The following is a 72,089-nucleotide window of genomic DNA, read 5'->3' on the forward strand; positions in this document are numbered from 1 at the left end:
TTGGATCCGTGCGTCATCAAAGTTCTGGATAGTGTGTCATCAGTGTTTTGGATCCTTGTGTGATTAGTGTTTGGTCAGTGTGTCAGTGTTTGGTCAGTGGATCATCAGTGTTTGGTCAGTGTGTCATCAGTGTTCTGGATCCGTGTGTCATCAGTGTTTTGGATCCTTGTGTCATTAGTGTTTGGTCAGTGTCATCAGTGTTTTGGTCAGTGGATCATCAGTGTTTGGTCAGTGTGTCATCAGTGTTCTGGATCCGTGTTTCATCAGTGTTCTGGATCCGTGTGTCAACAGTATTTTCAATCCATGTGTTATCAGTGTTTTGGTCCTCGTACCATCAGTGTTTGCTCAGTTAGTTATCAGTGTTTTTCCCGTATGGATAAGTAAATGACAAAGCTTCCTCTGTCCTTTGCAGTAATAAACACTGAAAAAACATGGATGCCATCCATGTGCTGTCTTTGTTTATCACAGACCTATACATTTGTACTGGTACTTTCCTTCCGTGCTGCTAGACCTTTCTCGGAGAATTTTGCACTGACACATCCGTGAAAAAAAAACTGTGAATAGTCCCATAGACTATAATGGGTATGTGTTACATCCATGAAAAACATGGCTAGAACACAAATGTGCCTCAGGCTACACCCCACAATGAGGTTTTGATGTTGCAGATATTCTGCAGCATTTCTACAGCTATTAGGTAAATTAGGTTATTTTTTCATTGAGTTTTTGTGTGCATTTTTTACCATGCGCTTTTGATGCTGCGGTCTCTTTTTGGTATGCCATGTGTTAAGCAAAACTATTTTGTTTTTGATACTTCCTGGTATTTGTCTTTGACAAAACTTTATTGACAGTCATGTGCAGTTTATGTGTGTTTTTACTTGTGGATTTTCTACATGTAAAGCAAGTGTACGGGAAAAATCTGTACATAAAACTCAGCGTACCCGCAAGAGAGAGTGACGTGTTGTGGATCTGAATCCCGAACCACAGGTCAGTTTATGTTGATTAAAAACAAAAAAGCTGAGTGGGCACGAGATTTCTATAAATCCCATCCAGTTTGCTGGAACTGTAAGACGCCTTTTTTGACGCATCAAAAATACACATCAACTACCTATTACAGTATGCGCAGTGTGCCTCAGAGGCTGGGTGTACAGTCCTCCAGCTTCAAAGGCACAGTGCACATGACCGGAAGTTCAGAAGATGGCTCTTGGTCATGCGCAGTGTGCCTCAGAAGCTGGGTGTTCAGTCCTCCAGCTTCAAAGGCACAGTGCGCATGACTGGAAGTTCAGAAGATGGCTCTTGGTCATGCGCAGTGTGCCTCAGAAGCTGGGTGTACAGTCCTCCAGCTTCAAAGGCACAGTCCGCATGACTGGAAGTTCTGAAGATGGCTCTTGGTCATGCGCAGTGTGCCTCAGAAGCTGGGTGTACAGTCCTCCAGCTTCAAAGGCACAGTGCGCATGACCAGAAGTTCAGAAGATGGCTCTTGGTCATGCGCAGTGTGCCTCAGAAGCTGGGTGTACAGTCCTCCGGCTTCAAAGGTGCAGTGCGCATGACCGGAAGTTCAGAAGATGGCTCTTGGTCATGCGCAGTGTGCCTCAGAAGCTGGGTGTACAGTCCTCCAGCTTCAAAGGCACAGTGCGCATGACTGGAAGTTCCGAAGATGGCTTTTGGTCATGCGCAGTGTGCCTCAGAAGCTGGGTGTACAGTCCTCCAGCTTCAAAGGCACAGTGCGCATGACCAGAAGTTCAGAAGATGGCTCTTGGTCATGCGCAGTGTGCCTCAGAAGCTGGGTGTACAGTCCTCCGGCTTCAAAGGTGCAGTGCGCATGACCGGAAGTTCAGAAGATGGCTCTTGGTCATGCGCAGTGTGCCTCAGAAGCTGGGTGTACAGTCCTCCAGCTTCAAAGGCACAGTGCGCATGACTGGAAGTTCTGAAGATGGCTTTTGGTCATGCGCAGTGTGCCTCAGAAGCTGGGTGTACAGTCCTCCAGCTTCAAAGGCACAGTGCGCATGACCAGAAGTTCAGAAGATGGCTCTTGGTCATGCGCAGTGTGCCTCAGAAGCTGGGTGTACAGTCCTCCGGCTTCAAAGGTGCAGTGCGCATGACCGGAAGTTCAGAAGATGGCTCTTGGTCATGCGCAGTGTGCCTCAGAAGCTGGGTGTACAGTCCTCCAGCTTCAAAGGCACAGTGCGCATGACCGGAAGTTCAGAAGATGGCTCTTGGTCATGCGCAGTGTGCCTCAGAAGCTGGGTGTACAGTCCTCCAGCTTCAAAGGCACAGTGCGCATGACCAGAAGTTCAGAAGATGGCTCTTGGTCATGCGCAGTGTGCCTCAGAAGCTGGGTGTACAGTCCTCCGGCTTCAAAGGCGCAGTGCACATGACCAGAAATTCAGAAGATGGCTTCCGGACATGCGCAGCATGCCTCTGAAGCCGGGAAGCGTACACCTAGCTGCAGTGACGCTGCCGAAATGTGCAATGCGCGGGTGCGAGATTTGTAGGAGCTGGCGATGACGACAGAGCCTGCAAATTATGTTATGACACCCACAGGGGTGTGATAAGAAGAAGAGAGGGCACAATAGTAAGGGGTAACTAATGCCCCATCAACTAATGAAAGCCATGATTAGCATAGGAAAAGGGAAAAATATTCAGAATTGAGAGTCCTCAGTGGTTGATACCTTTTAATGGCTAACTGATCTCTTCATCAGGCCATTATATACTGTGAATGCTTTTTTTAAACCTAATTTTTACAGAAAAACGTTAGACAGAGATAGTTAGGCAGGGAGTTTACTCATAAATAAGTGAATGCTGCTGGGTTGGAGGGTATGGGGGACCTTCCCGATTCTTTTTTAGAATTAAAAACTACATTGAAAAACTGCATGTATGTCTGATATGTCCTAACACTGAATTCACCTTTTTCATAAAGTTTTTGCAGCAAATTTTGTAATCGCATCAATAAAATGGATTCCATCCAGATGTAGAGCGCCCGCCAGGGTCATGGGGACACTCGGTACCGGGCTGGTTCTTAAGGGGATGTGTCATGGCAGCAGTGACCTGGTCCATGGCCCTGGGTGTCCAATGAAAAATGATGATTAAAGGGGAAATAAAGTTTATAAGAGATGGTTCGTGACGCCACCTGTGGTACTCCTCGGCCAAGGATGGCCGACGCTGCTTAAAGAGACCGCGGGGGCTGATGGTGATGCAGCAGAGTTGATCCAGCTCTCCACAGGTAGAGCTTAGTCCCAGGGCAATTATATTGTTAAAGATGGTGATGATGGATGTAGTGCAGGGTGGATGGCACAGTAAATAACTCCGAGGACACAGCAGGGTGCAGTTTCCACACTTTTACTCACGGTTTGAGGTTCAGGCCGGCTCACTAGTTACAGATGACAATGGAGGTCCGGGGAGCCTGGAAGCAACTTAGGATCCACTAAGCCAGATGGGTTTTGGGGCCTTCATACTGCACTGTCCTCTGAGGTCCTTGCTGCCTAAAGCTATGCTTAGTCCTCTGCTCCTTATTGTTCTGAAGTACTTGCCCATATAGCAGGCAGTCTATTGCAGGTGTCGCTCCTCTACGGCGGCTCTGGGCTCTGGTCTGCTGCTGTGCCTTTGGGTGTTTGCTGGGCCAGGAGACCTGCAATCCCCTGCCCTCCGGATTTAGCTGCTGGGACTGTTGTACCTGTCAGCCACGGACTCTGGCATCCGGCTTCTAGCGCTGTACTCTGGGGTGAACTTGGTCACAGCTCCACTCCCCAGGTTCTCTTTCACTTCTCCTCTCTTTACTCAGACTCTGTCTCTCTCAGTCCCAGACACTGACTGACTGCCCCTGCCTCCAGGCCAGAACTAATAGAGAAGCTCCCCTGAAACCGGGTTTAGAGCTCCCCTTCTGGTCTGGAGTCAGGAAAAGTGTTGGATGTAAGTGTTATCTGATCAGTGAACCCCTCCTTGCTTCCAGGCATGTCATCACCCCCCTATGAGGGAGGCAATGCCACTGTGGCAACCGGACTTCTGGGGTGCCACATATGTCACTTCAGAAAAGAGACATTTGCGGGGTTTTTTCCACCTCTTCAGGAAAAAAATGATTCAAAACCTCTATGTGAACGGCAAATGTGATTTTTCCAAAGGAAAGAATATGTAGAGTTTTCCAAGCATTATTTTCAAGTGATTTTGGTGCGAATTTGGTCAAAACAACTACAGTTGTGGCCAAAAGTATTGACACCCCTGCAATTTTGTCAGATAATACTCAGTTTCTTCCTGAAAATTATTGCAAACACAAATTCTTTGTTATTATTATCTTCATTTAATTTGTCTTAAATGAAAAAACACAAAAAGAATTGTCCTAAAGCCAAAATGGATATAATTCCACACCAAACATAAAAAAGAGGGTGGACAAAAGTATTGGCACTGTTCGAAAAATCATGTGATGCTTCTCTAATTTGTGTAATTAACAGCACCTGTAACTTATCTGTGGCACCTAACAGGTGTTGGCAATAACTAAATCACACTTGCAGCCAGTTGACAAGGATTAAAGTTGAATCAACCTCTGTCCTGTGTCCTTGTGTGTACCACATTGAGCATGGAGAAAAGAAAGAAGACCAAAGAACTGTTTGAGGACTTGAGAAACCAAATTGTGAGGAAGCATGAGCAATCTCAAGGCTACAAGTCCATCTCCAAAGACCTGAATGTTCCTGTGTCTACCGTGCGCAGTGTCATCAAGAAGTTTAAAGCCCATGGCACTGTGGCTAACCTCCCTAGATGTGGACGGAAAAGAAAAACTGACAAGAGATTTCAATGCAAGGTTGTGCGGATGTTGGATAAAGAACCTCGACTAACATCCAAACAAGTTCAAGCTGCCCTGCAGTCCGAGGGTACAACAGTGTCAACCCGTACTATCCGTCGGCGTCTGCATGAAAAGGGACTGTATGGTAGGAGACCCAGGAAGACCCCACTTCTTACCCCGAGACATAAAAAAGCCAGGCTGGAGTTTGCCAAAACTTACCTGAAAAAGCCTAAAACGTTTTGGAAGAATGTTCTCTGATCAGATGAGATAAAAGTAGAGCTTTTTGGGCAAAGGCATCAACATAGAGTTTACAGGAGAAAAAAAGAGGCATTCAAAGAAAAAAACACGGTCCTTACAGTCAAACAAGGCGGAGGTTCCCTGATGTTTTGGGGTTGCTTTGCTGCCTTTGGCACTGGACTGCTTGACCGTGTGCATGGCATTATGAAGTCTGAAGACTACCAACTAATTTGCAGCATAATGTAGGGCCCAGTGTGAGAAAGCTGGGTCTCCCTCAGAGGTCATGGGTCTTCCAGCAGGACAATGACCCAAAACACACTTCAAAAAGCACTAGAAAATGGTTTGAGAGAAAGCACTGGAGACTTCTAAGGTGGCCAGCAATGAGTCCAGACCTGAATCCCATAGAACACCTGTGGAGAGATCTAAAAATGGCAGTTTGGAGAAGGCACCCTTCAAATATCAGGGACCTGGAGCAGTTTGCCAAAGAAGAATGGTCTAAAATTCCAGCAGAGCATTGTAAGAAACTCATTGATGGTTACCGGAAGCGGTTGGTCGCAGTTATTTTGGTTAAAGGTTGTGCAACCAAGTATTAGGCTGAGGGTGCCAATACTTTTGTCTGGCCCATTTTTGGAGTTTTGTGTGAAATGATCAATGTTTTGCTTTTTGCTTCATTCTCTTTTGTGTTTTTTCATTTAAGACAAATTAAATGAAGATAATACCAAAGAATTTGTGTTTGCAATCATATTCAGGAAGAAACTGAGTATTATCTGACAGAATTGCAGGCGTGTCAATACTTTTGGCCACAACTGTATGTGTGAACATGGCATAAGATAGGGACAGGTCGTACGTGCTACAGAATTTTTTCGACAGGTTAGGACCCAGAAACCGGGGTAAAAAATCCATTGAGACTATTGCTTGCCCTGGATGCATTTTGGTGTCGGTATATCGGCAGCGATGCTTGGACCACCCGTGGTTGTACTGAGCTGAATTTATGTTACCTTAGAATAATAGTATCGGCGCTGTTTGATCTGATACACACACTTCTTTTTTATACTAGACAGCCAAAACAAATGGTAATTTCAAGATTTTCGTTTCCTCTTTAACAAAAAAAAAAAAAGCTGAAGTGAAATTACAATTATGTTGTTACACAGAAAGAGAAAATGAGAGGAGGCTCCACCACCTTTTTGGAAGAGAGAAGCCTTTGCGGGAAGTAAAAAGAAACCCCTTGGTATGTGCTGGTGTTTGCACACAGGAGGCTAGCCCTCCATCCCACCAGCCCCTTAAAGGCACAGTGTAGTGCTGTGGGTATAGGGAGAGAGGAATGTGTGTCTGGGGCAGGGAATGGAGGGGGTCTCTCCCCATTAATCACCACACACAAGTCAGGGAGGGGGAGCTGCTTATTGTCTGCTTTAAGTTACTTTATAAAGATTTATGGGGCTTCAGCTTAGGCGGTTCTGACTGACATAAATTACTTCAGAGATGGGGGGATAAAAGACTCCCCTCTTTTCTTTTTACTAAGAAGGGACTAGGGCCACTGGCGTTTTTAATTAACCCAATCCTTGCTCTGTTGTTAGAAGGAGATAATACATAGTCTACTGTAATGGTAGGAAAAGAGTTTGTGTGTTCTTTCATCTGTGCTAGGAAGGGCCAGGGTGGTTGTTATGTCTGTAAGGGAAGGGGGATGTATCTATGGAGAATGTGGAGACTGTATATTGGTACCTGTGTATTAGTAAAAAGGGGTGGTATGTTGTTTGATGTCTGTATTAGTAAGAAGGATGTATCTTGGTGCCTGTGTATTAGTAGTACAGGTACAGTTGTGGCCAAAAGTATTGACACCCCTGCAATTCTGTCAGATAATACTCAGTTTCTTCCTGAAAATTATTGCAAACACAAATTCTTTGTTATTATTATCTTCATTTAATTTGTCTTAAATGAAAAAAACACAAAAAGAATTGTCCTAAAGCCAAAATTGGATATAATTCCACACCAAACATAAAAAAAAAGAGGGTGGACAAAAGTATTGGCACTGTTCGAAAAATCATGTGATGCTTCTCTAATTTGTGTAATTAACAGCACCTGTAACTTACCTGTGGCACCTAACAGGTGTTGGCAATAACTAAATCACACTTGCAGCCAGAAGACATGGATTAAAGTTGACTCAACCTCTGTCCTGTGTCCTTGTGTGTACCACATTGAGCATGGAGAAAAGAAAGAAGACCAAAGAACTGTCTGAGGACTTGAGAAACCAAATTGTGGGGAAGCATGAGCAATCTCAAGGCTACAAGTCCATCTCCAAAGACCTGAATGTTCCTGTGTCTACCGTGCGCAGTGTCATCAAGAAGTTTAAAGCCCATGGCACTGTGGCTAACCTCCCTAGATGTGGACGGAAAAGAAAAATTGACAAGAGATTTCAACGCAAGATTGTGCGGATGTTGGATAAAGAACCTCGACTAACATCCAAACAAGTTCAAGCTGCCCTGCAGTCCGAGGGTACAACAGTGTCAACCCGTACTATCCGTCGGCGTCTGCATGAAAAGGGACTGTATGGTAGGAGACCCAGGAAGACCCCACTTCTTACCCCGAGACATAAAAAAGCCAGGCTGGAGTTTGCCAAAACTTACCTGAAAAAGCCTAAAACGTTTTGGAAGAATGTTCTCTGGTCAGATGAGACGAAAGTAGAGCTTTTTGGGCAAAGGCATCAACATAGAGTTTACAGGAGAAAAAAAGAGGCATTCAAAGAAAAAAACACGGTCCCTACAGTCAAACATGGCAGAGGTTCCCTGATGTTTTGGGGTTGCTTTGCTGCCTCTGGCACTGGACTGCTTGACCGTGTGCATGGCATTATGAAGTCTGAAGACTACCAACAAATTTTGCAGCATAATGTAGGGCCCAGTGTGAGAAAGCTGGGTCTCCCTCAGAGGTCATGGGTCTTCCAGTAGGACAATGACCCAAAACACACTTCAAAAAGCACTAGAAAATGGTTTGAGAGAAAGCACTGGAGACTTCTAAGGTGGCCAGCAATGAGTCCAGACCTGAATCCCATAGAACACCTGTGGAGAGATCTAAAAATGGCAGTTTGGAGAAGGCACCCTTCAAATATCAGGGACCTGGAGCAGTTTGCCAAAGAAGAATGGTCTGAAATTCCAGCAGAGCATTGTAAGAAACTCATTGATGGTTACCGGAAGCGGTTGGTCGCAGTTATTTTGGCTAAAGGTTGTGCAACCAAGTATTAGGCTGAGGGTGCCAATACTTTTGTCTGGCCCATTTTTGGAGTTTTGTGTGAAATGATCAATGTTTTGCTTTTTGCTTCATTCTCTTTTGTGTTTTTTCATTTAAGACAAATTAAATGAAGATAATAATACCAAAGAATTTGTGTTTGCAATCATTTTCAGGAAGAAACTGAGTATTATCTGACAGAATTGCAGGGGTGTCAATACTTTTGGCCACAACTGTATGTACCTTGGTGCCTGTGTATTAGTAGTACAGGTATGTATCTTGGTGCCTGTTCATTAGTAGTACAGGTATGTATCTTGGTGCCTGTTCATTAGTAGTACAGGTATGTATCTTGGTGCCTGTGTATTAGTAGTACAGGTATGTATCTTGGTGCCTGTGTATTAGTAGTACAGGTATGTATCTTGGTGCCTGTGTATTAGGAAGAAGGATGTATCTTGGTGCCTGTGTATTAGTAGTACAGGTATGTATCTTGGTACCTGTTCATTAGTAGTACAGGTATGTATCTTGGTGCCTGTGTATTAGTAGTACAGGTATGTATCTTGGTGCCTGTTCATTAGTAGTACAGGTATGTATCTTGGTGCCTGTTCATTAGTAGTACAGGTATGTATCTTGATGCCTGTGTATTAGTAGTACAGGTATGTATCTTGGTGCTTGTGTATTAGTAGTACAGGTATGTATCTTGGTGCCTGTTCATTAGTAGTACAGGTATGTATCTTGGTGCCTGTGTATTAGTAGTACAGGTATGTATCTTGGTGCCTGTGTATTAGGAATAAGGATGTATCTTGGTGCCTGTGTATTAGTAGTATAGGTATATATCTTGGTGCCTGTGTATTAGTAGTACAGGTATGTATCTTGGTGCCTGTGTATTATTAGTACAGGTATGTATCTTGGTGCCTGTGTATTAGGAAGAAGGATGTATCTTGGTGCCTGTGTACTAGTAGTACAGGTATGTATCTTGGTGCCTGTGTATTAAGAAGAAGGATGTATCTTGGTGCCTGTGTATTAGTAGTACAGGTATGTATCTTGGTGCCTGTGTATTATTAGTACAGGTATGTATCTTGGTGCCTGTGTATTAGGAAGAAGGATGTATCTTGGTGCCTGTGTATTAGTAGTATAGGTATATATCTTGGTGCCTGTGTATTAGTAGTACAGGTATATATCTTGGTGCCTGTGTATTAGTAGTACAGGTATATATCTTGGTGCCTGTGTATTAGTAGTACAGGTATGTATCTTGGTGCCTGTGTATTAGTAGTACAGGTATGTATCTTGGTGCCTGTTCATTAGTAGTACAGGTATGTATCTTGGTGCCTGTTCATTAGTAGTACAGGTATGTATCTTGGTGCCTGTTCATTAGTAGTACAGGTATGTATATTGGTGCCTGTGCATTAGTAGTACAGGTATGTATCTTGGTGCCTGTGCATTAGTAGTACAGGTATGTATCTTGGTGCCTGTGTATTAGGAATAAGGATGTATCTTGGTGCCTGTGTATTAGTAGTATAGGTATATATCTTGGTGCCTGTGTATTAGTAGTACAGGTATGTTTCTTGGTGCCTGTGTATTATTAGTACAGGTATGTATCTTGGTGCCTGTGTATTAGGAAGAAGGATGTATCTTGGTGCCTGTGTACTAGTAGTACAGGTATGTATCTTGGTGCCTGTGTATTAGGAAGAAGGATGTATCTTGGTGCCTGTGTATTAGTAGTACAGGTATATATCTTGGTGCCTGTGTATTAGTAGTACAGGTATATATCTTGGTGTCTGTGTATTACGAAGAAGGATGTATCTTGATATCTATGTATTTACTAGAGTTGAGCGACTTTTGCTTTTTTAGGGTCGCGTTTCGTTTCGTGAAACCCGACTTTTCCAAAAGTCGGGTCGAGCAAGATCGTCCGATTATAGGGAAAAGTCGGGGTCGTCCCGAAACACGAAACCCAATGTAAGTCAATGGGGAATAAAAGTCGGCAGTGAGAGGAGGACAGGAAACACACCTACAGTGCCCATTTGAATGCCAAAAGCATCAATTCTTCTTACTTAAGCTTGTCAACCTTAATTAACTTCATAATACAAGTTACGCACTGAAAAATGGGGGTTATTTGGCTAAATTTGTGGGGGGGGAGGGCTGGCTGCAGGTTTTCATGTGCCCTGGGCGAAAGAGCGCCCCTTTAACACATACCACAACTCATCATGCTCCGATACGGCAGAGAAATAGCGGTATAGTACAATGAAAAATACCTCACTTTTTACATCTCATGACGAGGCCCATCTATTTCTCCATACAAAATCATTGGTCCCATATAATGTTTGAAACAGTATATGATGAGCTCCACATAATGCTACAGTATATGTTGGTCCCCATGGATGAAGCTCCACTGTCTTATGGGCCCAAATAATGCTCCAAACATAATGGGCCCCATTTCTACTGCTCTAGTGTATAATGGGCCCTGTAAATGCTGCTCCAGTGTCTGATGTCCACCTTTGGAATGTTCCAGTGTATGGTGGGCCCCATCTATCATTCTCCAGAGTATAGTGCTCCCCAAAAATTGCTGTCCCAACATAGAAAACAATCAAATAAGTCTCCTCGCTAGGGAATCCCTGTACTTGTCTGGACAGGTGCTGTAGCTTGCTTAACAGCTCGCCAACCGTTCTCACGCCCAGTATGGATTGCACGTGATTGCACAAAGGTTAGAAAGGGTACCGTATCCCTGGATAACATGTATGGATAGCGTACACATTCAAAATATATGTCTATACAGCATGAGGCAGGCTCAGACGGTGTTAGGCCCAGTATGGATTGCACGTCATTGCACAAAGGTTAGAAGGGGTACCGTATCCCCGGATAACATGTATGGATAGCGTACACATTCAAAATATATGTCTATACAGCATGAGGCAGGCTCAGACGGTGTTAGGCCCAGTATGGATTGCACGTCATTGCACAAAGGTTAGAAGGGGTACCGTATCCCCGGATAACATGTATGGATAGCGTACACATTCAAAATATATGTCTATACAGCATGAGGCAGGCTCAGACGGTGTTAGGCCCAGTATGGATTGCACGTGATTGCACAAAGGTTAGAAGGGGTACCGTATCCCCGGATAACATGTATGGATAGCGTACACATTCAAAATATATGTCTATACAGCATGAGGCAGGCTCAGACGGTGTTAGGCCCAGGATGGATTGCACGTCATTGCACAAAGGTTAGAAGGGGTACCGTATCACCGGATAACATGTATGGATAGCGTACACATTCAAAATATATGTCTATACAGCATGAGGCAGGCTCAGACGGTGTTAGGCCCAGTATGGATTGCACGTCATTGCACAAAGGTTAGAAGGGGTACCGTATCCCCGGATAACATGTATGGATAGCGTACACATTCAAAATATATGTCTATACAGCATGAGGCAGGCTCAGACGGTGTTAGGCCCAGTATGGATTGCACGTCATTGCACAAAGGTTAGAAGGGGTACCGTATCCCCGGATAACATGTATGGATAGCGTACACATTCAAAATATATGTCTATACAGCATGAGGCAGGCTCAGACGGTGTTAGGCCCAGTATGGATTGCACGTCATTTTACAAAGGTTAGAAGGGGTACCGTATCCCCGGATAACATTTATGGATAGCGTACACATTCAAAATATATGTCTATACAGCATGAGGCAGGCTCAGACGGTGTTAGGCCCAGTATGGATTGCACGTCATTGCACAAAGGTTAGAAGGGGTACCGTATCCCCGGATAACATGTATGGATAGCGTACACTTTCAAAATATATGTCTATACAGCATGAGGCAGGCTCAGACGGTGTTAGGCCCAGTATGGATTGCACGTCATTGCACAAAGGTTAGAAGGGGTACCGTATCCCCGGATAACATGTATGGATAGCGTACACATTCAAAATATATGTCTATACAGCATGAGGCAGGCTCAGACGGTGTTAGGCCCAGTATGGATTGCACGTCATTGCACAAAGGTTAGAAAGGGTACTGTATCCCCGGATAACATGTATGGATAGCGTACACATTCAAAATATATGTCTCAGGAGGCAGGCTCAGACGGTGTCAGGCACAGTATGGATTTGACGGCCCAGATTACACAGCGGAGGAGCAGGGAGAGGTAAAGATTGCAAATGCTGGGGCCCTGGCCAAGCAAGGGGGGCCCACTCGTGGCCGTCGGTACTGGCACTGGGCCCCTCATAGTACAGCGGTGTGTCTGACGGCGGGTGTGCACCACCACCGTCAGAGACACTTGATTGCACTATGAGGGACCCTGTGCCAGTGCCCGTGCCCAAGAGTCGGCCTACCCACCTGTCCAGGGCAACGGCACTCGCACGGTGTCGTGCGCTAGGTGGTGACCCCGGCCATGGGGGGGGAGGCAGCACAGTTAGGGAGTTTTAGAAAGTGGCATATGTTGATGTTGGACATTCAACTGATGCAAAAGGCGAAATAGGTGAAGTACCAGGAAGAGGTGGACCAAAGCAAGCCATTTTTCTGTCACCCTATGTGTCATCAGGGGAAGGTGGGACAAAATCCTTGGAAACCCATGCGTGGTTCATTTTAATGAAGGTTAGATCATCCACATTTTGGGTTGACAGACGGGTCCTTTTTTCTGTCAGGATTGATCCAGCTGCACTGAAGACTCTTTCCGATAGCACACTTGCAGCTGGGCAAGCGAGCTCCTGTAAGGCATATTGGGCCAATTCAGGCCAAGTGTCCAGTTTAGCGGCCCAATAGTCAAAGGGGAATGACCTGTGTGGGAGAACATCGATATGGGAGGAAAAGTAGTTTGTAACCATAGTTGACAACTGCTGTCTCCTGTCACTTTCCATCGATGCAGTATTACCAGTTGTGTGAGCGGTATTTGAAAAATCAGTCCACAACATTGTCATGAAACCCCTGTCTCCAACGCCACTTCTGCTGTGTGCACCACGAACACCTCTGCCAAGCTGCCCCCGGCCCGTACGGCTCGTGTGAGAACCATCACCGCTGCTGTGTGCTGGGAATGCCTCAAGCAACCGATTTACCAGAGTTGCTTGTTTATTAGCGAATATTAGGTCAAGGTTTTCCTGTGGCATGATGTTTTGTAATTTGCCTTTATAGCGTGGATCCAGGATGCTGGCCAACCAGTAGTCGTCATCGTTCATCATTTTGGCAATGCGGGGGTCCCTTTTTAGGATCCGCAAGGCATAATCTGACATGTGGGACAATGTTCCCGGTGTCAATGATGCACTGCGAGTGCTGGGTGGAGGAGCACTTTCTGGCAAATCCACATCCCACCAGTCACGCACAAACCCTGTACCAGACCTTGCCACGCCAACATTTTCACTTGCCCCACGAGATGCATCCTCCTCCCCCAAGTAATCATCCCCATCATCCTCCTCCTCCTCTTCTTCCTCCACCTCGTCCAGGAGAGGTCCCTGAGCAGACAATGGCTGAATGTCATCAAGGATTCCCTCCTCCTCTTCCTCCTCATCAACATTGGCTGCAGACGCCTGCTCCTTAAGGTGCGTCAAAGTTTGCATGAGCAGACGCATAAGTGGGATGCTCATGCTAAGGATGGCGTCGTCTGCGCTTACCAGCCGTGTGCATTCCTCAAAACACTGAAGGACTTTACAAAGGTCTTTCAGCTTCGACCACTGCACGCCTGTCAACTCCATGTCTGCTCTCAAAGTGCCTGGCCGTGTATCCTCCCACAAATGCATTATGGCCTGCCTCTGCTCGCACAGCCGCTCCACCATGTGCAGGGTGGAGTTCCACCTTGTTGCAATGTCGATAATGAGGCGGTGGTTGGGAAGGTGGAGCAATCGCTGCAGCTTCTGCATACGAACGGAGTGTACAGGCGACCGGCGGATGTGCGCGCACAGTCTTCGCACCTTCTGGAGCAGGGCTGTTAACTCCGGATAATTTTTGAGGAAGCACTGCACCACCAGGTTCAAGGTGTGAGCCAAGCAAGGTATGTGGCTGAGTTTTGAAAGGGCTATGGCTGCCACAAAATTACGGCCGTTATCACTAACTACCTTGCCTGCCTCAAGATGTACACTGCCCAGCCATGACTCAGTTTGTCGCTTCAAGTACTAGGCCAGCACCTCGGCGGTGTGTCTGTCGCCCAAACACATCATCTGCAACACAGCCTGCTGACGCTTTCCACTAGCTGCTCGATAGGGGGACACATCGTGTGCAACAGTGGCAGCTGCAGATGGAGTGCTCGTACGACTGCGCTCTGTGGACGAGCTGTCGCTTCTGGAGGAGGAGGAGGAGGGTCGAACGCCTACAGCCAACTGTTTCCTATACCGTGGGCTAGGCAGCACTGTCCCACCACCGCTGTCCCCTGTGGACCCTGCATCCACCACATTAACCCAGTGCGCAGTGATGGACACGTAACGGCCCTGGCCATGCCGACTGGACCATGCATCAGTTGTGAGGTGCACCTTTCCGCTCACTGACTGCTTGAGTGCATGGACAATGCGGTCTTTCACATAATGGTGGAGGGCTGGGATGGCTTTGCGAGAGAAGTGGCGACTGGGTAGGTCATAGCGTGGTACTGCATAGGCCATGAGTTCACGGAAAGCTGTGCTTTCCACCAACCGAAAGGGCATCATCTCAAATGAGATTAGTTTGGCAATGTGGGCGTTCAAACCCAGTGTACGCGGATGAGAGACTGAGTACTTTCTTGACCTACTCATAGTGTCTGGGAGGGTGAGCTGGACTTGAGAGCTGCATATGGTGGAAGTAGCGGTGGACAGGGCGGACTGAGAGAGGGTTGATGATGGTGATGGAGTTGGTGTTCTTTTTGATGGCCTAGAATCAGTCTTTCGTTGATATAACAGTGGGATTCCCTGACTGCTGTGGCCTTGCAACGACACCTCAACATTTGCTGTTGTGCTAACCAGTGGGCTTACAGTGGGGGAAACAATGTAGCGTTGCTGACTACCTTCGTTGTGATCAGTTGCACATGTGGCACTTGAGGTTTGGTGTTGTGTCCACGCTTGCAAGTGCATGCTGGTTAAATGTCTAAGCATGCAACTGGTATTCAAATTTTTCAGATTTTTCCCTCGGCTAAAGGTCTTTGCGCACTTCTTACAGATAACCTTGGCCTGATCATGAGGATTTTGTTCAAAAAAGTGCCACACTGCACTCTTCCTACTTTGGCAGACATTTTGCGGCCTAGCACGCTGTGATCTTTTGACCCTCTGGACAAGCTGTCCAGCAACTCTTTTGATGTTTGGAACCTGTCTTTGGAGTGCTCCGGGCCTGCTAGATAACAGCTGTTGCGATGTCGATGTCTGCTGTGGATGCTCCTCATCTGAGCTATTGGAAGCAGCACCCTCTTCCCCCAATGGATGCCAATCTGGGTCAACAACTGGGTCATCCATCACCTCCTCTTCTATGTCATGTGCACCTTTCTCTGTGTCACCGTGTATGGTGGTATAGTGTGCGGGAAGGGGCACCTGAGTCTCATCAGGGTCAAAATCTGGCTCTGTACACTGCGAGGACAATGTAGTGCTCTGAGTGAATGTACCAGCAGAATCATCCATCAGCGGCTGTGCATCAGTGCACTCCATGTCAGATTCATCTTGGCCTGGGTAATTCACCATTTGACTTGATAATCCAGGCATGGTATGTGAAAACAGCTCCATGGAGTAATCAGTAGTATGGCCTGCGTCATCCTTCAATCTTGGTTGGGGTGAAGGACACAAGGAAAGGTGTGGTTCATGAACATGAGCCTCCAATGACGACTCAGTGCTTTTACTTTTTACAACTGAAGAAGAGGAGGCGATAGAGCTGGAGGCTGAGTCAGCAATGTAAGACAAAACTTTTTCCTGATGCTCTGCCTTTAAAAGCGGTTTGCCAACTCCTAGAAAACTAAGCGTTCGAGTCCTTATGTAGCCAGACGATGACGCAGGGTCAGCACCTCCTGCATTCGGTCCTATTTTGCTCTTGCCACTACCATCAGATCCACCACCAACACCATCATTACCAGCTGCCAACCCCCGCCCAATTCCACTGCCTCTTCCACCAGCCTTCCTCATTTTTGGTAGAAATGTTGGCAAAATCCAACAAACTATATAGTAATGTAAAACAAGGTACAAGGTGTCTATAGGACAGGGGAGTTTTAGAATTTCTGCACACACTTGTGGACACTGGACACTTGTGGATTGTGTGCGGCCCACTGATATCTGAGCGCTATGTGACACGCTCGATGGCACAGCTGCCTGTGACCAAAGTGACGAGAGGATAATGGAGATTTTGAATCTCTGCGTACACTTTTGGACACTGGACACTTGTGGATTGTGTGCGGCCCACTGATATCTGAGCGCTATGTGACACGCTCGATGGCACAGCTGCCTGTGACCAAAGTGACGAGAGGATAATGGAGATTTTGAATCTCTGCGTACACTTTTGGACACTGGACACTTGTGGATTGTGTGCGGCCCACTGATATCTGAGCGCTATGTGACACGCTCAATGGCACAGCTGCCTGTGACCAAAGTGACGAGAGGATAAGGGAGATTGGATTGCTTTTAAAAAAGCAGTTTGCGGAGCAGTGGGTAAACAGCAATGCCAGCGTGTCAGGAAGCCTTAAAAGGCAGCCCAACAACCAACACCACTGATACACCACAATATAGCCTCCCCTTGCACTGCACACACAGTGACTTGTGTGTTGTGCAGGCCAAATCGCTAGCAGCAGAAGCAGTTTTTTTGTCTTCCCTGCCTAACGCTCTCCCTACAGAATCAGCAGCAACCTCTCCCTATACTAAGATCGGCAGAAGTAAGATGGCGGTCGGCGTGCACGCCCTTTTATACCCCCTGTGACGCCCACCAAAGCAAGCCAATCACTTGCATGCCCTTCTGAAAGATGGTGGTGACCCGTGCCTATGTCATCACGTTGCCCACAGTGTCCGTGGATCCTGATTGGCTGAAAAAGAGCGCAAAAAAAACTTTTGAAACGCGACTTTGGCGCGTAAGTCGCCGACCTCGTGGCCGACCTCATCCTAGGGTCGGGTTTCGTTTCATGAAACCCGACTTTGCCAAAAGTCGGCGACTTTTGAATTTTTTCGACCCGTTTCGCTCAACTCTAGTATTTACAGTACAGGAATATACCTTGGTGTCTGTATTAAGAGTAAATGGAAGTATCTTGGTGCCTGTGTATTGGGGAGGGGTAATAGGCATGTGTCTTTGTGTCTGTAGTAGTATGAGAAGTATATATCTTGGCATTTGTGTGTATTAGAATGCAGTCAGACGGCCGCATAACACGAACTATGATTGCCTTGCATTGCTTGGACTGGCCGGCAGCGCTCCTGACCCGAGCGTGACAGCATGTATTTCTATGCAACTGTGATGCTCTGGTCAGGAGGGCCGCTGACAAGTCCGAGCATTGCGCTGGGATTGTTGTCTGTGTTATATGGCTGCCAGACTGCGCCCTTAGGAGAAGAGGTAGAAGTCTTGGTGCTTGTGCATTACAATGAGTGGTGTGCACCGTGGCCCTTGTGCATTAGGCTATGTTCAAACAAATAGCATTTGCTGAGTTTTTGATTACAGATTTCTTACAGCATTTCTGTGCCTATTAGGTTATATGCATGTTTTTTATTGCTTTTTTTTTAACTTCACATTTTCTACATCTAATGCAATTCATAGGAAAAATGTGCACATAAAACTCAGCGTACCCACAAGAGAAACTGACATGTTCCTACTTTGTGTGAATTGTAAGGCCGGGTGCCCATGATCAGGAAGTAGCAGTTCTTTGGACACAGAGCATGTTTGCTGCGTCCAAAACGCTGCCTTTTATTGAACGCAGGTAAATGCGAATGTGGTCACTGAACCGTGCGGATTCACCGCGTCCAATACATTTCTATTGGTGACATTTCTCTTGCAGAGGCTAGTGTCTCCGCAAGAGAAATTGTCATGCTGCAATCTGGGAAGACGCACCGCATGTCAGTGTCCGCAGGCGCAAATGCACGTATAGTGGACATAGGATTACTAAAATCCCATCCACTACGCCTTAACATCTGGCCGCTGTGGGTTGGACATTGCATAAATCCACAGCGTCAAACCCGCATGAGTTCCTGATCGTGGGTACATACCCTAGGATGGTGCTTTTTTTTTTTGCTCAGCGAAAATGCGTAGCGTCAAAAACTCATCTTAGCCTTAGGAGAGGTATGTTTCCTAGTGCTTGGGTATGAGATGCAGGTGTATGTACTGTATCTTGGTGCACATGACATAGCTATGTGCACAGATCCTATATACTGGCTCATAAAGTATCTATTTAGGGCTCATGCCCACTTGATGAGTTCAATCCAATAAAAAATTGGATTGAATTCAAACCATTGTTAATCTATGATTGTGTGCTCATTGCGCTTTTTTTTCCCAGCTCGGATTGGATCACGATCGGGCTGGAAAAAAATCGCAGCATGCTGCGATTGTAATCAGAAAACGGATCACATCCCCGCAATAGTAGTCAATGGGTGCGATAAAAAAAAAAAAAATCGCACAGCACTCGCACCATGTGGTGTCCTTTGAAAAGCCGGCAATTCATATGCGGTTACTGTAAAAACACAATGACAGGTTAGAATAGAAAAGATAGATTACATATATACACATAGAATAGGTGTGTGTGTGTGTATATATATATATACAGTATATATATATATATATATATGTCATAGACAGATAGAAGAATAGCTGTTAATTCATTTGTCGGCTTCTGTAAAATCAATGCAGGAACCGACAGGATAGAAGACATGGTTTACATACAGTAAATCCATGCAGAATAGTTAGATATATAGATGTCAGTGACCAATCTAATTAGCATAGTGTGTGTGCAAATTATGGGACATGTGTGCATTTAATAAAAGAATCTTTACGGGGGTAAAAAATGGTGTGGGTTCCCTCACGATTTTCCAAGCCAGAGAGGGAAAGCCAGCGACTGGGGGCAGATATTTATAGCCTATGAAGGGACCATGGTTATTGCCCCCCCTCCCGGCTACAAACATCTGCGCCAAGCCACCCCAGAAATGGTGCATGTCTAAGATGCACCAATTCAGCCTCTCTCTTTACACAGCCAGAATAAAGTCTTTTAATGAAATCAAACACAACACAGTTTGCCATCTTTATTGTTCTGCTAATCCCTGCAACGCCCTCGATCTCCTGTAATAAATGAAAAATAACAATTTGTAAGCCAAAACCAGGAGTGGGCTATAAATCCAGAAGTGGTGACGGGTTTCTATTATACTTTTCCTCTGATTGTTCCACTCCTGGTTTTGGCTTACAAATACTGGAGTAAAAAACTGACCGAATACTCAATGTGTGCACATGGCCTTAGACTCCTAGACAGCAGATATACCTGCTACCTGCCAAATTTTTCTCATAAAGCAATGCTTCTAGGTCCGAATAGCTCTTTAACCTTGCCCCCAATTAATACCCTGTAATTCCTTCGCTATTTTAGTTCTTCCACCTCAGAGGTCCCAGTCTGCTCTGCAATGTGCATTTACTGCTGCTATATATATATATATATATATATATATATATATATATATATATATATATATATAATTTTATAATTGTTTTTTTAAATACCCTTAGCTTCTTTTAGGTAACTTTCCAAAAATCCCTGACAACCCCTTGTAAAGAGAACCTGTCAGCAGGATTGTGGTCAGTAACCTACAGACAGTGTCAGGTTGGCGCCGTTATACTGAATAAAATGACACCTTGGGTGATGAAATCCGTCTTGTGGTTGTTGTTTAATCTTTATTTTCAGTTTTGAGTTAATGATATGCTCATGCTTCGGGGCGGTGGGGGTCTTCATGTGGTGCTTTGATTAGGTATTCATCAATATGGCTTATGACAGGTCACTGACCCCTACTGACCTGTTCCCTATTTTACATAATGAATGTTACATATATTTTTAGAAAAAAAAATCCCTTTCTGCAGGCAGGCGGTGGCACCTGCGCTACAGCATGATCGCATGTATAATGTGTATTCAATTATTTTCTTTAATGGTTTTCATAAATTAAATTTAAAAAAATCAGTTTGAAAATGGCGCTGGCCGTGTCTGCACAGTAGCAGCTATTGGTGATTCCATAGCTGCTACTGTGCAGGTGCCAGCGGCGCCATCTTGCTAGAGAAAAAAAAAAATTACTCCTCAAGATGATGCCACCGGCACCTGCTCAGTGGCAGCTATTGGCGATTCCATAGCTGCTACTGGGCAAGTGCTGGCGGCACCATCTTGCCAGAGAATTAGAAAATTAGCTCCTCCAAGATGGCGCCGCTGGCACCTGCACAGTAGCAGCTATCAGATCACCGGACTGCTTTCATACACACTGGATTGTAAGTTGCCACCTACCTAATATATGTGGCAAACTTAAAGGGTATTCTCATCTCCAAGATTCTTCCTAGTATGTAGTAGGTATAATAATAACATTAGCAAATACCACCAGTTAGAAATGTAGTATAGTTCTTCTGATTCTCTATGTCGCTTGCAGTAGCTTAGTTATCCATAGTTTTATGACCACTAACAACTAAGTAACTCACTATTTGAGTTGTCATAACCATGGATACCTAAGTTACTAAAATGCCTGCACATAGAGTTGGAGACATAGTGAATCAGAAGAACTATACTACATTTCTAATTGGAGGTATTTATCAATATTATAATTACTACACCTACTACTTATTGGGATAGGATTTTTGAGATGGGAATACCCCTTCAAGGATCTTGATATCTGCCTTTGTAGAATTTGTAAGGGTCTTCATACTGTCTTTATGAAGATGTGAAAGTGCAAGCAATTGAATGTAAGGACCAAGTGTATGACAGAAACATCTAGATGACTTTTTGGTAGCACTGTTGCTGTACATTGAGCAATACCATTTTTATTGCCGTATGTGAGGAGGTAACAGAGATGGTTGTCAGTATTTCGGCATTCCTAGGACATGGCGGATGTGATTACATTTTGTGATTGTGATGGGGTTAATGTCTTGCAGTTCTGTGAGGTCCTAAGGGAGGGGGGATAAATGGCTTTCCCAGACATATCCCCACATGTGCTCCTCCCAATAAGAAATCATCTTGTGAGCCCAGGACCCCCACCCCTCTCACTGGTCCTTTATCTGGTCAAGGTGAATGTTTAGAAGAGAAGATTTAGTGAGGCAGGGCCACAGGTCACACATGGGGACCCATTCATCAGGGGGCACAAAGAGGGGCTGCCCACCCCTTGCCCAAACAAATGCATAGAGTAGTGCTTTCATATGTGCAAAGTAACACAAATGTCTTCAGATTAGAAAAATTACTGGTGAAAAGGGAAATATATTCAGAATCGAGAGACCTCAGTGGCTTATACCTTGTAATGGCTAACTGAAAAGATGGTAACCTTCATACCTATAATACCCATTATGCACAAAACCTTTGTCATATCAAAATGGTGAAAAGGGAAAAATCCTATGAAATAAATGACACACTGCTGGCCTGCTTAATATAAGGCATCTCCGCATGGATCTAGAGCAGTGCGCTGTGATTTGTGATTTCTTGCTGATTTTACATGTCGAATAAAAATTTGCTTACTCAGCTTTTTCAGATTCCCTAAGAATGCAACTTGTGTATCATTTTATTTCTTTATAGTGAATATTTCCTTACATTTTTTTAGTTGCAGCCTTATGAAAAAATATATTTTCCTGGCATTTTTTTTACCCAGCAAATCTCATCGAGAGTGGACAGAGGTCTTCTGACATCTCCAGATGGATAAGACAAGCATCAGACATATAATGTGTTCACACAGAGATTGTTGACTTTGATTATAGGGCTGTGTGCCATTTCTTGTGAGTTTTTGATGCTAAGACTTTTTGTTTTCCCTGTGTTAGGCATCCTTCACATGTCTGTGTTTGCAGGGCCGGTTTTAGGTAAAGTGGGGCCCTAGGCAAAGTTTAAAATGGGGCCTCAAATGCTAACATATTGCACATCACACAGAAGCATTTCGGTTGTATTTACATGCGCTGTGTTCAGCCCACTAAATGAGTGTGATCGACAAGTTGTTCAACACTTGTTTCCCTGCCTCTTTCCACCGTCTGAGAAAGAATGATGGGGACAGAACGATCACTAATGGATCACTAACAGATCACCATACAGTATCATGTTATCAGCAGCACATCTACAGTTTACACCCCATAGTCCTTCATATAATATAATCTGCCCCATAGTCCTCCATATAGTATAATACACTCTTCAGTCCTCCATATAGTATAATACACTCCCCATATTCCTCCATATAGTATAATACACTCATCATAGCCCTCCATATATTAAAATACACTGCTCAGTCCTCTATATAGTATAATACACTCCTCATAGTTCTCCATATAGTATAATGCACCGCCATAGTCATCCATGTAGTACAATTCACTTCACATAGTATAATGCACCCCATAGTTCTTCATATAATGTATTCACCTAGTCCTCGATACAGTATAATGCAGCACACATATAGTATAAGGCAGCCACCCCACAGAGTATAGTTCAGCCCTCCATAGAATATAATTCAGCCCTTCTCTTATAGTATAATGCTACCACCTCTTGGAGAATAATGCAGCTACCCCAGAGTATAATGCAGCCACTCCACAGACTATAATGTAACCCCCCCATAGAATATAATGCAGCCCCTTATATAGTATAATGTAGCCACTCCATATAATACAATGTAGCCCTCATATAGTATAATACAGCCCCTATAGAATATAATGTAGCCCCCTCATAGTATAATGAAGCCCCATACAATGTAATCTAGCCCCCCATAGAATATAATGCAGCCCCCATAGAATACAATGTAGCCTCCTCATATAGTATAATGTAGCCCCCTCATAAAGTATGATGCAATCACCCCTCATAGAATATAATAAAAATAATACAGCCCCCCATAGAATATAATGTAGCCCCAAATAGAATATAATAAAGCCCACCTCACCATAGAATATAATGTAGCCCCCCATATTATATAACACAGCCTCCCCCATAGAATATAATGTAAAATGTACCCCCCATGGTATATAACACAGCCGCATAGTATATAGCCCAGCCCCACATGGTGTATAGCACAGCACCACACATTATCTAGCACAGCACCACACGGTATATAGCACAGCATGGTATATAGCCCAGCACCACATGGTATATAACCCAGTCCACCATGGTATATAGCACAGTCCAGCATGGTATATAGCAAAGTCCAGCATGGTATATAGCACAGACCAGCATGGTATACAGCCCAGAATGGTATACAGCCCAGTATGGTATACAGCCAACATTGGTATACAGCCCTGTATGGTATACAGCCCAGTATGGTATACAGCCCACCATGGTATACAGCCCACCATGGTCTACAGCCCAGCCTGGTCTAAGCCCAGCATGGTCTACAGCGCAGCATGGTATACAGCCCAGTATGGTATATAGCCCACCATGGTATACAGCCCACCATGAACTACAGTCCACCATGAACTACAGTCCACCATGAACTACAGCCCAGCATGATATACATGCTCTCTTCTGGTATCTTTCCCTCCTTATTTAAGCATGCCATCATACATCCACTACTTAAAAACCATCCCTCGACAAAAACTGTGCCGCTAACTATAGACCTGTCTCTAATCTTCCCTTCATCTCTAAACTCCTGGAACGCCTGGTCCACTCCCGTCTGATCCGCTATCTCTCTAATAACTCTCTTCTCGACCCTCTCCAATCCGGTTTCCGCTCTCTACACTCTACTCAAACTGCCCTTACTAAAGTCTCTAATGATCTACTAACAGCTAAATCTAACGGTCACTACGCCATGCTAATTCTCTTGGATCTCTCTGCAGCATTCGACACGGTGGATCATCAGCTCCTCCTCACTATGCTCCGCTCCATCGGCATCAAGGACACCGTTCTCTCCTGGTTTTCCTCCTATCTCTCTGACCGCTCCTTTATTGTATCTTTTGCTGGCTCCTCCTCCTCTCATCTTCCCCTTACTGTTGGGGTTCCTCAAGGATCGGTTCTAAGCCCCCTCCTCTTCTCCTTGTACACTGCCCCTATTGGTAAAACAATCAGTAGATTTGGTTTCCAGTACCATCTCTATGCTGATGACACTCAATTATACGCTTCTTCTCCTGACATCACGCCAGCCTTTCTAGAAAACACCAGCGATTGTCTAAACACTGTGTCTAACATCATGTCCTCACTATATCTGAAACTGAATCTGTCAAAGACTGAACTCCTTGTGTTTCCTCCTTCTACTAATGCACCTATACCCGACACTGCCATTTCCGTGTGTGGTTCCACTATTACTCCCCAGCAACATGCCCGCTGTCTTGGGGTCATACTTGACTCCGAGCTTTCATTCACCCCCCACATCCAATCACTGGCTCGCTCTTGTTATCTGCATCTCAAAAACATTTCTAGAATTCGACCTTTTCTTACCTTTGACTCTGCAAAAATTCTTACTGTTTCTCTTATTCATTCTCATCTGGACTACTGTAACTCTCTTTTAATAGGTCTCCCTCTTACCAAACTTTCCCCCCTCCAATCTGTCTTGAATGCTGCAGCCAGGATCATATTCCTCGCCAATCGTTACACCGATGCCTCTACCTTGTGCCAGTCCTTACACTGGCTACCCATCCACTCCAGAATCCAGTACAAACTTATTGCCTTCACCCACAAAGCACTCCATGGCTCAGCACCACCCTACATCTCCTCCCTTGTTTCAGTCTACCACCCTACCCGTGCCCTCCATTCTGCTGATGACCTGAGGTTAGCATCCTCGATAATCAGAACCTCCCACTCCCGTCTCCAAGACTACACACGTGCTGCACCAATTCTTTGGAATGCACTTCCCAGGTCAATACGAGTAGTCCCCAATCCCTACAATTTTAAGCGTGCCCTGAAAACTCATTTATTCAGACTGGCCTACCGCCTCAACACATTAACCTAACTATCCCTGTGTGGCACAGTCAAGTTTTACCATAACCAGGTTCCCCGTATCATGTTCCCACATGCTTTATGCATCTATTAGCCCTCTGTGTCTGTACTGTTACACACTTAACATTATGGCTGGTCCAAACAATCAGGGCAATTGTTACCACCCACCTTTCGTGTCTCTCCTTTTTCCCTCATAGATTGTAAGCTTGCGAGCAGGGCCCTCATTCCTCTTGGTATCTGTTATGATCTATGTGATTATTGTTATATTGTAATGCCTATCGTCGGTACAAGTCCCCTCTGAAATGTAAAGTGCTGCGGAATATGTCGGCGCTATAGAAATAAAATTTATTATTATTATTTATTATATACAGCTCACCATGGACTACAGCCCAGCATGGACTACAGCCCAGCATGGTATACAGCCCACCATGGTATACAGCCCAGCATGGTAAAATTCCCAGCATGATATATAGCCCACCATGGTATACAGACCAGCATGGTATACAGGCCACCATGGTATACAGCCCACCATGGACTACAACCGAGCATGATATACAGCCCACCATGGTCTACAGCCCAGCATGGTCTACAGCGCAGCATGGTCTACAGCGCAGCATGGTCTACAGCCCAGTATGGTATATAGCCCACCATGGTATACAGCCCACCATGAACTACAGCCCAGCATGATATACAGCTCACCATGGACTACAGCCCAGCATGCACTACAGTCCAGCATGGACTACAGCTCAGCATGGTAAAATTCCCAGCATGATATCATAGAATCATAGAATCATAGAATCGTAGAGTTGGAAGGGACCTCCTGGGCCATCTGGTCCAACCCCCTGCTCAAAGCAGGATTCGCTAAATCATCCCAGTCAGATGTCTGTCCAGCCTCTGTTTGAAGACTTCCATTGAAGGAGAGCTCACCAATTCTCGTGGCAGCCTGTTCCACTCATTGATCACTCTAACTGTCAAAAAGTTTTTTCTAATATCTAATCTGTGTCTCCTCCCATTCAGTTTCATCCCATTGCTTCTAGTCTTTCCTTGTGCAAATGAGAATAAAGATGATCCTTCTACAATGTGACAGCCCTTTAGATATTTGTAGACAGCTATTAAGTCTCCTCTCAGTCTTCTCTTTTGCAAACTAAACATTCCCAAATCCTGCAACCTTTCCTCATAAGACAGGGTTTGCAGACCGGTCACCATTCTGGTCGCTCTTTTCTGAACTTGCTCCAGTTTGTTGATGTCTTTTTTAAAATGTGGTGCCCAAAACTGGACACAATATTCCAGATGAGGTCTGACCAAAGAGGAGTAGAGGGAAATAATGACTTCACGTGATCTAGACTGTATGCTTCTGTTAATACATCCTAGAATTGCATTTGCCTTTTTTGCTGCTGCATCACACTGTTGACTCATATTCAGTCTGTGATCTATTAGTATACCCAAGTCTTTTTCACATGTGCTGTCACTTAGCCCTATTCCTCCCATTCTATATATGCTTTTTTCATTTTTATTGCCCAGATGTAGTACTTTGCATTTCTCCCTGTTAAAAACCATTCTGTTAGTTGCTGCCCACTTCTCCAGTTTATTTAAATCTTTTTGAATCCTCTCTCTCTCTTCTCTAGTATTAGCTATCCCTCCTAGCTTTGTGTCATCAGCAAATTTAATCAGTTTACCCTCAATTCCTTCATCTAAATCGTTGATAAAGATGTTGAACAATACAGGGCCCAGGACAGAGCCCTGTGGTACCCCACTTGAGACATTCTTCCAACTGGATGTGCAGCCATTTACGACCACTCTTTGTGTCCGATCACTAAGCCAGTTATGAATCCACCTAACAGTTGCCTTGTCCATTCCATACTTAGTCATTTTTTCAATAAGGATTGTATGAGAGACTTTGTAAAATGCTTTGCTGAAGTCAAGATATACTATATCTACAGCATTTCCTTGATCCACCCAATCAGTGATACCGTCATAGAAGGAAATTAAGTTAGTCTGACATGACTTATTAGTTACAAACCCATGCTGACTCTGTTTAATCACTTCATTCTTATCCAGGTATTGACATACATGTTGTTTAATAATTTGTTCAAAGATCTTTCCTGGTATAGAAGTCAGACTCACCGGCCTATAGTTGCCTGGGTCCACCTTCTTCCCCTTTTTGAAGATAGGAACAACATTTGCTCTTCTCCAGTCTTCTGGCACTTCTCCTGTTCTCCAAGAATTTTCAAAGATTATGGAGAGGGGTTCAAAAATTTCTTCTGCTATCTCCTTCAGTACTCTGGGGTGTAATTCATCTGGACCTGGAGACTTGAATTCATTTAGGTTAGCTAAGTGTTTCCTCACTATCTTTCTGTTTATAGATATCCTGGATTCTTCTATTCCCTTAATAGGACAGTGAATAACAGTTGATGTTACATTTCCTTTCTGAGAGAAAACAGATGCAAAATAGGAATTTAAAAGTTCAGCCTTCTCAACATCCTGTCTTACCATTTCATCATTTTCATCCTGTAAAAATCCTATAGCATCTTTGACTTTTCTTTTACTTTTGACATATCCCCAAAATCCTTTATTATTGCTTTTGACATCTCTTGCAAGCCTCAATTCATTTTCAGCTTTAGATAATATATAGCCCACCATGGTATACAGCCCAGCATGGTATACAGCCCAGCATGGTATACAGCCCAGCATGATATACAGCTCACCATGGACTACAGCCCAGCATGGACTACAGTCCAGCATCGACTACAGCCCAGCATGCTATACAGCCCACCATGGTATACAGCCCAGTATGGTAAAATTCTCTGAATGATATATAGCCCAGCATGGTATGCAGCCAAGCGTGGTATACAGTCCAGCGTGGTATACAGCCCAGCATGGTATGCAGCCCAGCATGGTATGCAGCCCAGCATGGTATATAGCCCCCACAGTCCAGTACTCAGACTGATTAAAAAAAAAACACTCCTCACCTTCTCCTTGTGCCCGCACTGCTCCCGGCTGTCTCCTGTCTTCCTGCACTGCCTGGCACATAGTGAGAGCGCGATGATGTCATTGCGCACCCACTGTGTCAGAGGCAGAGTGGGGAATGATGGGAGAGGGAGCGTCAGCTGACGCTCTCTCATCATTGCCTCCTGCAATGCGGCGGCGAGGGAGTCGGCGCTGAGGGCAGGCGGGCACCCCTGCCTCACAGGGGTCCCATAGTGACTGCGTGATGTACCGCTAGCTGGGGGTCCCTGGGGTAGCGGAGGGCCCTAGGCAGCTGCCTGGTCTGCCTGCCCCTAACGACGGCCCTGCGTGTGGCATCCTTTTTTTCACTGATGCCACATGTACCCATTATAATCTACGAAGCTACTCACATGCCCGGTTTTTTTACCAGCAGCATGGGTGACAAGGGCCAATACAACTCTATGGGTCCGTTTAAAACATGCACAGCACACAGATGGCATCCATGTGCTGTACGTGTTCTACATTGCAAAGTGTAGGAGAAGCTTTGGAATTGATTTTTCTTAAGCCAAACCAACAAAACGGGATGCTGTTATACGGAGGTGTTAAGGACCTATGCTTAAGATAGGTCATCAATGTCTGATCGGCTGGGGTCTGACACATGGCACCCCCGCCGATCAGCTGTTATTGGCGGGTGCTTAATTGAAATAGTCACTTGAGGAGCTGGCCCTAATCTGGTAGTGGCCGCAACATGGTACTGCACATCCACTTCCTATTGATTTGAATAGTAGGCGTATATGCAGTACCAAGCCTCGGCCACTACCAGAAGACTGCCAGCTGCACAAGTAAGTACTTCTGTCCTGCGGCTACCGCTGCGACACTTATAACAGCTGGGTGTTAGGTGGCGATCAGACATTGATGACCTATCCTAAGGATAGGTCATTAATACTAAAGTAGAGGACAACCTCTTTAAACATGGTGTGTCTTACAGTTCCAGCAAAGTGAATGGGTTTTATAGAAATGTCATGCCCACTGTGCTTGTTTATTACTTAGCATAAATTGACCTGCAGTGGGTGTTTTAACTTCACAACATGTCAATTTCTCTTGTGGATACGCTGGGTGTTAGGTGAGGACTTTTCCCATAAACTTAGAAAATCAGGTAAAAAACGCACATGCATTTCTGCTACGGAAACGCATAAAAAACACATGTAATCACATAACCAATAACTATATCAGTAAAGTTTTGTCAATGATAAATACCAGGAAGTATTAAAAACAAAGCAGCTTGATTTAAAACATGGTGTTCTGCCCATTTTGTGCAGCTAGATATTTTTAAGTGCTGCTCCAGGTGTCATAAGTTGCCCTTCTCTTTTATTCCTGTGTTTGGAATTTTCTGTTACCTGAATGGTTAATTGTTCAGAACCGCCCCTTCTTCTAGCCTTGGTCAACAACATGTAACCATTCTCCAGCAGTCTGAGCAGCCCACATGTGTTTAGTTCAGCTCTTTGCAAAACCATTGCTATATCAAGCGCATTCCGGTAAGGATAATGCAATTATGAGTCATGCATCTCTGTCAGCAGCCATAATGCAGCCCCCTATGATGTTTGCATTGCATGCTCAGCTCCTGTGTTGTTATTTCACTGCATGTTTGTTATAAGCATTCTCAAGTTATGCATCCTCTGTTCAGTGAGTGTAAAGCTGGCAGCCACTAGTTGTGTTAGATATTTCTTTCTCCTTTGCTGCGGTGTATGTTATATTGCTCTGCTCTTATATAATGCATGATAACTAGTGTTGAGCATTCCGATACCGCAAGTATCGGGTATCGGCCGATACTTGCTGTATCGGAATTCCGATACCGACTTCCGATATTTTTTCAATATCGGAATTCGGCATCGGAATCGGAAGTTCAGTTGATTGACGGCCTGACGTCATCATGATGCGCAGTGTGTGCGCATCATGATGCGCCGTCATTTCGGGCCTTCCGGGGGTCTCTGCCGGCCTGCCGGGGGGCTGTGCCGGCCTGCCGGGGGGCTGTGTGGACTGCCCGGGGTCTGTACCGGCCTGCCGGGGGGCTGTGCCGGCCTGCCGGTGGTCTGTGCACCCTGTGGGGGTCTGTACCGGCCTGCCGGGGGGCTGTGCCGGCCTGCCGGGGGGCTGTGCTGATGTCCGGGGGTCTGTGCAAGCATCGTCCGATGGGACTACAAGTCCCATCGGGCGATGCCTGCTACCATGACAGTGATTGACACATTAGCCAATGATGGGACAGTAGTAGTCCCATCATCCGGCTAATGTGTTAAATGTTAAAAAAAAAAAAAAAATACTACATACATACTACATGCATGCTACATACATGCTACATGCATGCTACATACATACTACATATATACTACATACATACTACATACATGCTACATACATACTACATACATACTACATATATACTACATACATACTACATACATGCTACATACATAATGCATGCTACATACATACTACATACATACTACATGCATGCTACATACATACTACATGCATGCTACATACATACTACATACATACTACATGCTACATACATACTACATACATACTACATGCATGCTACATACATACTACATATATACTACATGCATGCTACATACATACTACATACATACTACATATATACTACATACATACTACATACATGCTACATACATACTACATGCATGCTACATGCATACTACATATATACTACATACATACTACATGCTACATACATACTACATATATACTACATACATACTACATACATGCTACATACATACTACATGCATGCTACATACATACTACATATATACTACATGCATGCTACATACATACTACATGCTACATACATACTACATACAGTGCCTACAAGTAGTATTCAACCCCCTGCAGATTTAGCAGGTTTGATAAGATGCAAATAAGTTAGAGCCTTCAAACTTCACACAAGAGCAGGATTTATTAACAGATGCATAAATCTTACAAACCAAAAAGTTATGTTGCTCAGTTAAATTTTAATAAATTTTAAACATACAAGTGTGGGTCAATTATTATTCAACCCCTAGGTTTAATATTTTGTGGAATAACCCTTGTTTGCAATTACAGCTAATAATCGTCTTTTATAAGACCTGATCAGGCCGGCACAGGTCTCTGGAGTTATCTTGGCCCACTCCTCCATGCAGATCTTCTCCAAGTTATCTAGGTTCTTTGGGTGTCTCATGTGGACTTTAATCGTGAGCTCCTTCCACAAGTTTTCAATTGGGTTAAGGTCAGGAGACTGACTAGGCCACTCCAACACCTTGATTTTTTGCCTCTTGAACCAGGCCTTGGTTTTCTTGGCTGTGTGCTTTGGGTCGTTGTCTTGTTGAAAGATGAAATGACGACCCATCTTAAGATCCTTGATGGAGGAGCGGAGGTTCTTGGCCAAAATCTCCAGTTAGGCCGTGCTATCCATCTTCCCATGGATGCGGACCAGACGGCCAGGCCCCTTGGCTGAGAAACAGCCCCACAGCATGATGCTGCCACCACCATGCTTGACTGTAGGGATGGTATTCTTGGGGTCCTATGCAGTGCCATCCAGTCTCCAAACGTCACGTGTGTGGTTGGCACCAAAGATCTCGATCTTGGTCTCATCAGACCAGAGAACCTTGAACCAGTCTGTCTCAGAGTCCTCCAAGTGATCATGAGCAAACTGTAGACGAGCCTTGACATGACGCTTTGAAAGTAAAGGTACCTTACGGGCTCGTCTGGAACGGAGACCATTGCGGTGGAGTACGTTACTTATGGTATTGACTGAAACCAATGTCCCCACTGCCATGAGATCTTCCCGGAGCTCCTTCCTTGTTGTCCTTGGGTTAGCCTTGACTCTTCGGACAAGCCTGGCCTTGGCACGGGAGGAAACTTTCAAAGGCTGTCCAGGCCGTGGAAGGCTAACAGTAGTTCCATAAGCCTTCCACTTCCGGATGATGCTCCCAACAGTGGAGACAGGTAGGCCCAACTCCTTGGAAAGGGTTTTGTACCCCTTGCCAGCCTTGTGACCCTCCACGATCTTGTCTCTGATGGCCTTGGAATGCTCCTTTGTCTTTCCCATGTTGACCATGTATGAGTGCTGTTCACAAGTTTGGGGAGGGTCTTAAATAGTCAGAAAAGGCTGGAAAAAGAGATAATTAATCCAAACATGTGAAGCTCATTGTTCTTTGTGCCTGAAATACTTCTTAATACTTTAGGGGAACCAAACAGAATTCTGGTGGTTTGAGGGGTTGAATAATAAATGACCCTCTGAATAAACTTTTCACAATTTAAAAAAAAATTAAACAAAGAAATAACATTCTTTTTTGCTGCAGTGCATTTCACACTTCCAGGCTGATCTACAGTCCAAATGTCACAATGCCAAGTTAATTCCGAATGTGTAAAACTGCTAAATCTGCAGGGGGTTGAATACTACTTGTAGGCACTGTATATACTACATACATACTACATACATGCTACATACATACTGCATGCTACATACATACTACATACATGCTACATACATACTGCATGCTACATACATACTACATACATACTACATACATACTACATGCATGCTACATACATACTACATGCATGCTACATGCATGCTACATACATACTACATGCTACATACATACCACATATATACTACATACATACAATACATTCATACAATACATACATAGACATACAGTACATATAACATAGAGTAACATACTTACCAATACTTGTCACATTGTTCCCCGAAGCCATTGTCTTTTCCGGGATAAATATTAACATAACAAACCACAAAAATACTCACCCACGATCCGAAGCAGTCCACGAGTGTGTCCCACGACGATCTTGGGTAGAGAACTGCAGCATCAGATGATGCTGCCGTTCTCTACGGGCTGCAGGAATCCAATGACGGAAGGTAGGTATCCTTCCGCACTGTATTCCTCCGCTACTTAAAAAAAAAAAGTCCCTAGTCTCACTTTATGCCATTGCTGTGTGGGAATTTCCCACACAGCAATGGCATAAAGTGAGACTAGGGACTTTTTTTTTTTAAGTGGCGGAGGAATACAGTGCGGAAGGATACTTACCTTCCGTCATTGGATTCCTGCAGCCCGTAGAGAACGGCAGCATCATCTGATGCTGCAGTTCTCTACCCAAGATCGTCGTGGGACACACTCGTGGACTGCTTCGGATCGTGGGTGAGTATTTTTGTGGTTTGTTATGTTAATATTTATCCCGGAAAAGACAATGGCTTCGGGGAACAATGTGACAAGTATTGGTAAGTATGTTACTCTATGTTATATGTACTGTATGTCTATGTATGTATTGTATGAATGTATTGTATGTATGTAGTATATATGTGGTATGTATGTAGTATGTATGTAGCATGCATGTAGCATGCATGTAGTATGTATGTAGCATGCATGTAGTATGTATGTAGCATGCATGTAGCATGCATGTAGTATGTATGTAGTATGTATGTAGCATGCAGTATGTATGTAGCATGTATGTAGTATGTATGTAGTATATATGTAGTATGTATGTAGCATGTAGTATGTATGTAGCATGCATGTAGTATGTATGTAGTATGTATGTAGCATGCAGTATGTATGTAGTATGTATGTAGTATGTATGTAGTATGTATGTAGTATGTATGTAGTATGTATGTAGTATGTATGTAGTATGTATGTAGTATGTATGTAGCATGCAGTATGTATGCAGTATGTATGTAGCATGTATGTAGCATGCATGTAGTATGTATGTAGTATGTATGTAGCATGTAGTATGTATGTAGCATGCATGTAGTATATATGTGTTATGTATGTAGCATGTAGCATGCATGTAGCATGCATGTAGTATGTATGTAGTATATATGTGGTATGTATGTAGCATGCAGTATGTATGTAGCATGCATGTAGTATATATGTAGTATGTATGTTGCATGTAGTATTTATGTAGTATGAATGTAGCATGTATGTAGTATGTAGTATGAATGTAGCATGTATGTAGTATGCATGTTGTATGTATGTAGCATGTAATTTTTTTTTTTTTTTTTACATTTAACACATTAGCCGGATGATGGGACTACTACTGTCCCATCATTGGCTAATGTGTCAATCACTGTCATGGTAGCAGGCATCGCCCGATGGGACTTGTAGTCCCATCGGACGATGCCTGCACAGACCCCCGGAGCCTGCACAGCCCCCCGGCAGGCCGGCACAGCCCCCCGGAGCCTGCACAGCCCCCCGGCAGGCCGGCACAGCCCCCCGGCAGGCCGGCACAGCCCCCCGGAGCCTGCACAGCCCCCCGGCAGGCCGGCACAGCCCCCCGGCTGGCCGGCACAGCCCCCGGAGCCTGCACAGACCACCGGCAGGCCGGCACAGACCACCGGAGCCTGCACAGACCCCCAGGCAGGCCGGCACAGCCCCCCGAAAGGCCCGTACAGACCCCAGAGAGGCTGTACAAGGGCAGGAAAGGGTTTTTCTTATTCCGATACCGGAAGTCCTATAGACTTGAATGGGACTTCCGGTATCGGAATCGGCGATACCGATACTTTTTTTAAAGATCGGCCGATACCATCCGATACGATACTTTGAAGTATCGGACGGTATCGCTCAACTCTAATGATAACAGCATCCTGTATCATTGCTGCTGTTGTGATAATACCCTGCATTGCTATTACCTGCCAGTATTTGTGTATTGTATACTGTCTTTTGTAGTTTTTTTTCCTGAATCATCCACATTTTGTACAACAATCTATTGAATCATCCATAACTGTGTTCTACTATACCATCTGTTATCATCTCCCATCGTTGTCCATATCATCCCAATAAATAATAGACTTAAGCACCTATACAGCCTTGTTTCTGGGAGTGGATGAAAGGTTAAGCCGTATGCTGGAATCCACACAGCATCATATGTGGAAGAAGGCAGAACACATGGCATACCAAAAACAGACAAAAATTGCAGTGTCAAAAGCTCAATAAAACACATGAAAAAAAAAATGCACCCAAAATCTTAGGGTAGGTGCCCATGATTGGGAGTTGATTTGATCTGCGGAGAACTCACAGAGTTGAGCTGTGGTGATCTCAGTGTCTTTGTCTCACGGTGCTGAGGTCACCACAATTCAGCCTGGCTGGGAACGCAGCCTCTGTGACCAGCGGTGACCTCGATGAGATCACTGCGCTCGCAGCAGTTCATTCACCTGTGTTTCTCAAACTGGATGGTTGCATCTTGACACCGTCCAGGTTTAAAACTATTAATCCTCTGACATGGAATACGGCGTAGGACAGGTGAGGGATATTGTTGATTTTTTATTTTTGTTTTATTACAGAAGACGAGGGATTCAGTGGAATGGGCGTTAGGTGAGTATAACTGTGTTTTGTTATCTAATATACAGTTAGGCCCATATATATTTGGACAGAGACAACATTTTTCTAATTTTGGTTCTAGACATTACCACAATGAATTTTAAACAAAACAATTCAGATGCAGTTGAAGTTCAGACTTTCAGCTTTCATTTGAGGGTATCCACATTAAAATTGGATGAAGGGTTTAGGAGTTTCAGTTCCTTAACATGTGCCACCCTGTTTTTAAAGGGACCAAAAGTAATTGGACAGATTAAATAATTGTAAATAAAATGTTAATTTCTAGTACTTGGTTGAAAACCCTTTGTTGGCAATGACTGCCTGAAGTCTTGAACTCATGGACATCACCAGACGCTGTGTTTCCTCCTTTTTGATGCTCTGCCAGGCCTTCACTGGGGTGGTTTTCAGTTGCTGTTTGTTTGTGGGCCTTTCTGTATGAAGTTTAGTCTTTAACAAGTGAAATGCATGCTCAATTGGGTTGAGATCAGGTGACTGACTTGGCCATTCAAGAATATTCCACTTCTTTGCTTTAATAAACTCCTGGGTTGCTTTGGCTTTATGTTTTGGGTCATTGTCCATCTGTACAGTCATGGCCAAAAGTTTTGAAAAGTTTTGAGAATGACACAAATATTATATTTTCACATGATCTGCTGGCCTTTGGTTTTTATGTGTGTTTGTCAGATGTTTTTATCACACACAGAAATATAATTGCAATCATATTATGAGTAACAAAAGGTTATATTGACAGTTAGAATGAGTTAATGCAGCAAGTCAATATTTGCAGTGTTGACCCTTCTTCTTCAGGACCTCAGCAATTTTCCCTGGCATGCTATCAATCAACTTCTGGATCAAATCCTGACTGATAGCAGTCCATTCTTGCAAAATCAATGCTTTTATTTTGTCTGAATTTGAAGGTTTTTGTTTGTCCACCCGTCTCTTGATGATTGACCACAAGTTCTCAATGGGATTACGATCTGGGGAGTTTCCAGGCCATGGTCCCAAAATCTCTATGTTTTGTTCCCTGAGCCATTTAGTTATCACCTTTGCTTTATGGCAAGGTGCTCCATCATGTTGAAAAAGGCATTGTTGATCGCCAAACTGCTCTTGGACGGTTGGGAGAAGTTGCTCTTGGAGGACATTCTGGTACCATTCTTTATTCATGGCTGTGTTTTTAGGCAAGACTGAGAGAGAGCCCATTCCCTTGGTTGAGAAGCAACCCCACACATGAATGGTTTCAGGATGCTTGACAGTTGGCATGAGACAAGACTGGTGGTAGCGCTCACCTGGTCTTCTCCGAATAAGCCGTTTTCCAGATGTCCCAAACAATGGAAAAGGGGATTCATCAGAGAAAATGACTTTACCCCAGTCCTCAGCAGTCCACTCCCTGTACCTCTTGCAGAATATCAGTCTGTCCATGATGTTTTTCCTGGAGAGAAGTGGCTTCTTTGCTGCCCTCCTTGAGACCAGGCCTTGCTCCAAGAGTCTCCGCCTCACAGTGCGTGCAGATGCACTCACACCTGCCTGCTGCAATTCCTGAGCAAGCTCTGCACTGCTGGTAGCCCGATCCCGCAGCTGAAACACTTTTAAGAGACGGTCCTGGCGCTTGCTGGTCTTTCTTGGGCGCCCTGGAGCCTTTTTGGCAACAAGGGAACCTCTCTCCTTGAAGTTCTTGATGATGCGATAGATTGTTGACTGAGGTGCAATCTTTCTAGCTGCGATACTCTTCCCTGTTAGGCCATTTTTGTGCGGTGCAATGATGACTGCACGTGTTTCTTTAGAGATAACCATGGTTAACAGAAGAGAAACAATGATGCCAAGCACCAGCCTCCTTTTAAAGTGTCCAGTGGTGTCATTCTTACTTAATCATGACAGATTGATCTCCAGCCCTGTCCTCATCAACACCCACACCTGTGTTAATGGAGCAATCACTGAAACGATGTTAGTTGGTCCTTTTAAGGCAGGGCTGCAATGATGTCGAAATGTGTTTTGGGGGATAAAGTTCATTTTCTAGGCAAATATTGACTTTGCAAGTAATTGCTGTTAAGCTGATCACTCTTTATAACATTCTGGAGTATATGCAAATTGCCATTAGAAAAAATGAAGCAGTAGACTTTGTAAAAATTAATACTTGTGTCATTCTCAAAACTTTTGGCCATGACTGTAGTATGGAACGACGACCAATCAGATTTGCTGCATTTGGCTGGATCTGAGCACACAGTATGGCTGTGAATACCTCAGAGTTCATTCGGCTGCTTCTGTCCTGTGTCACATCATCAATAAACACTAGTGACCCACTGCTACTGGCAGCCATGCATGCCCAAGCCATCACACTGCCTCCGCCGTGTTTTACAGATGATGTGGCATGCTTTGGATCATGAGCTGTACCATGCCTTCGCCATACTTTTCTCTTTCCATCACTCTGGTAGAGGTTGATCTTGGTTTCATCTGTCCAAAGAATGTTCTTCTAGAACTGTGCTGGCTTTTTTAGATGTTTTTTAGCAAAGTCCAGTTTAGCCTTTTGATTCTTATGCTTATGAGCGGCTTGCACCGTGCAGTGAACCCTCTGTATTTACTTTCATGCAGTCTTCTGTTTATGGTAGATTTGGATATTGATAGGCCTACCTCCTGGAGAGTGTTGTTCACTTGGTTGGCTGGAGACTATTCTGCGATCATCCACCACTGTTGTCTTCCGTGGGCGGCCAGGTCTTTTTGCATTGATGAGTTCACCAGTGCTTTTTTTCTTTCATAGGATGTACCAAACTGTAGATTTTGCTGCTCCTAATGTTGTAGCAATTTCTCGGACGGGTTTTTTTCTGTTTTTGCAGCTTTAGGATGGCTTGTTTCACCTGCATGGAGAGCTCCTTTGACCGCATGTTTCCTTCACAGCAAAACCTTCCAAATGCAAGCACCACACCTCAAATCAACTCCAGGCCTTTTATCTGCTTAATTGAGAATGACATAACGAAGAGATTGCCCACACCTGTCCATGAAATAGCCTTGGAGTCAATTGTCCAATTACTTTTGGTCCCTTTAAAAACAGGGTGGCACATGTTAAAGAGTTGAAACTCCTAAACCCTTCATCCAATTTTAATGTGGATACACTCAAATGAAAGCTGAAAGTCTGAACTTCAACTGCATCTGAATTGTTTTGTTTAAAATTCATTGTGGTAATGTCTAGAACCAAAATTAGAAAAATGTTGTCTCTGTCCAAATATATATGGGCCTAACTGTATATTAGATAACAAAACACAGTTATACTCACCTAACGCCCATTCCACTGAATCCCTCGTCTTCTGTAATAAAACAAAAAATCAACAATATCTCTGTCCAAATATATATGGACCTAACTGTATAAAGCTCAATGTGGGTGTGTATGTATGTATGTATGTCCGGGATTAGCATCCGCACCGTCGCAGCTACAGCCACAAAATTTGGCACAGTCACACATCTGGACCCCGAGAGCGTCATAGGCTATGTTGTGAGGCAAAATTTTAACCCCGCGCGTTCCAATTCACCAATTTTGCCCCTATCTACATAATGGGGAAAAGTGTATGTATTGGCATCTGCACCGTCGTAGCTACAGCCACAAAATTTTGCAGTCACACGTCTGGACCCCGAGAGCATCATAGGCTATGTTGTGAGGCGAAATATTAACCTCGCGCATTCTAATTCACCAAACAATTTTGCCCCAATCTACATAATGGGGAAAAAGTGAAAGAAAAAATGTTGGAGGCAAGTTGACAGCTGCCAGATGTGAACAAGGGGGACTTAAAGAATGAGAGCGATGGCGCCAAAGAATATATACTGTACAGTTGCTAAGGTGGGGCTCTGACATGGGATACTCACCACACACGGGGATATAAACACACAAAATGCGCCACACACTACCACGTGCTTCAACACATTTACCACCCTCAGCACACATCTCACCACACATACACCAACCTTGCCACATAAAAGTCGAAACACAAAAGTCGCCACTCAAAACTTGCCACGCTGTCCCAGAGCTGTTTAAAAGATGAAAAATGATCTGTGATTGGTTGCTATCAGCAACAGTTTTCTTTGTAGACAGTTGTGGTAACTGAGGCCTATTATTCTTATCATTTCTATGGTGTTATCGTCCTTCTGTAAAGCTGGAAATAACACAATTTATTACCGTGCCAACACAGACCACCCTCTGACACAGACTGCAGGGGGAGCCCAGTATCACACAGGATAGGATTAGATACACGGCTCAGCAGTCAGTATCACACAGGATAGGATTAGATACACAGCTCAGCAGTCAATATCACACAGGAGAGGATTAGACACATGGCTCAGCAGGCAGTATCACAGGATAGGATTAGATACACAGCTCAGCAGTCAGTATCACACAGGAGAGGATTCGATACAAGGCTCAGCAGTCAGTATCACACAGGATAGGATTAGATACACGGCTCAGCAGACGGTATCACACAGGATAGGATTAGATACACAGCTCAGCAGTCAGTATCACACAGGAGAGGATTAGACACACGACCTTTTCTTACTTTTGACTCTGCAAAAACTCTTACTGTTTCTCTTATTCATTCTCGTCTCGACTATTGTAACTCTCTTCTAATCGGTCTCCCTCTTACCAAACTCTCCCCTCTCCAATCTGTCTTGAATGCTGCAGCCAGGATCATATTCCTCACCAATCGTTACACCGATGCCTCTACCTTGTGCCAGTCATTACACTGGCTACCCATCCACTCCAGAATTCAGTATAAACTTATTACCCTCACCCACAAAGCCCTCCATGGCTCAGCACCACCCTACATCTCCTCCCTTGTTTCAGTATACCACCCTACCCGCGCCCTCCGTTCTGCTGATGACCTGAGGTTGGTATCCTCAATAGTCAGAACCTCCCACTCCCGTCTCCAAGACTTTACACGTGCCGCGCCAATTCTTTGGAATGCACTTCCCAGGTCAATACGATTAGTCCCCAATCCCCACAATTTTAAGCGTGTCCTGAAAACGCATTTATTCAGACTGGCCTATCGCCTCAACACATTAACCTAACCTATCCCTGTGTGGCAGAGCCAAAAGTTTTACCATAACCAGGTTCCCAGCATCATGTTCCCACATGCTTTATGCATCCATTGCAGCCCTCTGTGTCTGTACTGTTACACACTTAACATTATGGCTGGTCCATACAATCAGGGCAACTGTTACCACCCACCTTTCGTGTCTCCCTCTTTCCTCATAGACTGTAAGCTTGCGAGCAGGGCCCTCACTCCTCTTGCTATTTGTTATAATCTACTGTATGTGATTATTGTTATGCTGTAATGTCTATTGTCTGTACAAATCCCCTCTGAAATGTAAAGTGCTGCGGAATATGTCGGCGCTATAAAAATAAAATTTATTATTATTATTATTATGGGTCAGCAGACAGTATCACACAGAATAGGATTAGATACATGGCTCAGCAGTCAAAAGAGAGAAGAGCCAGCACTGCCAGTGGTCAGAACGCATAACATGAGGTGCATATGCACATATCTTACTGCATTCAAAATGAGACATTTAGCAAAATATTGATCAATATATTGAGCCACCCCGCCATGCCAAGGCTATCTCATATGGGGGGTCCTACTCTACATTTGTATTTATTCACTGTGCCATTGCGGCCTCCTAAATGTTTTAAAAGCAAGACCATATCAAATACAATCCATACCTGAATCATGACTGCATCACTCCCGTGCAGCCAGATGGAGCAGGTGCAGATGAAGGCCAACCAGGTCTGAACACAGACATCTCAGGTTTGACCTCCACACACTGCCTGACCAGCAAACACAGATGAAGGGCAATGCAGGCTCAGACATGGATGCAAAAATAAATAAAGCCTGGGGCAGGGCGGGGCTGCCGTGAGTGTGCACAGCAGCCTAGATCAATCACAATAAACACAGAAAAGATGGCGAACATGACCCAGCGTGCACGGCAACAGTGGTGGTCAGCCACAAAACCAATTTGCAATAAAAAGAGAGAAGAGCCAGCACTGCCAGTGGTCAGAACGCATAACATGCGTAGAGTAGGACTCCCCATACGAGACTGCCTTGACGTGGTGGGGTAGCTCAAACAATTGATCAATTTTTTGCTAAATGTCTCATTTTTGAATACAGATAGGAACCAATGTGTGTTTTCACACTTTATGTATTACGTTCTGATCACAAGCAGCGCTGGCTTCTCCACCTCTTTTTTCTTGATATTGGTTTTGTGGCTGACCACCACTGTAGCCGTGCGCGCTGAGTCATGTACGCTATTCTTTCTGTTTTCTTAGTGATTGATCTAGGCTGCTGTTCACATTAACAGCGGCCCTGCCCTGCCCCAGGCTTTATTTGATTACGCACCTGTATCTGGGCCTGAATCGTCCTTTATCTGTGGTGCTGGTCAGGCAGTGTGGAGGTTGGACCTGAAATGTCTGCATGGACCTGGCTAACCTTTACCTGCGCTTGTCCTCTCTGGTGCCATAGGAGCGATTCTGAAATGCTTGAGGTACAGTGTGCATGTAATGAGGTCTTGCTTTTATACATTTAGGAGGCCGTAATGGCACAGTGAACATAAAAAACGTAGAGTAGGACTCCCCATACGAGACTGCCTTGACGTGGCGGGGTAGCTCAAACAATTGATCAATTTTTTGCTAAATGTCTCATTTTTGAATACAGATAGAAACCAATGTGTGTTTTCACACTTTATGTATTACGTTCTGATCACAAGCAGCGCTGGCTTCTCCACCTCTTTTTTCTTGATATTGGTTTTGTGGCTGACCACCACTGTAGCCGTGCGCGCTGGGTCATGTACGCTATTCTTTCTGTTTTCTTAGTGATTGATCTAGGCTGCTGTTCACATTAACAGCGGCCCTGCCCTGCCCCAGGCTTTATTTGATTACGCACCTGTATCTGGGCCTGGATCGTCCTTTATCTGTGGTGCTGGTCAGGCAGTGTGGAGGTTGGACCTGAAATGTCTGCATGGACCTGGCTAACCTTTACCTGCGCTTGTCCTCTCTGGTGCCATAGGAGCGATTCTGAAATGCTTGAGGTACAGTGTGCATGTAATGAGGTCTTGCTTTTATACATTTAGGAGGCCGTAATGGCACAGTGAACATAAAAAACGTAGAGTAGGACTCCCCATACGAGACTGCCTTGACGTGGCGGGGTAGCTCAAACAATTGATCAATTTTTTGCTAAATGTCTCATTTTTGAATACAGATAGAAACCAATGTGTGTTTTCACACTTTATGTATTACGTTCTGATCACAAGCAGCGCTGGCTTCTCCCCCTCTTTTTTTCTTGATATTGGTTTTGTGGCTGACCACCACTGTAGCCGTGCGCGCTGGGTCATGTACGCTATTCTTTCTGTTTTCTTAGTGATTGATCTAGGCTGCTGTTCACATTAACAGCGGCCCTGCCCTGCCCCAGGCTTTATTTGATTACGCACCTGTATCTGGGCCTGAATCGTCCTTTATCTGTGGTGCTGGTCAGGCAGTGTGGAGGTTGGACCTGAAATGTCTGCATGGACCTGGCTAACCTTTATCTGCGCTTGTCCTCTCTGGTGCCACAGGAGCGATTCTGAAATGTTTGCGGTACAGTGTGCATGTAATGAGGTCTTGCTTTTATACATTTAGGAGGCCGCAATGGCACAGCGAACATAAAAAACGTAGAGTAGGACTCCCCATACGAGACTGCCTTGACGTGGCGGGGTAGCTCAAACAATTGATCAATTTTTTGCTAAATGTCTCATTTTTGAATACAGATAGAAACCAATTTGTGTTTTCACACTTTATGTATTATGTTCTGACCACAAGCAGCGCTGGCTTCTCCCCCTCTTTTTTCTTGATAATGGCTCAGCAGTCAGTATCACACAGGATAGGATTAGATGCATTGTTTTTACGTGCAATATAATCATTATAATTTGTTATAACTAACCACAGTTGGTTACTATGCCCAGGCAATGCCGGGCTCTTCAGCTAGTTTTTAAATAAAAATGGAAAAGTGTGTTTTGTTTTCAAATAAAAGACTTTATTCTGGCTGTGTATTTATTTGCCATACAACTATAGAATTAGTAATGGATAGGTGTCTTATAGATGCCTCTACGTTACTAAGCCGTGGGCTTGATGTCACCATACAATACAAAGGTGACATCAACCCCACAAATATTACCCCACTTGCCACCACTACAGGGCAAGTGGGAAGAGCCGGGCAAAGTGACAGAATTGGCACATCTAATAGATGTGCCTTTAATGGGTGGTTGCGGGCTGCTATTTTTAGGCTGGATGGGTCAATATCCATGGCCCCTTACCAGCCTGAGAATACCAGCCCTGAGCTGTTTGCTTTAAAAATGCAGAATGGGGACCCCTCTATTCTTGATAACTAGCCTTGCTAACGCTGACAGCTGAGGGTTGCAGCCCCCAGCTGTCAGTTTTGACTGGCTGGTTATCAAAAATACAAGGGAATCCACGCCGTTTTTTAAAATTTATTTATAGCGCAGGTGGTGGCTGATAAATACACCCATCAGTTGCCTCCTGCTCTCAGTGCTATTAGCGGCAGCAAGTGTAGGCTGATGGGACTAATAGTCCCATCAGCCGTTGCCCACTGTCGCTGTTATCAGTTGAATATTATTCTCCCCTCCTCACGCTGATCATCGGTAGAGCAGGGAAGGATGAGAGCCGTTTCCAGCACCAGGCGCCGGGCTCCAGCACTAACTGTACCACTGCTTCACTGGTACATGTGATACTGATGCGGCACACGGTTGCCAATTGTGTGCCACAAGGATTACACACACGGACACTGATATCTCCAGTATTGGTTTTTCCGGTACCGAAAATATCAGGACGTGTGAAACCGGCCTTACTGGCAGGAAGTCAGAAGCTACATCGCAAGCTCTCAATGCAAGGCTGAGTGCACACGTACTTTTTTGCCCTGCGGATTTTTCCGCGCAGAATTGAAGAAATCCGCAGGTCAAATGATCTGCATTTTTCCTGCAGATTTCTTCCATTTTTAATGCGGTTTTCTTGCGGTTTTTGTGCGGTTTTCCACTGCGGATTTCCCCCTGCGGATTTGAAGACTGGGGAGGTGGAAAACCGCACAAAAGAAGTGACATGCTGCGGATTTTGTACCGCAGGAGAACCACGCAGAAAAATCTGCAGCGTCTGCACAGCAGTTTTTTTTTCATTGATTTAAATGCTACTGTACATCACAATGCGGATATGCAACATTTCTGCGCAGTAAAATCCGCTGCGGATCCGCTGGATGTCTGCATCGTGTGCACATGGCCTAAGTCTTTGGGAGCCAGAACAAGGCCAGAAGGAGGCTCTCATAGACTTGTATTGAGTTATGACTTCTGGGTTGCCCAGCAAGCACTGGAGCCATCTGGCAGGTTACAAACTGCCAGAGACCGACTAGACGTTGATAGAAGGGGAAGACGGTGGAAGGTGCGCATCAAACTAGGGACAGGGACCTTACATTAGTAGCACCACTCCAGCGCTTCAATAATAAAAACTGCTGGAGTGGTGCTTGAATATGTACAGAAAATCTGCAACATCAACAGCTGATTGTGGGAACGTAGCTGAAAGTGGGTTCTGCTTTAAATAACTTTCCTATTCATTTCAATGGGGAACCACATTGCTGTTCATACTTTTTTTTTTTTTTCTGAAAAAAAAAAAAGACTTGTCTAATCATTTTTTTCCAATGTAGAAAACATCTATTTTGGCTATTGTAGAGCTATTGTTACCTGTACTTAGTACAGAAAGCAATATAGCTATCATATGTCGGGGTTCGGTGTAAAGCTGGGGTTTTCTGGTGAAAGTGATCACATGATTGCTCTGGGCAGTGGGTACAACCGCCAGTTCAGGACCCCTCGCCTTAGTCCGCTATCCTCCTTGTTTTGCAGCCGTCAGGTTGCTCATCCTGCATCATCTGCTTGACAGTAATGAGAACAGTCCATTAATGTCTGCTTTGCTTTCTTCAGCTCCCAGTCTGGGCTTCTCATAGTGACTTGGCCACTAACAAGGATTGTGTAAAATATAAATAACCCCCCAAAATTTGAGGGATAAGAAAAAAGAAGTGAACATCAGACGCTCGAATAGAGATTCCTGATAATCATAAGCAGCGTCGGACTGGAACACCTTGGGCCCACCAGAGAAAATCATTCTTGGGGCCCACTATGTAGCTGCATAGAGTTAAATACCAGACCACCAATTGTGCGGTAAAACACGCTAATATCCGGGTATAATATAAGGTTGTACATGTCTTAATTATGTAGCAGGAGTTGGGGTAGCCCCCTCATAGAATATAAAGCAGCCCCCTCATAGAATATAATGTAGACCCCTCATAGAATATAATGCAGCCATCTCATAGAATATAATACTGCCCCCCTCATAGGGTATAATGCACCCCCTCATAGGGTATAATGCACCCCCTCATAGGGTATAATACTGCCCCCCTCATAGGGTATAATACTGCCCCCCTCATAGGGTATAATACTGCCCCCCTCATAGGGAATAATGCACCCCCTCATAGGGTATAATACTGCCCCCCTCATAGGGTATAATACTGCCCCCCTCATAGGGTATAATACTGCCCCCCTCATAGGGAATAATGCACCCCCTCATAGGGAATAATGCTGCCCCCTCATAGGGTATAATGCTGCCCCCTCACAGGGTATAATACTGCCCCCCTCATAGGGTATAATACTGCCCCCCTCATAGGGAATAATGCACCCCGTCATAGGGAATAATGCTGCCTCCTCATAGGGTATAATGCTGCCCCCTCATAGGGTATAATACTGCCCCCCTCATAGGGAATAATGCACCCGCCTCATAGGGTATAATGCTATATAGATATATAGATATAGTTAGATAGATATAGATAGAAAGATAGATGTAGAAATAGATAGTAGATAATGGATAGAAAGTAGATAATGGATAGATATAGATAGAAAGATTCATAGAGATAGATAGAGATAGATATAAAGATAGATATAGAAAGAAATATAGATAGATAGATAGATATAGAGATAGATAGAAAATAGATAATGGATAGATAGATAACTATAGATAGATAGATATATAGATAGAGATAGATAATAGATAGAGATAGATAAGAGATATACAGATATAATAATAATAATAATAATAATAATAATAATAATAATAATAATAATAATAATAATATAGACATAGATAGATATAGAGATAAATATATATAGATAGATGGCTATAAATAAAAATAGATATATAGAGATATATAGAGATAGATATAGAGATAATAGATATAGAGATAATAGATATAGAGACAGATAGATATAGAAAGATAGATATAGAGATAGATATAGAGATAATAGCTAGATATAGAGATATGTATAGAGATAGATATAGAGTTAGAAAGATAGATAGATATAGAGAGAGATATAGAGATAGCTAGATAGATAGATGGATAGATAGATATAGATAATAGAGATAATAGATAGATATAATAGATAGATCTAGAGATAGATATAGAGATAGATGGATAGATCAATAGATAGATAGATAAAGAGAGAGATATAGAGATAGATAATGAGATATAGAGATAGATATAGAGATATAGTGTTAGATAGAAAGATAGATATAGAGATAGATATAGAGATAGATATGGATATAGAGATAACAGATAAATATAGAGATAGATAGATAGATATAGAGATAATATATAGATTGATATAGAAATAAAATATAGATAGCTATAGAGAGAGAGATATAGAGATAGATATAGAGATAGATAGGTAGATAGATATAGAGATAATAGATATAGAGATAGATAGATAGATATAGATATAAAGATAGATAGAGATAGAGAGAGCGGTAGATAGAGAGATAGATATAGAGAGAGATAGATACAGAGATTGATAAATAGATAGAGAGATAGATATATATAGATAATAGATAGAGATAGATAGATAAAGATAGATAATAAATATAGAGATAACAGATAGATATAGAGATAGAGTAAGATAGAAAGATATAGAGAGAGGGAGATATAGATAATAGAGATAGCTAGATATAGACATAATAGATAGATATAGATATAGATAGATATAGAGATAGATAGAAAGATAGATATAGAGATAGATGTAGAGATAGAAAGATAGATATAGAGATAGAGCTAGAGATAGATAGAGATAGATAATAGATAGAGATAAATAGATAGATAGAGAAAGATAGATATAGAGATAGAAAGATAGATATACAGAGAGATAGATATAGAGATAGAGATAAATAGATAGATATAGAGAGATATAGAGAGAAATAGATATAGAGATAGATAGATATAGATATAGAGAGAGATAGATACAGAGAAAAGATATAGAGATAAATAGATAAAGATAGATAGATATATAGATATAGAGATAGAAAGATAGATATAGAGATAGAGCGATAGATAGATATACAGAGAGATAGATATAGAGATATATAGATAGATAGCTATAGAGAGAGATATAGAGATAGATATAGAGAGAAATAGATATAGAGATAGATAGAGATAGATATATAGATATAAAGATAGATATAGAGATAGAGCGATAGATAGCGAGAGATATAGATATAGAGATAGATAGATACAGAGAAAAGATATAGAGATAGATAACGGATAGATAAATAGATAGGTATAGAGATAGATAGATATAGATATTAGATAGAGATATATATAGATAAAGATAGATAGATATAGATGGTAGCTAGATAGATAATAAATATAGAGATAATAGATATAGAGATAGATAGATAGACATAATAGATAGATATAGAGATATATAGAGATAGATAGATGTAGAGATAGAAAGATAGAGCGATAGATATAGATATAGAAATAGATAGATATAGATAATAGATAGAGATAGAAAGATAGATAGATATAAGAGAGATAGAGAGAGAGATATATAGAGATAGATAGAGAGAGAGACAGATAGAGAGAGCGAGAGAGATATAAAAAAAAAAACAAAACACAATACTCACCTCTCCTCCTCGCTCCCACGCTGATCCCGGCTTCAGTGTCAGGAGCTGCCCCCTCTGCCAGACACACAGCGGGTGCGCGATGTAGTGACGTCATCGCGCACTGGCTGTGAGCCAGGAGCAGAGAGGACTGAGGGCGGCGCCGGCCCTGATGCAGAGCGGCTTACTGGGCTGGGGGCGGGGCCTCTGGGGGGTGGAGACCTGAAATGAGATTCACTGCTTCGCAGTGAATATTCATTTCTCTTTAGCAGCGGGGACAGGGGCTCCTGCCTCCTGACACCCGCTGCTGCTCCGCTGGCAGGGGCCCCCATAGCAGCTGCATGGTGTGCGACACACCACTGGCTGGGGGCCCCTGGAGCAGCGGGGGCCCTAGGCAACTGCTGGCCCTGTATGCCTGCAGGTGCCAGGGCCCACCAGATGCCAGGGCCCACCGGAGAATCCACCGGTTCTCCGGTGGGCCAGTCCGACGCTGATCATAAGTCATCATCACTCAAATTTAGTCATAATCATTTAATTTCAGCAGGCCCATTGAAAATAATCCTACAAGTACACTATGCATATGGATAAAGTCTCCGATAATGCACATATATATTTAGAAACTGCCCCGAGTTGGCCCAACAAACTTCATGCCATTTGGAATGAGTCACGTCAAACTGTCCCATAGGCCAGAGCCAAACAATAGATCAGAAGAAATATTGTACAATGTGCAGCACAAATGTATAATGGCTGTTATATAAAACACCAATTTATATCCCAGTTCATTCCTCTCAGTTTTTTTTGCAGTTTATTTGCACCCTGCGCATGTGAAGATGTGACCTGCCGTTTCTTTGAGCTGGATATTATATTGATGTGGTTCCCCATGGCTGCGTACTGGCCAGGTTCAGTCCTTCTCAGCCCTTATCCATATGCATGTCACTTGACAAACGGTAAGGTTTTATATTTGAGGTTAGAACCGTCCCGATTAGGGTCACTCTGAAGAGGTGGGATGGTTTTTGTTTTTTTTTAATCAAAATTACTGTATGTTAACTAAGTACCCTATATTATTTTCATGCACTATTGTTTATTTACTGCAGGATTTTTGCTTATTATGTCTTATCTTGGGTTCTGTCTGTTTACTAAGCAGTGTGAACATGCACTTACATGCTGCATGTACACCAACTTATATTTCAGTTCATTTCTTTTGTTTGTTTTTTAGATAAAAACTGTGTTCACAGGTCAGAAGGCTTTCTTGTGTTTGGCAGTGCACCATTTCATCAGTTATTAGACACCACTATCTGTTCACAAATCACATAATGGATAGTATGGTAGTCAGTGAGAAATATGTTATTTTTATTATTATTAACGGCCTTCAGCTCAATTTCAAGCCATGGCGACTTGATGGATGAAGTCTCTGTAGGAAGATCGATCTTGTGCAAGCCTAGAGAGGTCCACCAGGGTCTTCTCCATTGTTATTTTGATAGTATCAAGCCATCGGGTTGCTGGTTTTCCTCTTCGCCTTGATCCTTCTATTCTTCCAAACATGATGTCCTTCTCCAGTGATTGCTGTCTTTGCATGATGTGTCCAAAGTAGACAAGTTGTAGCTTGGTGATCTTTGCTTCGAGTGACATGCTTGGTTTGATTTGTTAAAAAATTGATTTGTTTGCTCTTCTTGCCATCCATGGTATTGATAAATATACACAGCCATAATGTTGAACTCATTGCAACTTGCCCTTGGACCACGGTATAGATATTTGAGGATCGTGGTACTCCAAAGCAGCTACTCGGTCTGAATAGTTGAAAACTTGTGAAGTTCCACAGGCTGGCAGTAAGTTACACATGAGTAGTCTTCCACACAGGATAAAAGCCCATTTAGAGGAGCCGACAGAAGGCTCATTCATTATCAACTTGTGTAAACATGTCGACCAACAAGCAAAACAAATTCTTCAGGTGGCTGGATTATTCAGTCCAGTATAATAATTATTTATGGGCCCATTTTCAGTAGCCTATTGTCCTGTGTAAACAGGGGATATGCTGATGATAACATAATAATAATAATAATAATCTTTATTTATATAGCGCCAACATATTCCGCAGCGCTTTACAGTTTAACAGTTTCAAAACACAAGTCATAAGTAACAACGTTAACAATACAATAATTGAAGCAAAATAAGACGAAATGAGACGACCCTGCTCGTGAGAGCTTACAATCTACAATGAGGTGGGGGAGATACAAAGTACAGGTGTGTATTTACAATGAAGGTCCAGCCATCTTGAGGGAGTGAAGGATGGATGGAGATAGTGAATGGGCTACACAAGCACACTTACACAGAGAATTACTTTGATCAGTGAACGTGATAGGCCGCTCTGAACAAGTGTGTTTTGAGGGAGCGCCTAAAACTATGCAAATTGTGGATAGTCCTGATTTCTTGGGGTAGAGCATTCCAGAGGATAGGAGCAGCACGGGAGAAGTCTTGGAGTCGGGAGTGGGAGGTACGGATTAGTGCAGAGGTTAGTCGAAAGTCGTTTGCAGAGCGCAGCGATCGGCTAGGCCGATAGACAGAAATGAGGGAAGAAATGTAAGGGGGTGCTGCACTGTGGAGAGCTTTGTGGGTGAGAACAAGTACTTTGAATTGGATCCTATAATGAATGGGCAGCCAATGTAAGGACTGGTGAAGAGCGGACGCGTCCGAGTACCGATTAGCCAGATGGACGATCCTGGCCGCTGCATTAAGTATGGACTGGAGGGGGGATAGTCGAGTGATGGGGAGGCCAATTAATAGAGCATTGCAGTAATCCAGGCGGGAGTGGATCAATGCAACAGTGAGGGTTTTTGTTGTTTCCATAGTGAGAAAAGGGCGGATTCTAGAGATGTTCTTTAGGTGTAAGCGGCACGAGCGGGCAAGAGATTGTATATGGGATGTGAAGGAGAGATTGGTGTCAAACAAAACACCCAGACAGCGTGCCTGCTGCCGGGGTGTTATTGTGGTACCATCCACGGAGAGGATGTATGTGCACAGAACGACAGTATTAACAATAGCTTTGTGCGCATAGAATTCTTGTATACAGCAAATCAAAAGTCATTCAACAAGGACCTTTCACCCAATATTTCAAGCTTGACAAAGACGGGTCACCATTGAAACGTTGCCACCTGAGGATCAGTAAAGTATCCTCTGTTTTCACATTTAATTTGAGTGCTGCCTATTTTTTCCTTTTGTTAATTTGGCTGTTTGGACACTGCTGAATAGGTTTTGCACCTACTATATTATTTTGGTAGTGCAGCCCTTTTTTCTTGATATATATATATATATATATACAGTGGGGCAAAAAAGTATTTAGTCAGTCAGCAATAGTGCAAGTTCCACCACTTAAAAAGATGAGAGGCGTCTGTAATTTACATCATAGGTAGACCTCAACTATGGGAGACAAACTGAGAAAAAAAAATCCAGAAAATCACATTGTCTGTTTTTTTTCATTTTATTTGCATATTATGGTGGAAAATAAGTATTTGGTCAGAAAAAAAATTTCATCTCAATACTTTGTGATATATCCTTTGTTGGCAATGACAGAGGTCAAACGTTTTCTGTAAGTCTTCACAAGGTTGCCACACACTGTTGTTGGTATGTTGGCCCATTCCTCCATGCAGATCTCCTCTAGAGCAGTGATGTTTTTGGCTTTTCGCTTGGCAACACGGACTTTCAACTCCCTCCAAAGGTTTTCTATAGGGTTGAGATCTGGAGACTGGCTAGGCCACTCCAGGACCTTGAAATGCTTCTTACGAAGCCACTCCTTCGTTGCCCTGGCGGTGTGCTTAGGATCATTGTCATGTTGAAAGACCCAGCCACGTTTCATCATCAATGCCCTTGCTGATGGAAGGAGGTTTGCACTCAAAATCTCACGATACATGGCCCCATTCATTCTTTCATGTACCCGGATCAGTCGTCCTGGCCCCTTTGCAGAGAAACAGCCCCAAAGCATGATGTTTCCACCACCATGCTTTACAGTAGGTATGGTGTTTGATGGATGCAACTCAGTATTCTTTTTCCTCCAAACACGACAAGTTGTGTTTCTACCAAACAGTTCCAGTTTGGTTTCATCAGACCATAGGACATTCTCCCAAAACTCCTCTGGATCATCCAAATGCTCTCTAGCAAACTTCAGACGGGCCCGGACATGTACAGGCTTAAGCAGTGGGACACGTCTGGCACTGCAGGATCTGAGTCCATGGTGGCGTAGTGTGTTACTTATGGTAGGCCTTGTTACATTGGTCCCAGCTCTCTGCAGTTCATTCACTAGGTCCCCCGCGTGGTTCTGGGATTTTTGCTCACCGTTCTTGTGATCATTCTGACCCCACAGGGTGGGATTTTGCGTGGAGCACCAGATCGAGGGAGATTATCAGTGGTCTTGTATGTCTTCCATTTTCTAATTATTGCTCCCACAGTTGATTTCTTCACTCCAAGCTGGTTGGCTATTGCAGATTCAGTCTTCCCAGCCTGGTGCAGGGCTACAATTTTGTTTCTGGTGTCCCTTGACAGCTCTTTGGTCTTCACCATAGTGGAGTTTGGAGTCAGACTGTTTGAGGGTGTGCACAGGTATCTTTTTATACTGATAACAAGTTTAAACAGGTGCCATTACTACAGGTAATGAGTGGAGGAAAGAGGAGACTCTTAAAGAAGAAGTTACAGGTCTGTGAGAGCCAGAAATCTTGATTGCTTGTTTCTGACCAAATACTTATTTTCCACCATAATATGCAAATAGAATGAAAAAAAAACAGACAATGTGATTTTCTGGATTTTTTTTTCTCAGTTTGTCTCCCATAGTTGAGGTCTACCTATGATGTAAATTACAGACGCCTCTCATCTTTTTAAGTGGTGGAACTTGCACTATTGCTGACTGACTAAATACTTTTTTTCCCCACTGTATATATATAGACTTGAAAGTTTGGTCCCTCTTAATTAAATGTACCTAACCTAAGCACCAACAGGCTACAATTACCTGCCTGCTAGTGCTTAGGTACATTTTTGGTTTTCTGTAAAGTCCCAGGTACCCCCTTTAACGGTTTTCTGAGGAATGTTCTGCCACGCTAAATGCAATGCACTTATGGACACGATTTATCAAGATCCACTGCCGGCAGTTCCCTTTGCAATTGCCGACCAATAATAGCTCAGATGTGCATTGATGGGCGTCTGAAGATGCTGTATTCCATGGTACCACATTTAGGCCACGTTGGCTGCTCACAGTAGCACAAGCAACATGTAAGCTGGCGTATTCCTCTTGAAAAACAACTCCTGACACCCTTTCCTGTTCTCTTTTGAAGGCTGATTCTTGTCATTGTTCACGTAGTCTCCGGACCTCTTACTATCATTGCATCTAAGACATTAGCGAAACTCGTCACTGGAGAGGTTAGTCGTCTACTACCTTTCTCTCTGCACCAAGATAGCCTTTAGAGCGTTGGCGTCAGGTGAATGGAAAACCGTGGCAGGACATTCCTCAGACTTCACAGATTGCAGCCAAAACGGGAAGCTGCGTGGATTTCTATGCGTGGCGCTCAACGTCTATACTACATAAATCAAGATGTTTTGAAACTTGAGTTTCCATTTTTCAGCTTTTTGCATATCCTTAACATGTCTATCAATCATGTGATTTTCATAATTCCATGACTTTTCTTTCTTGATGTTGCAATTTCAATGTTTAGGCGTGATATACACTATATGCAAGCACAAGTATATCTTGTCTACAGTTAATTTTTTCTTCTTTCCTATTTTAATGAACCAGGTTTGTTTATTGCCAACCACTGAAATTAGAGCACTCGGTACATTTACTGATGGAGACAAACATGAAGCTGTGCCACTTGATTCTCCAGAACTCGCTGACCTTACTCACCCCTCCCGCCAAGCACTCAAACTATCAATGCTTTTAACATTCCTGTGAGTGCACCTCAGCTGTTGTCTTCCTCTGTGCATTGGATATGTCTTCTCATTTCTCCTTCAGTTGTTTGTTCCCAGTCACCTCGATCACCCTGCTTCTCTTAACCCTCCCACCCACGCACCTATGTCTTTCTTTGTCTCCCATATATCTTTATTTTTTTTACCTTCCATCTCACCATTTCCCCACCCCCACAGAATCCACAGCACAGGATTAGAGAGACTTATTTTCTTCCTCTTTAATCAGTTGTATGAGGGAACCACTCAGCGTTAGGAAGGATAATGGGTGGCGAGCGCTTTCTCTATAGTACACTATGTTCTTGATGTTTGGGGGACAGGCACAATGAGGGGTCAGCAAGGTACATTGCTCTGCACACACCTGCGACCTTCCTGATCCCTCTGCAAGCATCTTATGAAACTGAACAGAACATAATTATTGTCTCTTCCACCGACCGTTACATTTGCAGCCCATCTGGAAAAGGAAGAGCGCTGGAGAAGTAACCCTTTTGGATCAGTAGACCCTCATGTCCCATAACTTTATTTCTTCATCCTGCTATTTTAAGTCACTGACATATCATGTTTTAGCTACATGTCAGTGGCCGTCTGAAGCCCTGAAAAATGGGATTCAGGCATATCTGCCGATGGGGCCATTGATTTTAATGAAGCAGACTGAGCTCTGTGTTGTCTGACCTCTTTTCTAGCATTGTCCACTTTTTGAGTTGGGCACAAAAAAGCATGGTCAACTGTGCCTTTGTGCCTGCTTCAAAAAAGTCAAACACTGCCAAAAAGGAGGTGAGACAGCGCACAAACTGACTCCGTCTGCTTCATTAATGTCAAAGGCCCCATAGGTGGATATGCTTAAGTCCTGTTTTTCAGGGTTTCACACATCAGTGGCTCCACCAGGGCTTCCATATACCAAAAATGTTATCTGAACATACATAGGGGTTCTATGTTAAAGACACGTATATTTTTGCAATGTATTTTGATGTGCAATGTGTTTTGTAATGTGCGTTATTAGTGATAGGCTGTGTTCTGCTCGGTTACCGGTAGTAGGGAAAGGTAGAGTTAATGGTTGGGACTAGCCCAAAGTGGGATTGGCTAAAGTGAAGGAACCGAGGAAGCTTCCTGTCAGGAAGGCAGATATGAACTATATTGCACCTAGAGGAGACTTTTGGTCTGATTGTTTCCAAAAATGTCCAAAAAGAGTGAAAGATAAAGCACTTCAGTCAACAATATAATAGCCGATTTTTCCAGGTATATATTCCTACCCAGAAAGTAGAAGAGATCAATAACTATTTAAAATATAATAAGTTTACTAAGCACATGTATATAAAAATCATAAACACGGAATGTCATAGTAAAGAGGGACACATTACATGCCTAACATTAATAGAATGAACACTCTATGTATAGCATAGTATGACAACAAAGGGGAAAATTAATCCAACAATAGACACATTGTGCAAAATTGCTTAACATACTGATAGTTCCCCTTCCTAGATACTTCTTACAAACCAATAGTCTTAATGTCGAAAATATATGAAAAATAAGTATGTTTTACCTATTGCTGACGTAATCATGTGGGCATGAAGAGGTCAGGTGCTGTGTCCCTACACCCTGATACGTGTTTCAACTCGCTTCTTCTGGGAGCTTGTCGTGGTGAGTGACCATTGCCAAGATATGTCCTTCACCCACCAATACAGAGGAGCAGCGCCAGCATTACCAATTATTTAAATGGCGCATAGCAAGTGTGGCGTATCACAGAGTGGGAGGAGCTAAAATGAAGGGACATGGAGTTTTCTGTCAGAAAGGCAGATGGGACCTCGCTTGCAGCTGGAGCAGAGTTTTGATCTCATTAGTCAGCAGAGCTGCATGAATTGGGTGTCTCTAAAGTGACTGGAGACCGAGGCAATGGATAGCGTGATCCAGAGAGACAGTGTTACACCCGGTCCCCGTCCTGGCGCTGCGCCCAGGTCTGCCGCTGTTACACCTGGCCCCCGTCCAGGCCTGTCGCTGCTCTCCGTTCTGGGCACTCACCTCGAGCCTCTCATGCTGCTGCTCAGCATTCTGTCCTGCCTCCTCCTCTTGGCGTCCTGTGAGATCTGTAACTAAGGCTATTAGGGCACGCCCGCCCGCTCTCTTGCCTTCTTAAAGGGGCGGCGTGCATTATTCAAAAATGCAATCAACCAATGGCAGCGCACTGGCTGCTATTTCTGGCCTCTCCTCCACAGGGAGAGCGCCGGAGCAACGAGTATCTATCATTGCTACATCCGGTTCTCATGCTAACCTGTCTGCACTGCATCTGCAGTCTCTGTGCATTGTCTAATGCTCTCTGTTTCCACAGCATATCAGTATCCTGTGTTACCTGGTTATGTCAGCAACCATCTGGACCTAAGCCATCCCACTCCGCCTACAGCCATCCGAGTCCAAGGACTGTGTGAAGGTCACTGGAACCGACTCCTTACCAACTAACCGGATCCAGGACCCAGCGCATTATGGACTCTGCTGTAACTTTTGTTATCTCTTTTGGTCCCACTTGGACAGCTGCCACGTGTTCGGGGTCTAACTGGAGGTAGCACCTGTGTCCTTCGGGTATTTCATTCTGGCCCTGCCTGAGGGGCTTTACTACGGGTGCCCGGGGCTCACTAGTCACGCCCCCTTCGGAGCCCCCCGGACCGTGGTCCCGAGGTTCCACTTAAAAAATAAAAACGAATGTGAACTTCACCATCTCTGCCTCCGTTTCCATTCGTTACACAAAGAAAAGTGTTAAAAGGAGTGGTTGAAAAATAGGACTGTCACTTACTGAGTAGTATTGCTGTTGTTGGAGACTAGGGAAGCTCCTGAAGTGCTGTGCTGGGTGGTGATGAAGCTAGAGTGAGGCTAACGGACAGAGAGGTTAGTAAGCTCAGGAAGGAAAGGAATGTGTATGAAAATATCATATGTTCTAAGAGAAATGTCCACAAAGTCTTGCACCCGCTATCCACTGTACATGTTTCCGCCCTACATTACTGTTCAGTAAAAGATGGTTTATTTTTGTGTGGTGGTCTCCCTCATTGAACTTTACAACATCTGGTACTGGCCAGCCAAAGTCACCAGCATCATGCAGTTTGCAAGGGTGTAATGTCCGTATAGCTGAAGTTCACACACCCAGCCAGGACTCCCATTTTCATGTAGCGTGCCGGGGCATGTTAACTCACCCATGGCTATTATCCCACACCATAAAGGGATGCACAAACTTTAAGATAGTGGTTAGCAGTACAATATTCAAAGAAGGACCCCCCCTTCATCATGGGCATAGAATAAATGAAAGGTCATGAAAAACCGTCCAGCTCTCCAGAGGTTCTGCCTCTAGAAGGAAGTGTCCCAAAGAAAGACGCCAGCATCCAGTGAGAGATACCTGCCCAAAAATGGCGAATTGGAAGAAGAGGCACCCATTAAAACATGACAATGGAAAACAGGCGTTGAAATGAACAAAATTCGATGGTGCATCGAAGGGGACCACATCGTGAAAGGCGGAGTAGTTATGTAGAACGCACAGAAACACGAAGACCAGCACCATTAGTCTCCTGGGAGTCGAGGAGTCAGCAGTACTGTGTAGCAATGGCGAGAGAGGCCTGGAGAAGTTAAGACTGAGGCAGGTGAGTTTCCTTCATCTCTAGAGCTCCCCAGGTGGAGCTGGAGAGCGCAATGGATGCCAAAGAAGACAGAAGTAGGCCTCACACCTGCTGTGTAGTCATTTTTGAGTGATGGTCTCCCTCATTGAACATTATAACATCTGGTCCTGGCCAGCCAAAGTCACTGGCATCATGCAGTCTGCAAGGGCATAACACCCTTATAGCTGAAGTCCACACACCCAGCCAAGACTCCAATTTTCATGTAGTGTGGCCGGCTGTAAAGCACAAATATCTCGCCCTTGGCTGCAGCCCTGTGCCATATTACAAACATACCCTGATTCATTTTATAGGTGTAGTTTAATGGATAATTTTAGTATTTTTTCCTATGGTGCAAAGAACTAACAGTCAAGCAGGTGCTAACTACCTGGCTGTCCAGGGACGATTTCTGCCAGCTCAGAGTTGTCAACTCCCCGCGATCTACCAGCGATCTTTGATTTCTTGGCCTTTTTTCAGAGAATATGAATGATAACACCAAAACTTTTTCTCCACTCATGGTTAGTGTTTGGGTGAAGCCATTTATTGTCAAAAGACTGTTTTCTCTTTTTAAATCATAATGACAACCCAAAACATCCAAATGACCCTGATCAAAAGTTTACATACCCTGGTGATTTTGGCCTGATAAGATGCACAGAAGTTAACACAAATGGGTATGAATGGCTACTAAAGGTAACATCCTCACCTGTGACCTGTTTGCTTGTAATCAGTGTGTGGGCATAAAAGATGAGTGAGTTTCTGGGATCCAGACAGACTCTTCATCTTTCATCCAGCCAATGATGTTTCTGGATTGTGAGTCATGGTGAAAGCAAAAAGATTGTCAACAGATCAATTGGACACCTGTTACAGGTAGAGTATGGCTTCAGGGGTACGGTTTACAGAGCAAGAGGAACACAGCTGTTAAATTTTATATACTTAATATAGAAAGAAAGGCAGTGTAAAAAACATATCCAAAGAATATTACAAAATGGAAACAAATCTATACAATTACATAGAATTAAATGGATAACAAAAAGAAAATTACTAAACTTGATGTTGCAGGAATGGTTCTTATCTTTATGTAGAGATGTGCACCAATTAGGAAAATTGAACACTCTTACAGAAAACTATGTCCTCCAGAATAAACGATGACAGACACCCAAATTCTCATTTTTATTAGATCTGGGTTTCGTCCACATACCTCCCCTTGATGAGCTCATGTGGGGGCAGGTTGTGGGATGTGCTAGATCTGTTAAAATTTTATGAGATCCTTAACATTCAGGATACCTTTGCCCCTGGAGGTCCCAGGCAGTAGATATTGTTGTCATACTTATCACGATTTTACCTCTCTATAGATATAAAACATGGTATGGATAGCACTATCCATTTGACCAATATTGAATTGGAGGGGATCTGCCAGCCTTGCGGTTTTGTGAATGAATGCGTTATGTATGTGTGTTCGCTAAAATTCCGAAAATATATCTCCCATAAATATTGGATTGATGCAAACCCCAATATTCATCAGTGACCACTGGCTCCAAAACCTCTCAGAAAAATCCTTTGAACAGAGGAGGCCCCTGTACTTCTCCACCTCTGAATAAACAAATCCCAGCCTTAAGGGCCTGTCACACTAAGCGATATCGCTAGCAATATCGCTATAATGTCACTGGTTTTTGTGACGTTATAGCGATATTGCTAGCGATATCGCTATGTGTGATACTTACCTCCGACTGCTCCCCTGCTGGTTATCGCTGATCGCGCGAGAACGTCCTGGACTGTTTCTCGTCGTCAGCTTCCTGCTGGGCTTCCTGTGGCGCCGACGAGCGACGCGTGGATGCGGGCGGAAGGACGTCAGGATCGCCTCGTCTGACAGGTAAGTAACGACCCCGGACCGCTGCTATGTCACTGGTGAGATCTGCCTGTGTGGCAGCTCACTAGCGACCACTTAGCGATGCACCAGCGATCCTGACCGCGTCATATCGCTGGTCAGGATCGCTGGTGCATCGCCAAGTGTGACAGTACCTTAAGTGTATAGTTCCCGGATTAGATATTCTCCTGCTATTAACTGGTCACTGCAGGAGGCCCTTATTTTAATGCAGGTTGAAGTGTCAGCTTCCTCCCACTTCCCCAGTTAAAATGAAATTTTCTCTTCCCCAGCTATAATTAATCTTTTATGTTCAATGTCTCCAGAGATGCCTTATTCATTTTAATTTTTCTCTATGACAGCCCTGTAGCCAAAAAAAGGCCAGAATAACCACTTTAAAGATCCCGGGATCTTATGCAAATTAGGTACCAGGAGCAATGCCAGCATCATTGCATTCCATTTATGGTACTGCTAACCTATGGACCAAGAAATAGTTGTCAGGGCTAGGGCAAGGGGTTGTCAGGTTATGCACCTGCCTAGGGTGCTACATCCTGCCTCTTCGAGGAGGGTGCACTGTGGGGAAAAAAAAGGATATTGCTGAATGCCTACGGCCACTCGGCAGTCAGCACATTTACGGCTTGAGCATTCAGTCACTGACAACCATCACTACATGAATATCACCAGAACCACCTTCAGTACAGGAATATGTCACTAGAACCCCTATTCATACACAGGGTCGGACTGGGGTGTCTGGGGCCCACCAGGGGAATGGACTCTAGGGGCCCACCCTACAGCTACATGCAAATATCTGTCAGTCGTTTATCCTGATTATAGTGGAACGTCAGCTGTAAAACACAGGCGGCTCCTGCACATCTACTGTGCGCCCCCATAACTGGATGTATAATTACGGTAGTTTACATTAATGGGATTCTTTGGTTAAAACAAGTTATCACCGATCCATGGGTGGACTCCACAGGATAGGTGATCACTTAGGTCCGACCATTAGAAACTGCATCGATTGAAAGAATGAGGAGGTTTTATCGTTGATAGAACACTTATCCTCATTTTAAAATGGAACGGCAGGTGGGATGTCTGACCGCAGCTCCATTTATTCTCTTTGGGGCTTCAAGAAAAAAAACAAGTGCAGCCATTGAGGGAATTAATGGATCAGTGGTCAAGTCGGACATGCCACTCCAGTCTAATGGGGATGAAAAGTTCCACATTTTGCTGAATGGGTCCAAGTAGTCAGACCCCCCCCCCAAGCAATACGTTATCACTTATCCTGTAGAGAGGTGATTACTTTTTTCCACAGACGAACCCCTGTAACTATATCTCTGACGCTGTGATCCAAGTATTTAATCTCTAATGGAAAGAAAGAATCTTCGCCTAAGTAATATCAGAGAGAACAAATGACTGCCATACACAACACTAACCCCTATACCAAGACCAATAATACCACATACAGTGAACAAATACAACCACACCATGACCAGACCACAGTGACCATATAACACTGCATACAAGGAACAAATCCTGCCAGACCTTGAACAGACCACGTAGTGACCAACTAATACCACAATCAAGGGACAAATACAGCCACACCATGACCATACCACATATTACCATCACATAGTGACTGCATAATATGACATATTACCAGCATATAGGGACAAAATAACAAGGAGAAATACTGCCACACCGTGACCAGACCACAAATTACCACCACATAGTGACCGAATACTACAATACTGATCATGAATACAAACCACAATACTAACAACACTTATTGCCACCAGTAACATTATACACAGTACCTCTGTATATAGTGTCAGTGTACAGGTAATACAGGGATCACCAGTGATATTATACACAGGAGCTCTGTATATACTGTCAGTGTACAGGTAATACAGTGATCCCCAGTGACATTACACACAAGAGCTCTGTATATAGTGTGAGTGTACAGATAATACAATGATCACTTGTGACATTATACACAGGAGCTCTGTATATAGTGTCAGTGTACAGGTAATACAGTGATCACCAGTGACATTATACACAGGAGCTCTGTATATAGTGTCAGTGTACAGGTAATACAGTGATCACCAGTGACATTATACACAGGAGCTCTGTATATAGTGTCAGTGTACAGGTAATACAGTGATCAACAGTGACATTATACACATGAGCTCTGTACACAGTATACAGTATATAGTGTAAGTGTACAAGTAACACACTGACTCACCTGTGATGTCTGTAGTTGGAAGTCTTTCATCTTCATCCAGTACAGACCACCATCACTTGTTCCAGAAAGGACTCGTCTCTGCAGAAAATAACAGTTATTTATAGTGATCACTTCCAGAGCACATTCCCCACTATTTTTCTCGACTTCTACACTATGTCAGATGAAGAAAAAAAAGACAGTGCCACCCAGCACAGTAGTAGGATGCCCTTTTGTTCTCCCCCATGGAAGACAGTAACCTCAAAAGTAAATTAAATTACAGCAGTAACAATGTCCCCTGATTGGCCCCTACAGTAATTATGTTCCCACTTGCCACAATAAACCAATAATGTATGTTCCTCATCCTGACCTCCATACAGTAATTGCCACCCCTTTATTTAATAAGGTGCCAGATCCTGGGCCCCTTTATTTAATGTCCCCATCCTAGACCCCAATGTCCAGTTATAACGTCTTCATCCTGGGCCCCCATGTCCACTTTAATATCGTCACCTCCCTCGGCCCCTATCTCCGACCCTATGGCCACAACCTTGCCCAATCACAGAGGGGGGATTCTTCTCACCTTCTTGTGTTCCTCGGCATCCTCTTGTGGCTTCATATTTGGAGTGGTCGTTAAAATGACTGCCGACTGCTGCTGCGACAAGGCGCTCTGCTCTGTGACAGGCCGCGCGCTAACATCACATAGCAGTAACATTGAAAGTCCGCCGGCTTATCAAAGGCTGCAGGAGTAGTTTAACAAAACTGCTACGTGACATCAACGCACAGTCTGTCACAGAGCAGAGCGCCCTGCCACAGTTGCAGCCGGCATTCATCTTGATGTGCGTTGCCGCCAGGGTCTGCTCCAGGTTTTCATGGACCTAGGGCGAAAGAGTATCAGTAGGGCCCTTTAACACATGCCAGGATTCCTGATGCATAGATAAAAAATACAGGTATAGTACAATATATGGGCACCACATAGTCCTCCACATAGTATTATGGGCACCTCATAGTCCTCCATACAGTATTATAGGCACCACATAGTCCGCCATACAGTATTATGCGCACCACATAGTCCGCCATACAGTATTATGGGCACCACATAGTCCGCCATACAGTATTATGGGCACCACATAGTCTGCCATACAGTATTATGGACACCACATAGTCCTCCATACAGTATTATGGGCACCACATACTCCTCCATACAGTATTATAGGCGCCATACAGTATTATGGGCACCACATAGTGATCCATACAGTATTATGGGCACCTCATAGTCTACCATACAGTATTATGGGCAACACATAGTCCGCCATACATTATTATGGGCACCACATAGTCCGCCATACAGTATTATGGGCACCACATAGTCCTCCATACAGTATTATGGGCACCACATAGTCCGCCATACAGTATTATGGGAACCATATAGTCCGCCATACAGTATTATGGGCACCACATAGTCCGCCATACAGTATTATGGGCACCACATAGTCCGCCACACAGTATTATGGGCACCACATAGTCCGTCAAACCGTATTATGGGCCACATATAATGCTCATTCATACAGTATATCACGGGCCCCATGCAATGCTCCTCCACAGTGTTATGGGCCCTCTGCTCCTCCATACAATATATTATGAGCTCCCATTCTCGTCCATACAGTATATTATGGGCCCCCATGCTCCTCCATACAGTATATTATGGGACCTCTGCTCCATACAGTATGTTATGGGCCCCCATGCTCCTCCATACAATATATTATGGCCCCCTGCTCATCCATACAGTATATTGTGGGCCACCATGCGCTTCCATACAGTATATTTTGGGCCCCCTGCACCTCCATACTGTATATTATGGGCCCCCTGCTCCTCCATACAGTATATTATGGGCCCCCTGCTCCTCCATACAGTATATTATGGGCCCCTATGCTCCTCCATACAGTATATTATGGGCCCCCTGCACCTCCATACAGTATATTATGGGCCCCCTGCTCCTCCATACAGTATATTATGGGCCCCATGCACCGCCATACAGTATATTATGGGCCCCCTGCTCCTCCATACAGTATATTATGGGCCCCATGCACCGCCATACAGTATATTATGGGCCCCCTGCTCCTCCATACAGTATATTATGGGCCCCCTGCTCCTCCATACAGTATATTATGGGCCCCCTGCACCTCCATACAGTATATTATGGGCCCCCTGCTCCTCCATACAGTATATTATGGGCCCCATGCACCGCCATACAGTATATTATGGGCCCCCTGCTCCTCCATACAGTATATTATGGGCCCCCTGCTCCTCCATACAGTATATTATGGGCCCCCTACTCCTCCATGCAGTATATTATGGGCCCCATGCACCTCCATACAGTATGTTATGGCCCCCAGGTGCCTCCATACAGTATATTATGGGCCCCTGCTCCTCCATACAGTATATTATGGGCCCCCTGCTCCTCCATACAGTATATTATGAGCCCCCTGCTCCTACATACAGTATATTATGGGTCCCCTGCTCCTCCATACAGCATATTATGGGCCCTCTGCTCCTCCATACAGCATATTATGGGCCCCCATGCTCCGCCATACAGTATATTATGGGCCTCATGCACCTCCATACAGTATATTATGGACCCTATCCTCCTCCATACAGTGTATTATGGGCCCCCATGCACCTCCATACAGTATATTATGGGCCCCCTGCTCCTCCATACAGTATATTATGGGCCCCTGCTCCTCCATACAGTATATTATGGGCCCCTATGCTCCTCCATGCAGTATATTATGGGCCCCTATGCTCCTCCATACAGTATATTATGGGCCCCTGCTCCTCCATACAGTATATTATGGGCCCCTATGCTCCTCCATGCAGTATATTATGGGCCCCTATGCTCCTCCATACAGTATATTATGGGCCCCCTGCTCATCCATACAGTATATTATGGGCCCCTGCACCTCCATACAGTATATTATGGGCCCCTATGCTCCTAAATATAGTATATTATGGGTCTCCTGCTCCTCCATACAGTGTATTATGGGCCCCCTGTTCCTCCATACGGCACATCATGGGGCCCATGCAATGCTGCATATATAAAGAAAAAAATCACATACTCACCTCTCCCGTTCCCACTGCAGGTCCCGTGCACTCAGCGTCTCTCCTGGCTCTGCAATGCTCAGGACAGAGAGGGCGCGCAGTGAAGACATCACCCTCTGCCCTGAGATGCCGCATAGTCAGAGGGCGCTGAATACCCTGCAGCTGCTGGAACGAGGAGAGGTGAGTATTAGGGGGGCCCCGTTGCCAGTGCTTACCTGGTCTCGTAGGGTGGTGCCACTGGCCCTTGCCATGGCGGTGGGCCGGGAGTCCGGACCGCGCACTCGGGACACGCACACCGCGTGTGCCTGGATCGCTCTCAGATTTAAAGGGCCCGGGTTCCTAATTTTTTTTTTTTTCCTTCTCTTCCTCCTTTCTGGGGCGGCGGGGCCCACCGGACATTTCACCGGTATCCCGGTTGGCCAGACTGACCCTGTTCATACAGGAATATGGCACCAGAACCACCATCAGTTTTGCTGGAAACTTTATTTGTCAAATGACAGATGCAAAAACTATCGCACATATCTTTTTATCTATAATGGAGTGGGTTTCCTTAGTATTGCCCAGGTGATGGAATTGTTGCATGTACAGGTACTGCAATAATCACCTGAATCATACTAAGGAAATCCTGATAACATGACCTATTGGCGGCTCTTGAGGACTGGAGTTGGGGAACACTGCATTAGAGTATCCACCAAATGCTGGATACCTTAACTGAAACCAAATGGCCCCCATTATAGTTAAGCTCTATTGGCTTCTATTACTATCCTTGGGTCTGAGATTTAAAATATATGATTTCATGGATGAATATCTCTATTTGTCACTTGTATTATGTCAATGGTCCACAAGGAATGAATGATTCCTATATCTAAGTGTGAAACTGTGCTGGACAGTACAGTGGCTCAGTGGTTAGCACTACAGCCTTGCAGCACTGGGGTCCTGGGTTCAAATCCAACCAAAGACAACATCTGTAAGGAATTTGTATGTTCGCCCTGAGTTTGAGTGGGTTTTCTGTGATTTCCACCCACACTCAAAAGACATACTGATAAGGAATCTAGATTGTGAGCCACAATAGGGACAGTGCCAATAATGTCTGTAAGGGTCCCGTCACACCAAACGATGCACCAACGATACGACCTGGTCAGGATCACTGGTGCATCGTTACATGATTGCTGGTGAGCTGCCAAACAGGCAGACACACCATCTGCGTCGCTTAGTTACCCGCTGTGTACCTTGGATACCAGCGTGCTCGCACTGAGAGCTGGTATCCAAGGTAAATATTGGGTAACTAAGTGCGCGGAACTTATTTACCTGCTGTTTACCTTAGATACCAGCTCCCAGCGAGTTAGTACCAGCTTAGTTGCCTAATATTTACCTTGAATACCAGCTCCCAGCATCTCCTTACAGCGCTGGGAGCTCACTGATCATTGGTCTCCCGCTGCCACGCAATGCGTGATGGCCAGCGGGAGACCAACGATCAAAAAATGGCTCAGGACATTCCTGCACGATCAGCGATACCCGGCGGCGGGGGGGGGGGGGCGGTCATTGATGCGTGCCACACACAGGGTCACAAAATCAGCAATCTCGCTATGTCACGGGCCCCTAAAGCGCTGTGAAATGAATAGCACTATGTAAGTGAGTAAAATATATAAATTGTGCCCCCCTGTTGATCCTGCCCCACTTCTTTTTACTTATGCTAGTGTTTTTTGGTGAAAAAGAGAGCTCCCTCTGCCTTCAGATTGGCGTCCCCACGATGTCAAAAGGACCCAATTGTTGCCATGATGACAACCAAGCTATGGGAAGCTGCCTAGACCATGCTCAGCACATGGTCTAAGAAGCTTTCTGTACAGGTATAATGCATTGCAATGATGGTGCATTGCAATGCATTATACCTGTGATCAAAGTTAAAAAAGTGAATGTCCCATACAGAGACTAAGGAAAGTTTAAACAAATGTAAAAAAAAATGTAAAATTCTAAAAAGAAAAAATTACAAAAAAGCATAAACATTACACCAATAAATACACACTTGTTGGCCCGTGTGTTTTCGCACATTGGTCGTCGGGGGGGCGCAGGCAATTTCAGAAAAAGCATTTTTATGTAAAAAAAAAAAAAAAAAGTAGACATATTTTGGTATTGCTGCGCCTGGAACGACCCAATCTATAAAACTCAGACTAGGTAACCCCTTCAGTGAACACCATAAGACAAAAACAATAAATGTGTCAAACTATGGTTTTTCATCATAACACTGGAAAAAGGTGAAAGAATACGGGATCAAAGAGACGAATCTAAATAAAAAGGATATTGCTCAAAACGTCATCTTGTCCCTCAAAAAAGAAGAATAAAGCTGCCTTATCAATTTTACCATATGTGAAATGGCATAAAAAAAACAATTCCTGAATTGCTGTTTTTTGTTCATTCTACCTCCCAAAAACCAGAATAGAAAGAGATTAAAAAATGTCATGTGCTCAAAAATTATACCAATAAAAACATCAACTCATCCTGAAAAAAAAAGTCCTCACATGACTCTGTCAGCAGAAATATAGGAAAATTATAGCTCTCAAAATATGGCAATGCAAAAACTAGTTTTTGGGGAAAAAACGTTTTACAGTGTGTGACAGCAGCCAAATACAAAAAAAGATATAAATCTAGTATCGCTGTAATCGCACCTACCCAAAGAATAAAGTCATCTAATCACTTATGCTGCACAAAGAACGGCATAAAAAATAAAAAACAATTCTTCACCTGCTATAGATTTGTTCATTCTACTTCCCAAAGATTGCAGCTCACATTTATCCTGCGATGAGTGCTTACACCGGGTTTCCAAGTAAATCTCTTAAATACATGATTCAGATGGAAATTCCAGCAGAAGATTCCCTATAATGAGGCAGATAGAAGCACTGTGTATGCCGTCTGGCCTGTGATCTGTCTTTTTAGGCGTTCATAAGTGATGTAGATAACAGCTTTGTGCACTTCTGAAAAGGACAATGCTGAACAGAGGCTAGATGGAGTCCAGAGAATCTCTACTGCCTCATTAGAGAAAATGGATCCATTAGGGGTTTTATCCGAACCACATCATTTGGTGATTTAGATTGATTTAGTTGGAAACCTTGATGTAAGTGCTCAATGCAGAGTGCAGGATAAATGTGATCCCAAGCGTTATGTAAAATGTTCCCAATAAAAGCTTCAACTCAATCCACAAAAATAAGGAAATTCCCACTCAGGTCCATCATCTGTTAACAGAAATATAGGGGGCTTCCACATTACTGGTAGTGCAAAGGCTCTGAAAAAGAGACATGGTTCCTTGTCCCACAAAACAAACTCAGCAAATTCTGTGCGCCCAAATCCAAATGCCCCTCTCTTTTCTGTGCCTCACAGTGTACCTAAACCGAAATTTAGCATCCACATATTTTACAAGGGTATAATTTAAAAAATGGGGTCATTTGAGGGGAGTATTCTGCTCTTTTATCACTTAGAGACTCTGTATGTGGAGTGCGCAAACTAAATTAGGAAAATTTGCGTTTCAGGAGGCAAATAGCGCTCCGTCTCTCCCGAGTCTCGCCGTTTGACTGAACAGTACTGTACAGCCACATATGGGGTATTTCCACGTTCAGCAAAAATTGTGTGACAAAGTTTGGTGCAATTTTTACCCATTTCCTCGTGTGAAAATGTAAAATCTGGGGCTAAAACTAAATTTTTGTAGTAAAAATGTAATTATTTTTTTCTCCACTGCCCAATGGTAAAAAATTCTGTGACACACCTGTGGTGTCAATATGATCACTGCACCACTAGAGAATTAATTGAGAGTTGTAGTTTATAAAGTGGGGTTACTTATGCGAAGGTTCTGTTGTTCTGGCACCTCAGTGACTCTCCCAGTGGTTCATGGCTCCCACAAACTATAACAGTAAAATCTGCACTATAATAGGGCGCGCCTTCCCTTCTGAGCTTTGTGCTGTGCTTGAAAAGTAGTTCCCGATTGCATGCAGGGTATTGGCACAATCAGGAGAAATTGCACAGCAAACTGATAGGTCCATTTATTCCTGTTTGCCCTTTTAAAAAATTGGGGACAAAGCATCATTTTATCTGTAAAAATGTAATTACGGTATTCTTTCTTCACCGCCCAATTGGCATAAATTTCTGTGAGGCACATGTGGTGTCAACATGCTCACTGGACCCCTAAATGAATTTATTGAGAGGTGTAATTTGTAAAATTATGTTACTTATGTTTTGTTTTTTTGTTTTTTTGCTGTTCTGGCACCTCACAGGCTCTGCCAATGTGACATGGCACCCTCAAACCATTCCAGCAAAATCTGAACTCCAATAAGGTGCGCCTTCCCTTCTGAGCTTTGCACTCTGCCTCAAAAGTAGTTTTTGACCACATATGGGGTATTGCCACGCTCAAGAGAAATTGCCCCAAAAAATTTTCTCCTGCTATCCTTATGGAAATTAAAAATGTTGGGCTAAAAGAACATGTTTGTGGGAAAAATGTGTTTTTTTCTATTATTTTCACGGCTCTACTTTATAAACGTTTGTGAAGCACCTGGGGGTTCAAGGTGCTCACTACACATCTAGATACATTCCTCGAGGGGTCTAGTTTCCAAAATTGGGTCACTTTTGTTGGGTTTCCACTGTTTAGGCACATCAGGGTCTCTCCAAACGTGACATGGTGTCCGCTCTTGATTCCAGCCATTTTTGCGTTCAAAAAGTCCTTACCTTCCGAGCCCAGACATGCAAACAAACAGTAGTTTCCCCCCCCATATGGGGTATCTGTGTACTCAGGAGAAATTGCACAACAAATTTTGGGGTTAATTTTCTCCTGTTAGCCCTGTGAAAATAAAAAATTTGGGGGTAAAAGGACATTTTTGTTGGAAAAATTTAATTTTGTTATTTTCACTGCTCTATGTTATAAACTTTTGTGAAGTATCTGGGGGTTCAAGTTACTCAACACACATCTATATACGAAATCAAATTTTGAAGTTCATTTTCTCTTGTTACTCTTTTGAAAAATAAAACAATTTGGGCTACATTAAAATTTTTGAGAAAAAAATTAAAATGTTCATTTTTTTTTTCTTCCATGTTTTCTTAATTCCTGTGAAGCATCTGAAAGGTTAATAATCAATGTGGTTTTGAGAATTTTGAGAGGTGCAGATTTTAGATTGGTGTCACTTGAGTATTTTCTGTCATATAGCCCCTTCAAAGGCACATGACGTGATGTGGTCCCTAAAAAAATGGTTTTGTAAATTTTGTTGGAAAAATGAGAAATTGCTGATCAACTTTTAACCCTTCTAACTTCCTAACAAAAAAATTATGTTTTAAAAATTGTGCTGATGTAACGTAGGCATACGGGAAATGTTATTTGTTAGCCATTTTGTTTGACATAAGCGCTCTAGTTTAAGGGCATAAGAATTAAAATGTTCTATATTTTCACAAATAAACGCAAGTCATATCAAGCAAATATTACCATTGTCATGACGTGCAATATGACACAAGATAACAGTCTCAGAATCACTTGTATCTGTTGAAGCATTCCAGATTTATTACCTCATAAATTGACACTGGTCAGATTTTAAAAATGAGGCCCAATCATTAACCTATAAAGTGGCTTGGTCCCCAAGGGGCAAAAGGGATTATCTTGCTATAACAACATCTTTTGAAAATGGGTTGATCAACATTGATCAGTTGTGATCACCTCTACATTACTACTACAGTCAGTACCCTCCATACATGGGTGGGCCAGGTTGGCTAGAACAATTCTCTACTTTGGCTCATAGTTGGTGAACCCACCATAGTATTCTAATAGGGCATATAAGCAGGGGGTTGCCTGTAGGCACAAATGACTGACTCTTGCAGTGAGCGGTCAAAGTTTGCTCGATCGATAATAAACTGGGTGTAAATTTACCGTATTCTAGGTCACAGTGTTTTTCATCTTTATCCACATTACCTTCAGTTACAAATTTCATGCCCACTATGCAGTAGGTTTTATAGCTTGTGACTTCCATACACAAAACATAAATCCATCTTCTTATGGTTATGGTTTTAGCTTTGTGTTTCGTATATATGTTGATCACACATTTGTCGTTCTCGGGCTTTGCACTGAGTACAACAGTGTCCTGATATTCATCCTTGTCTTATATAAGCATCACACTCTTTATCCAGACTCGGTATGACAGGTTCACCTTCCACATGGCTGGGCTGAGCGGGGGTGTGAGAGTTGCAGGGTGGGTGTGGGTTTGCAGGAAGAAGAGGGGGTAGGGGCAGGTGACCACAGTCTGTCGAAATTCATCACATCTTGTGAAGTGAAAGTTTAAGAAACAGCTTTGTTGACGATCTCTGAATATAATGAAATGGAAAGTGGGCATCAGGGTATGCTGGCGCTGCTTTTATCTTAATAACTCGATTGTTGGTTCTTCTAATAGTAGCATGGAGTTTGCAGTATTGATTTTATTGTTACATCCTTACTGCAAAAGCCATTAACCAAAATTCTCAAACACTTGAGACAATATGATTTTGAATTAGAAGGCTAATTACCAAAATTCGGACTGCCGAAAGAACAGTTCCAGAAATTACTTAAAACCCTACAATTTTTTATTCAGTATTATTAAAATAACAGCAAATTTAATCTGTGTTTCTGCTGCCTTCACCTGCAACCTGCTTTTCCTGGTAATGCGTGCTGATTTTATTGTACATACAGTACAGACCAAAAGTTTGGACACACCTTCTCATTCAAAGAGTTTTCTTTATTTTCATGACTATGAAAATTGTAGAATCACTCTGAAGGCATCAAACCTATGAATTAACACATGTGGAATTATATAATTAACAAAAAAGTGTGAAACAACTGAAAATATGTC

The 72,089-nt window shown here is 43.7% G+C and overlaps 1 long non-coding RNA gene across 3 annotated transcripts; it reads left to right on the forward strand.

The window, feature by feature from the left end:
• The first annotated feature begins 29,411 nt into the window (after positions 1-29,411).
• LOC141086689 (uncharacterized) lies at positions 29,412-57,146 on the forward strand. 3 transcript variants are annotated; one of them, XR_012231641.1, is made up of 4 exons: positions 29,412-29,659; positions 49,302-49,444; positions 54,271-54,422; positions 56,764-57,146. It is a non-coding gene; the product is annotated as an uncharacterized lncRNA (long non-coding RNA). The 3 variants fall into 3 exon arrangements; XR_012231640.1 differs by lacking the exon at positions 54,271-54,422 and having other exon boundaries at positions 49,290-49,444; XR_012231639.1 differs by lacking the exon at positions 54,271-54,422.
• The last annotated feature ends 14,943 nt before the right edge of the window (positions 57,147-72,089 follow it).

The sequence above is a fragment of the Dendrobates tinctorius genome, unplaced genomic scaffold (assembly GCF_039654945.1).
Source record: "Dendrobates tinctorius isolate UK_male_01 unplaced genomic scaffold, ASM3965494v1 ptg000032l, whole genome shotgun sequence".
Taxonomy (NCBI): domain Eukaryota; kingdom Metazoa; phylum Chordata; class Amphibia; order Anura; family Dendrobatidae; genus Dendrobates; species Dendrobates tinctorius.